The sequence below is a fragment of the Astatotilapia calliptera genome, chromosome 6 (assembly GCF_900246225.1).
Source record: "Astatotilapia calliptera chromosome 6, fAstCal1.2, whole genome shotgun sequence".
Lineage (NCBI taxonomy): Eukaryota > Metazoa > Chordata > Actinopteri > Cichliformes > Cichlidae > Astatotilapia > Astatotilapia calliptera.
The window spans coordinates 23,994,095-24,066,183 of NC_039307.1; the positions used below are offsets into that span (position 1 = coordinate 23,994,095).

Below are 72,089 nucleotides of genomic sequence, written 5' to 3' on the forward strand. Positions count from 1 at the left end.
AAGTCTTGTGTCTCATTTCTTTATATTTAGCTTCCAAGAATCTTCTAGCTTGTTTGTTTGTTTTTTTTAAGTGCTCTTGAACAATAGTTCAGGCTTTCTGAAGGTCTTTCAAAGTTTTTCTTTGAACATTGGTTGCGTTTTCAGCCATTTTTGATCCAATCTTTGTACTTGGTCCAATCTTTGTTTGTTAATTGACTTAACACTGACTATTGAGTCATTCAACCATAAATGGCATCTTAAGTCAAGAGAGGTCCCTGTTATAGTTGGCAAATTACCAATTTAAAATACTATTTTTAGGGACTTAAAGCATCTTTTTGTGCTGTTATCAGCAGCTTGCTGGAAAAACACATAATTTGTTACCATTATTTTTAGTCAGATCTACACACAAAAAAAAAAAAAAAGGACAAAGTTTGACAAACAAGAAATTGAATTTTTGCACTAACAAGGTGATTTCTTAGCCAGAGAGCTGTTAGCCAAAAACCTGGCATATCACAGCATGGTGTGCAGTGTGTCCTTCAAGGATTTGAGGAAGAACAGAAGAAGTGGCAGGCAGGCAGGCAGGCAGGCAGGCAGGCAGGCATGCAGGCATGCGTGCGTGCATGCATGCAGGCAGGCATGCAGGAATGCATACATACATAAATAAAAAACTAGAGCAGATGAACGTCTACTTCCTTAAGAAACAGTTACTGTTACTGTTCACTGAACCCTCTTTAGAAATGGTCTCAGTGGAAGAGCAGCTATTAGGGGAAATGGGAATAAAAGGCTGAGGTGTGCCACATTATAAGGTCAGGAAAAAGGAACAGTTCAGCCAGTACTGAAGTATAAAGATGGCCATGCCACATATGGACTTTCAAGCTTGTTAGAACTGTACAAACTCTGTTTAATTTATATACTACATTTCCATGTTTCTTTGCACAACTTTCAGTAAGTCTCTAGACCTCTTTCCCCATTTTCATATCACAATGCAAAGAAATTAAGGAGTTGTTCAAGACTTTTACACAGCACTGCAATTCTGCATAAATTTAGTCCCAATATTGTTGCTTGTCAGCTTCTTTAAGCCTTTTAATAAGTTTCCTCCAACGCAAAAGCAAAGCGATGTCATGTTTTATCCGTGTCACACCACCGAGTGTCACTGCTGCCTGCGAGTGCTAAAACTGCACGCTCCAATGACGACACACAGAATGTTACATCTGGCACATCTAGCTCTGGTCTTTCCACCACACAAGTGATCAAATGAGCCAATGGTGCCTTTTTATTGTTTTTCTTTAAAAAAACAAAACAAAAAAAAAACAAAACATGTTGAAACGGTTCAAATATGACCACTTGGGAAGCAAAGAAAAAAAATGCTATACCAAGATGACAGTGACCTAAAACATGAGACTTTAGAAAAAAAAGGAATTAATCAAGTAATACTAAAAATAGAGCATTAAAATCAAGATGTTACAGAGATGTTTGCATGGAATAAACAACATGGCTAAAGACCACACTATTAGCTACCAGAGAGAAAAGACAAAAAGGTCCATTGCAATAAAAGACAGACTGTCAAGTGCTGGGGTAAATATATATTTCTGCTTCATATGTCATGTTTTAGAACAATAAAATATAGGCCTCTGAGCTGTCACTCTCGCCTTTGTCCTAATGTTGCCTGCAAAAATACCAAGAAAATTGACATAATCCTGACAGTTTAAAAAGTACACATACTGAGCATTATTTTACATCTGAGCAAGACTCGAGGTCACTATTTGTTACAAATAGTTATCAAAAGAAGCCTTAAGTTTCAATTTTCTGCAAGACGCTTCAACAAGAAAAATGGCTTTCCTGTGTCCAAAGCTTATTTTCATATATACCACTATATATATAAAAAACAAAAAACAAAAACCATATTAAACAAAGGGGAAAAATAATCACAGAAATATACACCAAGAAACTGAACAAGGGTTCAGGATACAAATAAAAGGCATTCAAAAATTATATTCAGTCTAAAATGAAAAGCAAATCCAAAATGTTGATCCTTTTTTTGCACCAACTGGTCGTCAGCAACGAACTAGAAATCTTGAGGGCGTTTCTTGGACAAGATGAGATCCCTCCATCTTCCTTAGTGCAGTCTAGAAAGAGGTGTTTGGTCAGTCAGGGATGGAGGGGTGGGGGGTGGTGGCAAACCCCCAAAATGGTCTCTCAAAAAAAAAAAAAAAAAACCAACAACAACAACAACAACAAAAAAAACCCAGTGAGAGAAACACAAGGGGCGGGGAAGTAAATTACAGCCTAATGAACTACACAAAGGGGAAAAAGAGGTGGCAAAATAACTTAGAATAACTTAGTAGCAGGTGTTTTGACTGTTACGGGCAGTGCAGAGTGGGGGAGGGGGGCATTTGTGCACACATCACAATTGCTGCTATTTTTCAGTGCAGTGCCACAGATTTGCAGTAAAGCCAACATTGGAAAGGAAAACTGACGAAACAAAAATAAAAAATATATATATTAAAATGAAAATAACCACACAGATGTTAACTCGATGCTTTCAGAGTGAGACGGCACGGTTACGTGAGGGTGCTCCTACTATAATCATGATTGTCTCGGTCAGTTCGGTTCAGTGTCTCTACAGCAGGCGCCTTTAGGGAGGAAGTAGAGTCAAACAGTGATTCTGGTGACGGCGGTGGCATGTGATGGTGGCAAAGGAAAGCGGGTAGGGTTAGGCAGGGTATCGACGGGGGGGTTGTGGGGTGCTGTGGGGGTTTCTCTGAGAACTGGAGGCTTCGGTTTTGGAGATTTAAGGGTCTTCATGGGATCTAACAGGCCTCCATCTCTAGCAGAGGGCCTGAAGCTGCTGCCTTTGCTTTGCATGTGGAGAAACTGTTGCGTTTTCCTCCTAGAAGAAAAGGGAATAAAAGAAATGACTGCATCTGTACACGAAAAAAAAAACCCCAAAACTGCTGCATTGTGAACACCACATGCCAAAACATGAGTTATATTCACACTGTTCATCAAAAAGCAGACAAGACAAATAGAGATGACTCAGGGTGACTCCCATGTGTCTCACCATGCAAGCATGCTCCCCTTAGTTCAAGGGGGTGGGAACAAATTATCTGTCATCAGCACCTACATAATCAATCATTTGCTTTCAGTTCGTGGTGTCAAAGCTGGTTGAATGAAACTCTTTGCAGCAGTGTGGAGCCTCTGAGCTACAGAGGCCTTATAGGTCAGTGGCAGGATGTGGGCTGGTCTAGCTTTGATCTCATGTAACGTGGGGGTTGCCTTGACCCAGCTGGCAGTGCTGCGCTCTTCTTTGCTCATTCCTCCTCTCATGCTCCCTCTCTTTCTCTCTCTCTCTCTCTCTCACGCTGGGGTTGAGCGCCCAATTGTGTTTCTTCTGGTTGACATTTATGCTGCCATTGCAGGTGGGCGACGGGAAAACAAGAAAAAGGAAATTCTGGGTCTGTCTGAACACCCACGCTTCTGGTCTTGGGACAACATAAGAGCGCATTCATGGTTCTATAGGTGGTAGACAAGCGTATCCCACATTAGAAAAATGCCAGCAGGTACTATTATTTGATCCCACGCTTGCAGCATATTTGTAATAGCTTCAAAGTGGCATTTATAAGCAAGTGTAGCCTATGACTGACCCCGGTCTACTGTGCCACATCAATCTGTTTTTGACAATAGATGAGGAATCACAGGTTTATGCAGAATACAGTACTTAATACATTACAAGATATCTGTGACTGCAGAAGGATTAGTGTATTATATGGATCACTATTAACTTTTAATGTGTTGCTTCATCTAATTAGCTTCCACCACTGCAAGTCCTTTTGCTACAGTGTGTTTCTTCTACTTTACAGACAGTTAACAGACTCAGAAAGTAGTACCTCCAGTCGCTCAGCTTAAAGAGTGTACTGTGAAGCAAGATTACCAAGTTAGCCAGATACACTGAGCCTAAAGACAGAAGCGGCTCTCTTTAAACCTGGATAAATCACCAAGCTAACTTATGCTAAACACATTACCTGGTCATGAGCAGATCTGAAAATCAGTTGCATCATGTTATTACTGGTTCTTTTATTAACAGCATGTTTTAAGAGTGATGTAGATTCTCTGCTGAGAGAATGTGTTTCATTGTGCGTGCAATTTGTTTAGCCATAACTTACGTAGAAAACACCAAATGATGTCCCAGCTGTAAAGTTACTGGAATTTGCCCGCATAAATGTTAGTTAGTTTCAGATTTGGTTTTTAATTTGGTGCCAGCGCATAAAGTTGCAGAGCTCCAAAAACGAACAGCTGTGATAAAATACATTAACTCGAGTAAATTTGGTTATTTTGGTTGCTCTGTGTGCTATCATCATAATCATCTGATAACATCTCCAATCTGAGTAGGGGACACTCATAGGGATCATTTTGTGGGGGGGAAAAAAAAGCATTGCATGGCATGTGGAACGCCCCCTTTTTTATGTGAGCGAGTATAGAGCCCGAAGCAAAGAACTGGGCTTAACAAAGAAAGCTGATAACCACTGCCCTAAAGCCCATCACCTCTTACTGTGGATTTAGGCTTTGTCAAGCCAGCTAATGCAAAGAAAGCCTGACTGTGTTGAATTTTCTTTCAGTATACCCCTCTGTTAGGACAACCTATTAAGAGCACTTGTGTACTTTTAAAGACTATACATATTTAGTGCCCGTGTATTGCTAAAGCTGATATTAATCGACCGACCAGATGACAGTGAAGCTGATGACAGCTTGAATATTTATATTTGTGTCCAATCAAAGTTATAGCAGAACTTTATCACATAATAACAGTAGTCTTATCTTCTCAGTGTGAATAATCTTGAACATGGAACACATTTTCCCCAAAGTCACATCTTTAACTGGAGTGTTAGAGAAAAAGCTTTGCCAAAACATAATATCCCCCTCACATCTCCAGTGTGGTGTGTTATTTACTAGTACTAGTAAAAACCAGTCATGTACAATATTTATAATTTCAAAAGCGACAGGATGTACTTATCACCCCAGCTGTGTCCCTATGAGCTCGGGTAAACCTCCACAGGGTCTGCAGTCTTAAGAGGCACGTGAGAACTGTGTCTATCATGTAAACTATGTCGCACAACAGGCACCTGACTCACAGACGCACTATCCTGCACAGGAGACTGCCATAGTTCATGTAGCTATGTTGTTAATTACCCAAACCTGCGTGGTTCAGGCAGAGGTCGACACGAGGGTGTAAAAATGTTGCGCGACTCCACTTCACAAGACCTTCATGAAATCGGCCCCGGTTCCCTGACGAGGGAAAATTGTTTGTCAAGCTGCAAAAGTGTTCTTTTCCCCTCTCGTGATCCAAGCTTGGGCTAACATAACAAAGTTAGCTTCAGTTATTGACAAGCCAAGGAAAGTTATTTTAGACCCAAGCAGCATCAAATAGAATCAGTGATCAAAGTGGAGAGGCATAGACAGAGGTGGATGGATGTCTCCTGTGACTAAAAAGATGGATGTTTTGTGAAGACGGTAGAGAAACGAAAGAGAAACAGTATTAGTTTGCTTCTCCCTCGTGGCAAAGCCGAGAGTGAAGTCAGGCGAGTGCTACTGCTGTTCGCTACATCTTAACACTTAAAACTGTCTTAAGCACACACAAACACACAAACACGCGTCACCACGCTGACTGCTTCACCACATGTTGATAAAAGAGAACGGGACAGAGGCCACCTTTCCCAAAGAGAGCTGACCCGCGAGCGGCACAGGACAGAAACTGAAAGGAACACATGGCTCAGAGAAAAAGAGAGAGCTCCTGTTGCTTTTATTTACCTCCGCCGCCCTCCCTCTTTTCATCCTAGGATCTCAAAGCGGACCCGCACGCCCGGCCCTGCACCCAGTTTCCTGGGGAGCATTTTTCCTTCCCCCCACCGCAGACATGAAAAGCGCTGGCCTTCCTGCCTGGGGAAGAGTCCTGAGGGGTGGCGGGTGAGAAGTGTGTGTCTGCGTGTGTGTGAGTTTTTCAAAAAGAGCTAGTGCTAACAGCAGGGGTGTGTGCTTGCGTGGTGGTGGTTGGTTATAGGGGGCACCAGGCCAGTGTTTCACAAGGTCCAGCCGACACAAACACTTGGATTCAGGAGCAACTTGACCCCTCCTCTCTTCTCGCTTCCCTCCGTCTCCTCCTCCGCCTCCGTCCACATTAGTGCTCAGGAATGTTGGCCGGTCTTTTTTGCAGGAAATGAAACGCTCCTCTGTTCAGAGGGTGAGTGAAGGTTTAGTCTCCCCCCTTTCTCTCTCTCTCACTCTCCCCCAATTCCTTTGCCTCTATGTGAGGGAGGGAGGGAGGGAGGAAGGAGTGGGACGAGCCCTTGCCCGGCTTTTGAAGTGTGGGAGGTTAAGATAACTGGCACGGCCTCGCGCCTCAATCGCCGCTTTCACCTCTCAGGCCGAATCAAAGCACCCGCAGCTGGGACCCACACGCCTTATAGCCCCCTGACCTCCATCCCGTCACCCCACCCACCCCTATTCCCTTCAGCTCCCCTCAATCCCAGCACAAAAGCGCTGGGGTTTCTTTTCAGTACTATTAAGGAGGAAAACATTGCTGAATTGCTAAATTACTCTAAAAATAAGTCAAGTGGAGAGTGCAGACTCTACCATGAGAGGAAAGACCCTGTGGTTGGGAGATGTGTCCACTGATGCTACTGAGCAGGAATCACCTTTTTAGACTTTCCTTGTATTGCTCTCTGACAGGGCAAGAAACAAGTACAGTTGGATGATTTTAGGCTGTAAACAAGCCAGCAGTGCAGGCAGATTACCTAAGCTGCTTTGTTTCTCAGGCCCAGACTTGAGCCTGGTGTGCTGGAGTGTCTCGGCTATGACCTTGGCCTTGTATCGCACAACCAGCTTTGGTGGCAGCTTTTCAAAGAAGCCACAGCTCTATAAAAAGTGTTACAGTGATGCTCTTAACAGCAAAAAAAAATGTTGGAAGAAAGGGGAAAAACAGTAATAGACGGCCCATTAGAAGAAACACCTGGAAGAGATGGCAATGAAAGGAAATATTCATTAAAAAAAAGGGGGGGGGGGGGGGGTGAAAACATTGGTTTGTATTGGTTCCACAAGCATTATCAGAAACGAACAGTTTAAAAAGAAATATGAGAAGCGAAAAACGTGCCTGTATAAAATATTGGAGCGTGAGGAAGGGTGGGGTCTGGCTGTGGTCAAATGGGGGAATAGGAAGAGGGGGAGTCACCCAAAAGCCCAAACCTCAGGCATGTGTGGGTGAGACTAGGGGGGAGCACAGGAGGGTGTGGGGAGGAGTGGTGAGGTGTTGCCCACATCTGAGGAGGCATTGCTGGGGGTGAAGTCTGGCCGTGTGCCCCCGCACAGCTCAGTCTGAGCCACTGCAAACCGGGGGATGTCAGGGAGGAGGGTGGTGGTGCGGCACATTCAAAGGGCCTGCACAATGACTGTTCCCTCTGCTGTGGTCTCGCTTCAAAGGGCCTCCACCGCCACTTATATTCAGCATCAGGACAGAGGAGTGGAGCAGGAAGAGGTGGAGTAGGGCGCAACGAGGCAGCGAAAACGAGTGGAAGAAGAGCTGGGATAGTCGTTTAGCCTCCTTTAATAATAAACACGACTTCCTTTTGACGCTCCGTCCTTTGCCTGCCTGCGCCGTGTTACCTGGGGCGCTTTCATTCTGATAACTCACAGATAAGCATCTCACAAGGGGAGGGTTTTATGGAGGTCACATACTTTTTGCCTCTTCCGAGAGGCTGCAATGCCTCGAGGAGCCCCCGGAGGGGGGATGATGGAGGGGGGGTGGAGGAGAGGAAGAGAGGAAGTAGAGAAGTCATCACAAAAAAGCCATGAGACTGGACCCTCATGCTGTTACCGCAGCTGGCCAAACCACGACACAATAGGCCCGTGACTCAATCAAAACAAATTCCAGGCCCCAGTCTAAACAACAGGAGAACTACAGCTTCATTTATTCCCATGTGGAGCCTTCTACTCCGTCCCCTATCCCACCCCACCCGACCCCCCCAAGAGAAAAGAAAAAGGTGTGAAATAAGGCTGCCAAGCCAGGATAAGACAACTATGTCAGTGTGAAAGATTTTTTACTTCTGAGCGAAAACCACACACTCAACTGAGGCTTCACATGCTAAGTGCTGAGAGAGTAGTTTTACTTCACAGTGTATGCTTTGTGGAGGGGGGGGGGGGGACATTTCCGATTCCATTTCCTACCTAAAGTAACATTAGCTGGGGCGTCACTCTGATTTAAAATCTCTCCTCCACCTCCTACCCATAACTATCCCCCCACCATTTTTTTTTTTTTTTGGTACAGTTTTAAAAACATCCTCTGATCTCCCGCGTGCTGCTCAGAGCGAGACCCACAGTCAGTTTCGCAATCCGGATTCCTTCCCCAATTATCCCAGGTCACTAATAAGGCTGGGTGTGGAGGCACTGGGCTGTGCCGCAGTAGCCTAGAGGCTCGCTGCCAAATTGAAATGACTCTGGAAATGGAGGCAGACGCTGAATCTTGCCTAATTGCAGCCTGAGTGTGTGGCTGGCTGCTCAGATTTTGTGCAATGTGTTGAGAGTGATGAGGGTCTGAGAGAGGGAGAAGATGAGAGGCAACAAATAAAGACAGAGGGGAGGGGGGGCAGAAAATGAGGAACGGAGACTGAAGGATGAGTGGCGGTTGACTGAGATTGGGTAAACTCCGAACTCTGGAGAATGGGGTCTGCTGGGGGATTTTCTTCTGGGCCTTTTCTAGCCCTCGCTCTCCCCTAACGCGCTCGCTCCCTCCTCGCTCATCAAAGTCTTTTGACAGCTGACTTCTGGCTGCAGACATCAGAGGGAGCAGAGCTGGGGCACGACCGAGACAGACAAGAGGAGATGAGCGAGAGTGGCCACCAAAGCTTCTGCTTGAACAACACTTTCTTTTATGCTTCTGGAGCAGGGCGTGTGGTTCCAAATGACCTTTGATACACTCTGCAGATGTTCATAATGCATATCCAGGACCACCTGATTTACAAAATAAAAATATACCTGTGGCGTGGGTGTGGTCCTTGGCCAGCTGCAGAGGAGGCGTGACGCAGTGAGCTCCCGGGGCGGCGCAGGGGCGGGGTGAACAGGTGTGCTGGGATCTGACAGTGATTGTGTCTCTTTATGTGTTGGCAGTGACAGACGGAGACGGAACGTGACAGCAGAGAAAGAGAGCGCGGAGTATATGTGTCCACTACAACCCGAGCTTAATAAAAAGTTCTGCACTGTCAAAAGTCGCTCCGGCTGGTATTTCTTGGGTCCACCGTTACAATACCACCTCGTGCCTAGTTTGTGGCAACTCCCAAACAAACAAAATCTGTGAACTTGTATGCAGCTTCACGGCAACTCTGGGGGCCCTTGTTAGCCTTGTTAGATTAAAAAGCCACCTTTGTTAGGAGTGTCTCCCCCATGTGAAAAAAATGTGCAGTGGCTGAAACGGGAGAAAGCCTTGGGGGCATGTAGGGGTCTCAGCCAGATAACTATCTCAAAGGCTGTGAATCAGAGGGCTTAGTCAGACAAAAGGCTAACAGCACGAGAGGAAGCAAGATGGACAGAACCAAAATAAAGAGGTGCAGAAACAGCGAAGGGGAGTTTAAAAAAAGTGCAAAAAGAGTAATTTCCACTTAGTGTAAAGAAAGGGGTGTGAGGGAAGGAGCGGCGAGAGAGACAGGCAGAAACTCTAATTTCACAATGTCAGACTAATGACTTCTCTAAGAGCCGCTGTACTGTGGTGAGAGCCAGCTGTGTGGTGGACCCACTGTTTGACATGCTAAAGATAACAAAGGGAACCGACATCACGCCATAAAATGCTGCTCTGAGGCTCAACTCCTGGCTTGCCAGGCCTTTAAAAAAGGGCATTTAATATGAAAATGCATAAAGTCAGTGCAGCACGTCACCAGAATATTCTTCATCACAACCGTCCAAATGTTGAACCTCCGTACAATAGAGGTGTTCACAACAGAGTCCCCAAAATTAACTCGTTATCAGATTTCTTTGCAGATTCTGCATAACGGGGGAGAGACAGATGGGTTAGAGGCGCGGACAGATGAAAAGGAATAGACAAACGAGTTCATTTAAAGATGCTTTTTGGCGTCTACAGCAAGCTAACCTCAATCCAGCTCTTTGGGATCTGCATAAATTGAGGGCTTGGGGAGTTGTGGCAGTATCCTTGGTATTATGCATATTAGTTTAAGGCTGTCACTGAGAATCAGCAAGGGTGTCCATCCCGCTGCGGCTAGGCACTGCTAATTATTGGATCAGAGATAAAGTGCTTTTTAGCGCTTGCGCTCTCTGTTCCTTGAAAACTGGCTGTGGTCACCAAAAAAGGAAAGAGACAGAGAAAGAAAAGAAAAGCCCAATTTTGGGTTCGCAGAGCCACTGGGTCAGGAATCGATCAAGTGGAAAACCTTTGTGTGGTTAGGGGTGATTTTGACGTAAGACCAGATTTGTCACATCTGCCCGGCTTTTTCTGCTGCCAAAAGGAAGCGGAATAACAGGATGCTACCAGACTCTCAGGGAGGGAGAGAAGCGACTCAAGGAGAGTCAGGAAGATCGAGAGGGGGGAATAGAGTTGCCTTTACCACATACTGGGACTAGTAATCCTCCTCTTAAGAAAAAGAAAAAAAGAAGAAAAAAGGACAGGTGACAATTCAGTGAGGCCTTTCTTGACATTTGGTGTGGATCGATATCTCTCTACGTATTGATAACGTGTTGAAAAGGCAAGGGAGCGAGAGACTACATTGTGCCTTTGTTATGAGAGCATTATAGACACCCTGAAAGCCCAGATACCATGAAATCTTATTAAAGGTATAGCATCTCATTAAGTTCCTGCCAGACAAGCTGCTGGATCCTGCCCTGCTTCACAAAGACGCAGAGAAAGACAACACATGTAGCCCATATGGGGCTGAGCTGATATCCTAGCCTCCACCAGAGCAAAAAAAAAAAAGTTTCAGATGTATTATTTATGCCATGTTTAGAAAACACTGAGTTCATGAGCTGCATGATTTATTAAGCAATATTTTTAGTTTATTTGGACACTTTTACCCCCGAATAGCATACGAGTTCTCATCCAACCAGCTCACAAAGACACTGAACTGACCAGTACATGCATACGCTTGCATGCAGAAAATTTAATGTATATTGTGTTGAGGCCATTGAGCAAACCACACACACGCACACACAAACCACAATCCCTCTTCAGGCCTTAACACAGCTGACACAATGACTATGGCAAGGTTAGGGTGGACCTTTTTAGGATTAGTCTGTGAGCACATACTCTCTCAAAGTCAGTGTTTAGCAGTTTTTTTTAAAGAACAAAATGAAGGATAAAGAAAAAGCTTGACATATATCAAACTGGACCAGACAGGGAGGGCATAGAGGTGGGGGGGTTGTCTTACCATATTCTCAGATGTACGCCGTTTTCATTCTCTGGCCTGTACCTGCAGAAAATTGCATCTTTAAAAAAAAAAAAAAAAAAGGGTATCCGGACGGCAAAAGATCATAACCGTCCATCTGGCCTATACAGTTGTACAGACCAAAAGGAAGTACTGACATTTTACTTAAGAAGTAATTCTCAGTGGATTACAGTTGCAGTGCTAAGGAAGAGGCTCAGAAGCGCAGCTAAACAAGGTCAGCAGAAAGACACACTGTAGAGCAGCAGGCAAACAAATAATGCAAAGCCCAGAAATCCGTAAGCAGTCGTATAGAATGGACAGACTAATCCCAAAGTAGGTGTAATATGAGAAGACAGGGATAGAGACATATAAATGAAGGGGTGTACACAAGTCAAGTTTGAGGCTAGACTGAGCATAGTGAGTGGGTTAGTTTGGTTAGTCTGATTCTACTAGCTGTCAGTCAATGAGAGGTTAGTGGTTTGTTTCACAGGGCGAACATTACTGCAAATGCGACAATTTGCTGTAAAACACGACCCCACAGAAAGATGGTGGAAGTGATTCCCAACTGCACAATGAAACCAACAAACAACGGCGTTTCCCAAATGAGCGAGGAGGCAGGAGTTGGAAGCGTCTCTTACCTGTGGCCGATTCCTGCATCTTTTCCCTCTTCCGCTTCTTCTTCTTTCCCTAAAAAATATACAGAGGAACGCATAAAGTGTGGCTCCAGCACTCACGCTCACTAGACCACTCTTGATATCCTGCTGCTGACTGCCATGTTCACTCATCCCCTGCTGGGCATCCAACCAGCATCAACCCAGACTCTGGACTCCACCACAAACTGCGACACTGAGGGACGGGCCGATGGAGAGCCGGATCTCGTATCAAGTGTGCTCTACCTCCTCTCGACCGCTTTTCCATAGTCTTCAGGCCTGTTGAAGTGTGGCCATTCCCAGCCGAGTGAAAGTTCTGCTGTTTTGACAGCTCTGTGTCTAGCTTTGAAGTCCCCCCCCCCCCCCTTGTATTTTTTAAATGACAAACATTAACATGAAGTGCAATTAAAAACGCTCACTGCAATTAGGCTGTGAAGAGTAGCACTCGTTTTTCCAGTGAGGTGGTGGGAGTGCGTAAGGATTTTTTAGCTTATGCTAAATCCCCAGGGGGGAGACTATAGGTATAGATAGCAGTGTAGAGTCGTTTTAGTCAAATATGAGCAGCACTTTGGTTTCCTGCTGCAAAGTCTGCTAATCCACTTATTCATGAGCTAATCTGCCTTCTACTGCCGCGGCAGACAGGGAAGAAGAGAAGCTGAGTGAGTGTGGGTGAGAGAAAGGGTGGGGAGAGATAGGAGGGGGTGCACGGCAAAACTATGAATGATACGCGATTTTTCCACGCCAGTGTGTTGCCTATTTTGGGTGTTTCCAGGCACGATGCTCTGTCTGTAATACTGTGATTGTGGGAGCGGTCACAGAATAACTAATTCCAGAAGGATACACCATCTACTTTGCACTACCCATTATCGTTACCTTCGTCGTGTGCCACATAGAAAGCCATTCCTCTAACCCCCTTCTAAACATCGAAACTACTGAGAAAACAGGAAATTCAACAGGATCCGGCCCAAATGTCACCAATGCAGTGATGATGCGCATCTTTAACTCTGCTGTGCTTCACTGGGAGCAGAGCTATGAACAATCCCCCGCCCCACACACACACACCCCACCTCAGCGAGGCATTTTGGCAGTGGAGCCATGGAGGCAGAAGGAGGAGGGATGCTGTCGGTGTCCGAGGGGAGGCAGATAAACACCACAAAGCACTTTGGTGGTGGAGTGAATGTGAGTGCTGGAGCCACACTTTTAAATAAAGGCTGGTGCTCTCTCTCTCTCCCAAACACACACACTCACAAAGATTCATACACATCACACGTCACTCAATAACACATTTAGACTCTCATCCAGCAGCACGTAAGTACACATAAATGCTGTAACAATAAACACAGGCTTCATCCTAAAAATCCAGCTGAACCGCCCAGATTCACAAACAAAAAAACAAAACAAACAAAAAAACGGGCAGCTGGGGGAGCAGAGGTTGCTACTGCTGAACGCCGCATGTATAATCCAGCCTCCTCGACTCAGTCTAACAGTTGCTTTCTACATCCGAAGCCGATATGGAACATCAAAGAGCGCCGTAACCATTACCAGGCAATTTTCACTCACAATGGCAATAATAGTGTCCGTGGTACTGCAATCCATTTTAGTGTGGATGGCACTATAACAGTGAATCACAGTGTTATGAATTACACATTAGGCTGAAACAAAGGGTCTACAAATGGACCCCATTAGCATGGAGGAGGACTGGTGCAAATTAGTGTGTTGGTGTGTGTGTGTGTCATTCCTGTGTGGCATTTTAAGAGCAAGTCATGCAACGCTGACATAAAGAAACATGAATCAACACAAACACATTCGCACATGCACGCACACGCACCTCTGTCAGTCTGTTCTGTTGATACTCACATAGTTGTCTCGAGCGGACCAGCCTGGGTAGAGCTGCATGTGGAGCTGCCGTTCCTTGCGGGCTAACTCGTAATACTTAGCTTGCTCTTCTCGAGATAAAGCATGCCACTGTTTCAGTACAAAGGAGATTAAGGGGGAGGAAAAAAAATAGCATACAGTCAATTACTGGCATGCACTTGCATGTTCTCTGCGTAGAGGCGTGCACTGGTGTTTTGGTATAGAAGGGGGAAAAAACTTTTCAACTTCCACATGTGTATAAAAGGAAAAAAAAGCGGGGGGGATGAAAGACACAAAGAAGAAGGGGGGGGGGGGGGGGGGGGACATGATGAAGAGATTAACATGCGCAAGAGTGAGAGAAAGAGAGAAAAAAGTAGGGGAGAGGGGGGTGGAGACAAGAAGGGGGGGGGGGGGGGGACTTTGATTTCTTATGAAAACACTGCTTCCAATTTAGCAGTGCTTTTTATTCAAACTATGTCAGCAAGCAATTACCCTACGCAGGCCACAAACTAGGCTTTGCTGTGGCTGGCTGCCTCAACCGCCAGGCCTATTCGTTAAGGCTTTTAACATGGCTCTGTGGTTCCATTCTTTTCCCAATCCTCAAAAGGAACAAATTTTGTCATTTCCAACCGTGCCATTATACAGGCATATTTTATTAAAGCCAATCTGATTAAATGTCAGTTAGACAGGCAGCCCATGTCTGTGCTGTTGAAAGACAGAGAGAGGTGGGTGTGGGGCTTTAGGGGGAAAGTGGAAGTAATTGGCTTGAGTATCATCAGGGCAATAATCACAACCAGTTTATAAAGACTGCTAATAAAGGGGAGAAATCATTGCACTTTTTCAGCTAATCGAGCAGCCTCCTCAGAGAACATGACATAAACTATGATCTCACCGCGATTCAGCAAAGATAAACTCGGGGGAAAAAAAGAAAGAAAGCTAGAGATCGGCGTATAGGTATACTGCGCGACCCACCCTTCGTCCCAGGATCTGATTGATGGCGGCGCTCTCCTTCAGCGTGCACTCGGCAACCACGTTCGCACGCATCTCTTTCATGTAGAGCATGAAGGCGTTTAGCGGCTTTTTGATGTGCGGTCTTTTGGGCTCCTGCTCCTTTCTCTGTTCGTGCTGCGGCTTCCTGTAGAGAAACGGAATACGACAACAAAGTGGAGGAGGTGAGAAAGAGAAAACACTAAAAAAGTTAGAAAATAAGCAAAATAAATTCAAGTCCAAAGCAACGGGAGAAGGAAATTATGTTGCCGCCGTGGCGACAAAAGCAGCCAGGGTCTGGCTGCACTCAACCAATGGCGAGGCAGCGTGAGAGGGGCTGCCACGCCATGGGCCCCGGCCTCTTTAATCATGTGCAGTTGTATAGTTGCAGCCCTTCATGCAGAGAGATTACTTCACCAGTAATGGCAACCAAACTTTCTTGTCCGCAGCACACTGGTGAATACTTAAAACCAAATGCTCTCGCGCTAAAAGAAAACACTGCTCGACTTACTTTCTAACAACCTTTTTGATACCAGTACAGTCTTGGTAGGAGGATGTCCATGAATAATGGAAATATCAGTGATAACCACTTCAGGGCTCTTACAGCACTTCCCACTGCACACGCTGGGGATGTGAATTCTTAGCACTAATCTAGGACCTGTATCTGTTGTCAGCTAAGAGTGTTGTGATCCCAGAGGCCAAATGAAGCATAGGCCTGTTATCAGCAGAGCGTGGGCCCTCGCCATTTATCTGCTCACATCAAGAGAAAGAGAACAAGGCATTGGGAGAGGGTTTGCTGAGCATCGCCCTCCTGTAGCGAGTGGAGGAGAACACAAATACCTGGAAGTTTGTTGTGTCAAAAAATGCTGATAGAGGAGTGACAGCACAAGCTTTAAGGTAATATTTTTTGTGTTTGCAGGACTCACATGTGCATGATGTCACCGTCATGAGGCGGCTCCTGTTTGACCTGTGGGTTGACAATGGCCGGGTGAGGGATTCCTGTGGCGTGAGGACCTGGGGGACCTGGCACCATGTGGTGCGGGAACCTGCAATAACAGGACATTTTGATTATTAAAGACTAAGAAGAGGATCAGAGGAGTGGAAAATATCTTCCAAATGGCATTAAAGTGAGAAAAAAAGACTGGGAACTGTTTTATATGACTTTAGAAATTGTCACACACGCCATACGCATGACTGCATATGGCGTGTGTGACAATTGCATGACTATAGCCAATGATTGGTTACGCCTCAAGAACAAGCGTCTCTTTCACCGTGTTTTTACGCTTGTCACATTTCAGAATTTGTGGTTAGATCTCACTTTTTAACTTTTCTATCAATAGTTTATAATATTGTTAGATTTTAACAACATGGTTATAGCTTCTCTTTAATGAATGAATAAAAAAATTAAAGTGAAGTGTCAAACAACATGGTTCTAAAGTGCAAATGCACCACTCCCTCAGTCTAACAGCCTTGTTGCTAGGTATAGACTCTGCCTAGGAAACCAAAAATCAGTGGGTGTAGAAAAACAGGGATTTGTTTTTAAATAAAACAGCCGCCTGTCCTTAGCCTAACTCCTTAAATCAAAAGTGAGTTAGTCAGATTTACAAGGGCATGAGGAGGAAAGGTGGTGGAGACTTCTGGTCATGTGTGATCAAGTGTCCTGCTCGTGGACGTTACATCTGTCTTCACTCAGTGTTTGCCCTAAAGCCAGCAGAGTAAGAGATAGTGAGGAAAGTGAGAGAGATATGTTTGGGGGATAGGGAAAAAAAGCACAGGAAGTAACAAGGATGCAGTGGAACAGGACTAAAGAAAAGCACTTGAAGTAAGTCTCAGAAAGAAAGAAAGAGAGAGAAGCGCTTCCAGAAAGCTTTGATAATGGTTAAGCAGCCATATGGCTATGCAGGGGCACGAATGCGGTGATGTATTTGACATGTGCTGGGCACACAGTCGAGTGGTGTGGCTGTGGCCACAGCAGCGCAGCACAAACCACCGGAGGCGGACCTCCCAGAGGAAGCTGCTGTTCCAGGCCAGTACTTCTCTATTCAGTACACAAAGCCGGTACAGTGTCACTGTCCATAAGATGTAAAAACGCTGCATAGTTTCTGGTCCCTTTTTGCATGAATCAGTCGTGCAGGCTTTTGCTTTAATCTGCCTGTGACTCACCATCCCAGCTGTGATGTGAGCTGCCCCACTCCTCCAGGAGACAAGGAGTAGAAGTTGGGCATGTCTGGTCCGGGGTGATGCCTGGGCATTCCTGGTCAAAGAAAAGAAGAAAAAAAAAGCAACACACAACTATTAGATAGGCAGAATGCAGATAAGGAGGAAACAGCGCAAGCAGCAGGTTAGCAAAAAAAAAAAAAAGAAAGAAAAAAAAATCCCTTACAGACATATTTTAGCGATTATTCAAGAAGTGTGTGTGTGTGTGTGTGTGTGTGTGTGTGTGTGTGTGTGTGTGTGTGTGTGTGTGTGTGTGTATAAAGTTGGGATTATCATCGGGTTTGCATATTCCTCAGTCATACATTCTGGTTAAAGTCATGAACTGCCAGTTTCGGAACAGGGCACACACCGGGGCATCAGCATGGCTTCTTGACCTCACATTATCAACCCGTGAAAGGGGCGGATAATATTTTCCCCGCTTAAGCTCGACTCCTTCCAGTGTGTTTCAGCATCTTTAAGCTGGATAATTGAGGCTTCATCTTTATGACAGAGGCTGTGGCTCTCCCTGTAGACACAGGATTGACACAGACTAGCTGTCTGTGGATCTCCAGGACTAAGCTCCTCTATCTCCAGCTCGCCTGCTCTTGTTGGGCTTCAAGGTCAAGGGGTATCTTTCTGTGAGAAGACTTAGTGAGAAATGGGCTGCGGGGCGACGAACGTTTAACATCTGTAAGGTCTCATGGTTTTTTGTCTTAACACACATTTTTCCCCCCTTCTTATTTCACAGTTGTGCAAGTAACAATAAAAGTCGGAAGATATCAGCAAATACTGTTTATACACAGGCAACTGGAATGTGCCTACATGTGTGCTCACGCAGACACACACACAAAGAAAAGAGGGCAAATGCCTCCAGATTAACACCATTTTCTAATCCCTGCTGGAGCCAGCCTTTTCTCCCTGCCTCTATCTTTTCTCTTCCTCCTTCTCTCTCTCTCCAGGCTGGGGTCTGAAGGGGGCCTCCCTCCTCAGAGAGGCTGGCCGAGTGGGAGGCTTATATCTCCAAAGCCAGTGTAGCAACGCTGGATTCATAGCACGGATAGCGCTACTCCCCTGCCTACTAATCCACCACCTAACACTCCTTTAGGGCTCTCCTGAGGGCAGAAGAGAAGCAGGCGATGGCTGAAGCAGCAGGGGAAGAAGAGAGCGCCCCGGCGTGTTAACCTTGTCACTCACACCCCTAAGGTGCCTAATTACTCACTCCCCCCTTTTCAGTTCCCGTTGACATCCCGACAAAGCTTCACGCTCCTGTTTCCACTCTGAACATGTGACACCGATGTGACTGTCACCATAAAAAAACAAACAAACAAACAAACAAACAAAAAAGAGGATTAAAAAAAGTATTCACTAATCAAATTCATGCTATATGTCTTTACCCCCCCACCCCACCCCAGACAAACCTCCCACTACCCTCCCCTCCGCTCGACCTTCCATCCCTCATTGCAGGCCTTGTGCATATTAGGGCTCATAATGAGAAAATCCATGATTGTTTTTCATAATTAACGAGCAGATCAAAGTCTGAGCCCACTAAGGAGTGCAGAGCGGCAAATGGTCGATATGTGTGAGAGAGAGAGGAAGAGACAGAGAGAGAGAGGAAGAAAAAAAGAGAATAAGAGAGATTTCGTTTTAAGCATTTTGGCTTAGCTCTTCTGATATCCACACACATGAATATGCCTAGGGAAATCATTTGCTGCTAATTCTGCAACCAGATCGCTTGGACATGGATTTCTGTTGGGCTGCGGGTGCAAAAAGATCAAATAGCACGAAAAAAAAAAAAGAAGGAGAAGAAGGACCTCCAGGGCTCCTTTCAGCTCTTGATTGTCAGAGACCCAACGTGAACAGTGAAACGGGTGTGAAGAGTTTTTCCTCAGACTGTACAACGTGACAACACAACTGTTAAATCTTCCGTGCCTTCGTTATTTCCTTCTGCTACCTGTTTATCCTCTCCTGCCTCGACAAAACATGTCAGACGTGTGATTTTTCTGACATATGTGGAGCACTGTTTCGTTAAATGTCCCCGCTCCCTTCATCTCTGCTACTCTGTGTACTCCTGTGCTCATTTCCACATTGTTATTTATAGCTGGTCCCTCAGAACCTCCGAGCCTCAACATCATCATCGTCATCATCATCATCGCCCACATCTTGTCTGATCCCTCCTCCTCTTTTTTTTTCCAACTGCCAGCCGCAGGAGAAGAAAGCAGAGAAAAGAGACAAGGTGTGGGACAAAACTGCGGATGGGCCACGTCTTTTTTTGTTTCCTTTCTTCCTTGCGTTAGCGAGAAGCTGCCAAAGTCTCCAGCTGTGCAGGGCTGAGGAGCTCGCTCCCAAACGGCTCAGGAGCTCCTCCGCAGCTGTCAGAGCTGCAGCTTGATGTTATAACTGAGAGGCAAAGAGTGCAGAGGGAGAGGGCAGCAGAGCTCAGCGTGCCATCCCACAGGCTGCTTCAAATGAGCTCACACTTTGAGAAGATAGGAAGGATGACTGTACTGCGACACTTTTTCCCCCCTCTCTCTCCTGATTCCCGTCTATCCAGACATTTATGCAAAAAAAACCTAAATGCAGTCAGGGTTCATCGATGCCTCCATATCAAGCTGCCATGTAAGCGAATACGGTGCAAAAATCCATTTCAATGTCACATTTTATTGCATTAAGAAGTACTGGTGACCTATAATGTGTCTGTGACGACTTTCTTTATTGTATCCTTCTACAGTTTTCACTCTTTCAGTCAGTAAAAACTTGCTGACAACAAAGTGTTCAGTGCCACAGCAAACCCCGTTTTTTGTGTTCCCTTTTACATAGATATATATAAAGAAACGACCCCTTTTAGTTCCACACAGTGTGATAAAAGGATTTCAAATGTGGGATAAGAACAGCAAATACTGCTGTGGCATTTCTTTAGTGTCTTACCTTGTTTGTTGTTGGCATCCTGGGGGTGATGGCCAGAATGGGACACTGGAGCGAAGTGTTCGTCACTGTACGTGATCAGGGGGGTGAGCGGGTGGACTGCATGAGACGGCTGCACCACGGGGACTTTGTTGGACTGTGGAGAAAAATGCAAGAAGATTTACTTTTTTATTTTTTAAATGCTGTGAAAAGCTGATGCCTTTTGTGTTATTCCATCTGAAAAAGGGGCCCTGATCCCTCACACATGATTCATAGAGTACAGGTGGTCTTGCTCTGCAGCAGCACAATGCCTTCTTGACTTTCATTGTATGGTCAAGAAGTTACTATACATATATATTTTTAAAAAACATTTCTTGAATTTCTTCTCTCTTTACTAGGCTGGGCACAGCAGTTCAAAACTTTGTTTAGCCTAGGTCAGCAGGTTTGAAAATCCCCACATCCCCCGAAGGAGGGAAAAAAAAGAAGAAGAAACAAGTCAAAAGAGGTGCGCGAGCATGTCTGAGACAGAAAAGGGGAGAAAGATGCAAACAGAGGTGGAGCGAATAGAAGCGGGCAAGCGATAGAGCAAAGGGAAGGGAGAGAAAAGAGAGACTTGCAGGGTAGAGTCAGAGCAGAGGTCTTAGGCGGGAGATCAAAGGCAGTCATTAGCTGGTGAATAAGGGGAGTTCATTACAGACCAAGAGCCGGGGGAAGAAGAGATGAGGGATGGAGGAGGAGGAGAAAGGTGGGTGGGGTGGGGGTTCTGGCTATGGGGAGAGAGCGTGAGTGAGACAGATGTCTGCAGCGGTACTTAATGCAGGGGTAATCACGTCAACAGTGGCCTGGCCACAGACCCCTCATCCCAGGCTGACTCAGAGAGACGTAGAGCGAGAGAAAGAGAGAGAGCTTCCTCTGGAAAACTAAAATAGATCGAACCAGGCCCGAAAAACCCCCAACCCCCAGCCAACAGTGCTTACATGCTTCAGCTGCACTGAACACATGGTAATGCTTAGCCATGCTAAATCTACTATTTACAGTCTGAGCCCAGAGCTGAGCTGAAGTCAAAATATCACCTCCACAGGATATATGGCTAATCGGGAGAGACGGCGGTGCACCGATGGGTGAGACGCCACTTACATCGGGCGGCTGCCAATGAGCTCTCCCGAGTTTTTAGGAAACTCTAATCGATTTTATTCCCAGAAACAGTCACATGATTAGCAGCGTTGTTAAAGATACCCATCTAAATTTAGGATAAGAATCAAATTATGACAGGATGATAATAATAAATGGACTGTTCTTTATTAGCCCTCGCTTTGTTGTCTATGACATGTGTGCCAAGGTGACATTCCTGCAGTGCTAAGTGGTGACTGGTGCCCCGCCTCACCCACTTACGCACACACAGAAAAACTCCTCGGACACAGGGGTGGCTGGAATGTCTGAGTTTTTCTGAACCTCTCGCAGACTGGCACCAGCTTCAACTTAAGAACCCCCTCCGTCCTCCCCCCATCTCACCACCTTCTGGGAATGTCCTCAAAGAGCAGTACGTGTGGTATGTGTGTGCACGTGTCCAGCTGCATGAACCATCATTCTCATCAGGGTCCCAAATCATGCCGGGAATCTCATCTCCTCAGGCCAATTCAGTTCCCGGTTTGGAGACGGGGTGTTACGGCACCATAAAGCACAGGTTGCACTGCACATGTGGTAAAGTTTGTTCTCACACAAGAGAAGCCCTGCCTGAAAACTAAGCCAAGGATGTAGAGGTGTAATTTTCTCACACCAGCCCAGGTGTGTTGCATTCCCTGGTCAACAAAGAGCCAAAGGTTAGTGTCCAGCCTCATCTTTAAGAAGGTTAGGCTTATTAGCAAGGCTGCTAAGCCTAAAAAGAGGGGACTAACTAGGCCTACAGTGGCTGAGACATGCCTCCACCAGGGGCTAAATGACAGCATTCTCACACATATTATTTTACGCCTCTCCACTCCCATTTGTTACGGTGTGGAATGAGATAAGAACCTGGAATGCTATCGTTAAAACCTGCTATGCTCCCCAATATTGAAAGAAAAGCCAGCTGGAAACAAAAAAAAAGTTCTCATGTTTGTGTGTACACATAGAACTACAATAAAAACAAACAAACATTTAAAACAATATTTTAAAGCAGGGCGACTAACTTCTTAGCACCTAAGAAAGCTTGAGTTTTACTGCCACAGTGGAGAAGCCCTCTTTTGTGCTCTTCCCAGTTACAGCTGTCAAATCCCATTTTTCTCAACTTCTTAATAAACTGCTTCCATTGTGGGGAAGAAAAAAAGATCCACCAGGGAAAAACCTGCAGGCCTTTGTGACCAATAGCAAATTTATGCCCGTTTAGGGTGGACACTTACGCAAATTGCATGGCCTAACTGTAGTTTACTTTAGAAAAGGAAAGGAAATAAATTGTCCGTCAGGCTTCCAACAGCTTCATTATACTCTAGATATACATAAAATTTGATTGTGCAAACCGTATCAGGGTCAAGCCAAATCCTGGTTTAGATGGTTTTTTATTTGATTACATGCAAAGAGGTATTGCTGGGGCAACATTTTACCACCATAAATTAAAAAAGAAAAAAGAAAAAACAACATTAAAAACTGACACCAGTAACAATTTACTGAAAAAAGGAGCTGGAGACACCCAACTCCTGACAACAGCCATGAGGGTCATGCCATGTCCTAATCTGATTCCTTCTCATACCCTACATACCCAGCCCTACTGGCTGCAGCAGTAGCGACACTGTTGCAATGGGGGCATCCATATTGGAGGTCCCTTTTATTGTACAGGAGAAATAATAGGCTTAAGATCTTTCTATTCATATTTTTCAGGCAGAGTGAAAGAAGAGAGGCGGCGAGGATTGAAAAGAAAAACGTTCCATTTGGAATTTCATATCCAGGCTTGGCCGGCCCTTTAAAAAAAAAAAAAAAAAACCCTTCAGATGTGGTTTTAAGAGAAATTCATTGTGCGGAACTGGAGCTGGCAGGAAGCCCTCCATGGAGGAGACACTCCAGTGTGTTTCAGCAAGGGGAGCCATCTGAAATTGGGGGTGGGGAAGAAAAAATGGGACGTTTCACTTTTGTTTTGTTTTTGTTGGGGTTGTTTTTTTTGTCCCCAACCCTCCTGCCTTGATTTTTCTGACGACACGCCGACGTCTGTGATCTTGTATTCTGTCATATTCCACCAACATCGTGTCACGGTCGGTAAAACAAGAATTTGCACATTTATACATGTGTCTACGTGGTGTACGGAACAGCCATCCCTGCAATATTGCCTTTTTAAAGCATCTCTCTCCCCTCACAGCACAGCTTTTGTACTCCACTCAATTATACCACTTCTGCAGAGTGGAGTGGAAAAAAGGGAAAGCGGGAATTTTATAATAATCACTTCCCACTTCTGTAATTTATATGCAATGAGGACTCTCTGCGCCTGCAGCTACAATCAAGTGTGTAGAAACCGTGTGAGGTGTTTCACAAACAGCTGGGGAGATGTCAGCTCAAACGGCGGCTATGGATTCTCATGCTGCTAAGTCTATTCGCTGAGAAGCCCTCCTCACCACAAAACCCAACCTCACCTCGCAGGATTTTCTGCACTCTGGAGGGAAAGGGTTTACAGGTGAGGGCCGAGGATGTGAATGAAACAAAGAGAGAAAAATGCAACATGGACTGGCCTGTAATTATAAGACCCATCAACAAAGATTTGCAGGAAAATCTTCACTTAAAAAGTTTTTAAAAGAAGAACATATGATTCTCAGCATAAGTGAATCACAGGTCCTCCACACCCTCCTTTGACTGTTTAAGTACATCTTTAGCTACTGTTTCCATTGATAATGGGCTCAAAGAAGAAGACGAGATTACAGACACAAAGGCTCTGTAAATGTCAGTAGTTGGGAGTATGAAGCGAGGGTGTGTCCACTACTGAAATCCTACAGAGTCGCCCTCATAACCAGGTGTTCACTCTCAGGTGTGTTTGTGCGCAAGCTGTGCAACCTTTACCCAACAAAAGTGAGCAAACATTCTCCTGTAGTAGCTTTACAGCATGGGAATGAAAAGGCACTGTACCTCCCCCTTGTACCAAAAAAAGGAAAGAAAAAAAAAAATCAGCAGAGACCAACCTGAGGAAGCTTAAGTAAATAACCAATTACCATTCGCAGAGCAGGTTGAACCCCACCAGCTTTGAGAGGAGCGCTAAAAATGGGATGTTTTATTGGCAGGATGGCCCCTTGGCCAAGGGGCTTAATGTAACGAAACCCAATTAATGGAGAAGAAAGCCGGGCCGGCGGCAAGTGAAGGAGCGCCACGTGCCGAGGGTAATGAGACGAACAAGCGAAGCTAACCACAGGGACAGCAGCAGAGGAGGCTACGAATAATAAGAAAAGCATACCCCAGAGAGAAGTATACATCTGCGATGCCCTCCCAAATGTCTCCTTGCCCTCTCCTCATTATTCCAATCAAAAAATTCAGGTATTCTCTCTTAGCGCTATTGAGGGTTCCTGTAGTTGAAGACATGCAGTGAGACTGAAGGCAGTAGCCAGTTACTAAAAATAAAGAGGAGGTATATAAAGAGCAACCCAAACTTGCAGCTGAGTGGAGTTTAGTGCAAAAATAGCCACGCTCCATATGTTCAATTTCATGGCTTTAGTGGCCAAGCTTCAGCGTAAATTATCAGGCAAGGAAACTTGTCATGCTGCCCTCTAAATACCGACACTGCACCCACAGACATGACAGCTATAGCTGATGTCAAACACTTTAAGTAACCCCACCTACACACACACACACACACACACACACACACACACACGCGCACACACACGCGCGCCCGTGCGCACACATGCACCAACGACGTGCGTTAAAATATTTCAAGCTACATGAAGGTTGTGTTAACCACACATTTAATAACTTAAATACACAAACGCTGCACGTGAACACAAAAGAGCTGTTAACAGCCAAGTGTCTCTTTCCTCACCGCGTCAGAATAGGACGAGATGGATTACCCATCATCCCTCAGCTGGCATGAAGAGCGTGCGCTCCGAGCAAACCAATCGCGGCTGGCTCTCGCGCTGACATTCTCAACGAGCAAAGATGATAATTTGTGTGAAATGTGCCTGCCTTACATGAAAAGACTTTATCCGCTTTTTAAAGTGTTCAACTCTTAATTTCTATATGTCGCGGTGCCATTTAAAAAACAAAAACAAAAAAAACCAAAACAGAGTGGAAAAGGAACAGAACATTAGAAACGATCCAGGTGCCATTTTCCTCCTTACACGTTAAGCCACAAAAGGTAGAAGGAGGGAAGTGATGTGACAACAGGGAATCTGTTTTTAAAGAGCTCTGGCTCTAAAAAGGTGCACACAGGAGGTGAAGAGGGTTTGAATAGGGCCATGTAATCTATTCCATGTTGTGAAACTATGTTTTACTAAATAAGTGTTACGGTACCTGTAGTCCAAATTCCTTCCTGTAACTGAAGCAAAATCAGGGTTTTGTTTTATAGGGTTTTAACAGATAAATAAAGAATGAGACTCTTTGTATTGCATTTTTTCTCTGAACAACAACAAGCAATGTGCTAAAACCTTTTCAGACATGACATATGTAACATCAATCATGTTCTTCACAGGTTCATTCAGACGTGACTGCGATGCAAGATATTCCAGAATAGGTATCAAGCCTTGGGTAAGTACATCACGCAGCTTGTAGTCGATGAGGTCAGAGCTGTATTGCTACAACAATGGCAGGCAAATGACGAAAGCGTTCTCTTATTTATGCTGTGTAGAGCAATCTTTTATTTAAAGAAGCTCACAAAGGCACAAAGCCACTACCCACTACTGTGACTTCTGTCATATTTAAAGCGATACATCAGGTGTGTGTAGATCTGATCTGGTCAGATTGCTGTGGTGAAAGAAGAATAAAAAAAGCACACTGAGACATGTCATGCTTGAGATGAGAGGTAAAGATGGCAACTCTGTTTAAGACTATCAGCCCGAATTCCCACAGGGAACAAATTTGAACTATGAAGGCCTCAGTTACACCTCTACCTCTTGGAACCCATTTAATGCAACAAGATAGCATTGGGTGTACTCGATAAAGTATAACGTCCATATTCGCTTGATTACCAACTGGTATGTGTTTTTAACAAATATTGGACAACAATGGAAAAATGAAGCGCAGAGGAACAGCTTATATAGACCATTGTTAGTAGCAGGCATCGACTGTCCAGGGACCACAATCAGCCAATGTGATATATGTCTGATTACGAACTGGCTCTCACCATGTATGCAGAACACACACACAGTGGTATCGGCACAGCTCACTCACAGGCACGTGCCATGCGCAGTCACATGTCGTAAGCGAGTGGATATGGTCATTTGAGAGTTTTTCAGTGTGAGTGAAAAGGACCGTGAAAACGTATGTAACAGCAAACTTAAACATTTAACTCACCCTCACTCATTTAAGATTGACATTTTCAAGAAGCTAACAGAGGGAAAGCGGCTAAAGCTAAAGCTATCCAGAGCTCAGAGCCTCGGTATGAGCAACAGATCAAAGCAAATAAAGGAGAAAAAAAACTGCAGACAGTAAAAAGTAAAAAAAAGAAAAGAAAAAAAGAAACGAAAACAAATGTAACAACAAACCTAAACACTAAACTCACACAGAATATCAACTCAAAGGGTTGATATCCTGTTCAGACTTATTTGGTGATCCTGGAAAACAATTTCAGTAACATTTCTTTTGTTATACAAATCTCTTGCACCTGCTTTTATTTAAGGTAAAATATGATAGGTAAAGGTGAGCATACAGCAACACATTTTCTTTATCTGTAACTCCTTCCTGCAACATAGCACCTTATTTTTAGTTGTTTAAATGAGAAAAGATCCTGCAATTTACTGCAGCTTTGAGTAAAGTTTAATCATTTATTTGACTATAAAGAAGAAAAGTAGATTTTTGTTTGGCTATGCTGTTAATTATAGTTCTTAGAGAGAAAGCTGGTACGCAAGGCGTCACTTAAAAAATAAAAAATAAATATGTATTTGCTGAGAAATTGGAATCAATGCATCTCTAGATAGTAGTAGCAGGCTGTAGATTTTTGAACACATTTACTGATGCAGAGGAAAAACTATATATAAGTCACCACACTCATCCTATAGATAATTTAAGTAGTCATTTGAATTTTTACATAAGATGCTCCTGTGTCAAGCCAAAGCTCTCAGTGTGTTCATATGATGCACTGTGTGGAAGCTGAGCAGAGATCGGCTTCTCCATTCTTCTGTGCCTCTGTGTGTGTGGTGGTGGTGCGGTGTGGTGGTGGTGGGGGGTTGGGCTGCTGCTCTGGCAGAGCCCTGGGCGAACTGCAGGATGTTCACCTTGCGGCGGGGCACAGGGCTCATTATCACAGCGGGACCTGGTCACATCAAAGGACTAAGGAAAGGGCAAACATTCTGCTGAAGTGCCACTGTCAGCAGGCCTGCAAGCGCACTTGCAAACACATACACAAAAAGACAGCCCGCACACACACTCGAGCACACACTAGGCATCTATCCCCTCACAAAGAACATGGCAGCTTTTCTAAAACCATCACTTGCTTCGAAACTCTAGAGATGCGCTACCTTAAAATCCAATCAGCTAGTATAGCAATGGATTTGTGTAATGAATGTGGAGAAAAAAAAGTGTTGATGATGCATCTACCTGATCAGCTGTGCACTTAAAAACCACACATGGTGAACGAAGATCTTGGAGCCCTGTGTTTGAATACAACAAAAATGTTTGGAGTCCTCCCCCCACACCCCTCTGAATCAATCAGCATCCCTCCCTCTGCAACTATTTATAGAAACCCCACTGCTGCATTAACACACTGCATGATTTATCATTAGAAACAGGCTCTGGTCTGCTGAGTAGCTACATTCATGCCAGGCAATGCGTTGGTGCCAACATCCACATTCAACAACAACACTCGAAGGCCCCAAGACATGTACACAAATAAAATCGCAGCACAAGCTAACTCTGTGCGGCTAGTGGGCTAAAACCTTAGCCTCCGTACAATACGACAGTAGGCGAGAAAGGGAGGAGAGAAAACGAGGTGCAGAATGGGAGGAAAAGTGCTGATGAGTTGCCTTATGCAGGAGGCTTCATAGATCCGTTGAACAAGAGCGGATTTGCCTGCTACACCTAGATAGTGTTTCCCCCCCTCAGCTTTCGCCCAGGTATTCTGGGCATGAATGGCTGTCAGTTTGGATTTGGGAGCTCAGCGTTGAGGGGGGAAAATAGAGTCTGGTGGGGGTCTTTGTGTGTATCTACTTGTGGAGACGGGCGCGAGAGACAGTGCTCTTCTCGCTAAGCCCCAGCTAGCAGAGAAGAGCACAGGAAGGAGCGGCGATGCAGGATTTCACATTGCAGACAGGAGGAGGTTAACATTAGCCTTGCGAACTAGCCAAAGAGAGATGGGCGAAGTCAGGCGGTGGCCGGGCGTAGAGGCGCTGCTGTGTTTTTGCTGGGAAGGTTTTCAGTGGCACACACACCAGGAAAAATGTGGATGGGGAGGCGATTTGAATGTGAGCTGCTTCTGCCTGAGCTGAACAGAGTACTGACCTAGTTTTCCTTCTGTATTTCACTCAGACTGATGCACACCCACCCACATGGTGCGTAAGAAAAGAAAGAATAAAAATATTGATGGCTTAGTGAGTAACACTGATGACTTAATGGAACAAAGAAGAAAATTAACAGGAAAAAAGAGGTATGGATTCAGTTTCTAGTAAGAGGGTTCAGTGAGGTTATGTAATCTTTAAAGAGCAGACCACAAGAAACCCTTTTTGCCTCGGGTGCCACGACACCTGTGATCAGGCATCGATTTGAACTTCTGACCCCGCCACCACATCATCATCACTACCTTTTTCACCTTAGTGCACCTTTGCTCTTGAAGACGTGCGCGATCCAACTATTTCCCATCCTGTTTTTCATTATGTCACAACCTGTGCGATCTTGTGGAACAGGGTATAAGGGGTTCGTGCCGCAGAGCTAGGGGGAGCATTCACGGCTGTGGATCCCATTGCAAACCTTTCCTCTCATTCGCATTATGGGCCGTGCAACAATACCAGCAGCCCACTGTTTGGGTGTGATTCCACGTTTTAAGGGATTAACTGGTAAAGACTACCAAAAACTGCCTTTCAGGGTGGAATTAGTCATTAATCAAAACCACACATTTTAGGGTTTTTTTTCCTCCAAGCTGGGTGCACACGCCCCTGCTAAGATCTGAATGGCAAGCACAAAGCTATTCAAATCTGATCCCCTCCGAACAAATGGCTTTTCTCCATCCCCACAGAAGCCGGGAACACTTAAAGAACCTCTCCAAGGATCTGAACGGTCACAAGAAAACTCCACCCCATCAATTAGCTTTGTGGCAGGGTTTAGTGGCTTTAATACAAACAAAACAATGACCATGTACAACATGGCAATGGACAACGTCTGCTTATCCCTTGATATGCCTAAAGAAATGGTAATAGGGAATTTCTGAGGCACAAAAGGGACTTCTTAGGCTCAGGGCATATGGTTACAGCGACATAGAGCATGCTCGTGCACCTGATGCCTCAAATCTGGATGATTAGTCATATAATGAGCACAACAAGGTTGTAATTCAGCTCTTAGCTGGATTTATTAATACTGGGCTTCTCACATGCTTAATATAATCTCATTTGTCTCATTAGAATGAGCTGCAACTTTGTTTTTATTTGATCAACAAACTATAAAAGATGAATAACTAGCAAGAGTGACTTCATGTTTTCATTTACTTAACAGACAACTTTTGCACTGTAATGGGTTTAAAGAAGAGTCTTTTTATTTGTTTTAGACTGACAAATAAATAAATGAAACTAACCAAAGTGTAGCAAGTGCTAAAAGGTTTCAAACACAGGTAAAAGTGAATTGATGCAATTTAAATAAGCTGTTCTCACTCATCGTTAACAAACAAAGCAATGCAAGGACAAATTTGGATAACTGCTGTTAAACTAACTCAAATAAAAGTCAAATGCCACTTTTCCACTGCACTGTTGCCTCTGCGTGGAAGTGCCACGGCTTACGAAAGGAGTGGAAATGCAGAATTGACGTGCGGGGGTGGGGTGTGCTCTTGTACCCCCACCGAACCCCCCATCCCCATCTTTCATCTTGAGACAGGGGTACAGTGGGGGTGGATTGATTTGATGTTTTGATGCATTGTTTGATGACGGGCAGCTCAAAGTGGAGGATGCCTCTGTGATGTCTGTCCATTGGAGGACATGAAAAGCGTCACCTGGCCCCTGAGCTGAGGGTTATGGCTGATAGTGGATTTAAGGGCTCCCGCCGAGCTGGACGGTGGCTCCGTTCTTGCCACATAATCCACTCAGCGTGACCTTTTATATTTTTAGAGTCAGTACCACTTCCCCGTCAGCCGGCCTGGTTGAAACGATCGCAGCCATTAGGGTCCTGAACAACTACATTGTGTAACTGTACGTGTAATTTATTTAATGCGCGCATCCCATGAGGAAAATAAGAGCTTTCCATCACTGCCGAGCTGCCGATGATCAAAAGAAATACGGAGCACAAGGCGAGCTCATCAGATGAACAAACACATTCTTGCTAGATATCTTTGTGGGTTTCATCATCCTGCATCAAGTGACTGCTGGGGAAAAAAACAAAGCCTTGTTCTCATCCCTGTGACATCAGCGCTTACAGACAGAGTGCAAAGGAGGATTCAAAGCAAGGGCGATCATATATTTCCAATTAACCGCCCCCACCTCCAAAAAAAGTGAATCTGCAATTTTTCCTTCTGCCCTCCACCCAGCATCTAATTAATGGTTTCTAAAACCTCACAGGTTATTAAGGGAAATAGGAACATCTTAATGCAGGTTAGGCAGTACTAGTCGCAAGGTTGGAACTCGGAGCCCGCCCTAGATTTGACTAAACTAGGAGCAAGCATAATTGGTAGAAATCTCCTCGCTGAGCCAAATGAAAAAGCAGAAAGGCGTAAATTGTTACACCGCTGTGTGTTAAGACACTGAAACTGTTGCAGAGATCAGACGAATTGCAGCAGCAGGAAAAGAACAGCATTCATTGCTTCGCTGTTTTCCTCTGTGACTTGGGGCCACTGAGTTTTTCTCCAGCCATAGTAAATTGGGCGCCTGGGGCAGGAGCCTTGGCCGAGCTTGCATTTCGGCGGAGCTCACTGTGGAGGGCATGAGGGATAGAGATATGGCACTGAAGCGGGGGGTGGTGTAGGGCGGGGGAGGACTCCAAAGCATAGCAGAGGTGACATCACGCACATGTTTTAACACAAAAAGGGACCTGGCTCGTTAGCGCACTAACTAGCGAGCTCCATGGCAATCAGCGCTCCTCATTCTCTCCGTTCCCCTGTGTCCACGTCGTCATAAATACGGCTACATCTGCAAGTGTAATCACTCCATTGTGCTCTGATTTTCTGCTCTGCTGGGCAGCAGCATGGCAGCCTGATTTTCAGCACCCACCCCCCCTACTCGGTCCCCTCCTCTCTCCCCTCAAGTGCCCTCGCCTGTTCCTGGCTACTCCTTTGCCGGTGAGGCCGGTGTGTCTCACAGATTACAGAGCTCTGGTCGCTCAGGTAACAAGAGTCACTAATCTGGCTGGGGTTGAATTACACATAATTGCCTCGGCACCGTGATTGATTTCAGCCCTGGAAAGGAAAAGACGACCCCCCCCCCCTACCCCCCCGCATCCCCCATCCCCAGCCAAACACCCCCCACCTCCACCACCTCCCTGCCTGCCTGCCTGCCTCTCTCCAGTGCTCACGAGCGGCAGCCAAGACTCTCCATCTAGTAGGAGGCAGGAGGCTTTGAAGAGATCAAAGCCAAGGCCGGGAGCAGTTGCGCGCCCTGGGAATACGGGAGAGAGGCTTTCTGCTCCTCAGCCCTATTTTCTAGCGTCATGTTGGATTGCAGCTGTATTGCATTTCGCCAGTTTTCTTAATGCTCTTGGTTTTGACTTTGACATCAGTGATCCCCCCTCGGTTTCTTCAAAAACAAGGGGGGAGGAGAGAGGGAAAGAAAAAAATAAGAACCTGAACAAGAGACGGGGGGGGGGGGGGGGGGGGGGGGGGGGGGGGGGCAAAGAGGAAAGAAAGGGGGGTAAAGAGATCTACAGACTGATTTTTATTTTCACAACTCCATAATTGGCTAGTTCAAAGGAGATGGGGGGAGACTGTAGCATTTGTTTTCAATTCCACTGCCGATATGAAAGGAGCGACAAACTTTTATGGGTTTCCCAAAAATTAAAGACAGGCTCTTTTTTTCCCCCCTCCTCTGTTTCACAGTCAAAGAGCAGGGTGTTTTTTATGACCAAGACCACACAAAATGAACTGATAGCAAAGCCCTCCTCTTTGTCCTCCCACAGAAAACTCAATAGTTCACGTGTGTGTGTGTGTGTGTGTGTGTGTGTGTGTGTGTGTGTGTGTGTGTGTGTCGTCTGACAGCACTTTAGTGTGCGTCAGAAACAGTTAAGACGAAATGAAAGTGGTTTGATGTCTAGCTCGGAAAACACAAAAGGAGGCACGAAGAAAAAGAGCGCAAGCTATATCCATCTATTCATTTAATAGCTCGGCTAATAAAGCCTGGTGGCAAGAAGGCACCCTTTGTACTGTAACTATGTCGGCCCTATACCAACCTCCTACACTGGGGACCATTAATATTTCAGCGCTGTCAGATACACATTGCATGTGTGAGCCTCTTTAGCACTCACACCCACAGCAGAAAGAAATAATGAGCTTCTGAAAAATATGAAACAGCAAAAAAAAAAAAAAAGGGAGGGGAGAGGAGGGCGAGAGCACGCCCGGGACTGACCAACTTCATACAACAGAGCAGCTATTGATCATAGCTCTGTTTCTTAGCTGGACAAAGTGAGGGCTGTTTGAGCTTCTCTGAAGTCTGGACGCAGCCGGCAGGATTTGTAGCCATGTTTCACTCCTGTGATCCTATTGTTCCCCTTCCTGCAGTTTACTAGTTGGAACACTGTTCGCCTACACCAACTAGACCCTACAAGCTGTCGGGATGAAGTCAATAAAGCTATTCATGTGTGTGTTTTTTAACTCATTTTTTATGGCTATATCAGGCAACAGTGAGGTACTGTGATCAGTTTTTTTAAAGGAACTTCTGCCAAGCTTCAATCAGTGCTTTAAAGACTCAACTTGTGCCGTAGGGTTTTATAAATCGCACTTTTTATGTAACAAACAAGCAGCTCTAAAGTTGGTTTTGGTGACTGATTCGAAAATGTTATTTCATTTCGAGCTCATTCAGGCCGACACTGAGTTCCAAAAACCGTTCCCAGAGAATTCTCCCACTAACCCCTTTTAACTATGCAGTCATAACCAAAAGTGACAACAGTTGCAAAACAACTTGACGAGAAAAAGAAGAAAGAAAGAAAGAAAAAACCTCTTGCACACATGCACACACACTGCCCTCTAGTCTACATTTCTGATCCACCCTTACAGGAAATCCACACCCAGACCATTCAAACAGAACTGGGCATGAGGGACAACCTTGGCGAGGCCCTCCATTGACCCCAGGAGATCAGAGGCAGACTGCTAGTGAAGAGTGAAGCCCTCTGAGCAGGTGCTGAGGGCTTGAGCTGCAGTCTGGCTAAGGAAGCCTGGCTGGTTGGCTCCAGGCGGGACTGCCTGATTGGTTAAGCTTCATCCGATTCAGCGGGACGAACGGGAGCAAAGAAAGTGTCATCTTCTATGAGTGCTTTGCTTTGAGCAAGAACACGTGCCCAAAATAAACATAAACAGGGTGTGTCAAGAGCGTGCCTGCATGTGACGCTCACGACCTTGACGCTCCCAGATTGCCTCTCTTGACACAGACGCCTTTTCAGGGTTCTGAAGAGTTAACAATTTCACCTTTGTCATTGGTGGGCTTTTTCCAAATAGAAACAGAACGAAGTCACATGTTTGCTATTATATCTACTGATCGCTCAGCCCACTCTTTTTTTTCCTTCAAATTAAACAGATGCAGTGCTGATCTTTTCTAGACATTAACAAACGGGGGTTAATGTGAGAAGGCAAATGCCCAGCACAGCCACATGGGTCATTGTACGCTTTCGTAACCCGTCAGCTCCCCAGCACTAAAGCTGTGTGATGTGTGTGATTGTGCGATTGATTGTGCCAGTGTGAGAGTAGTGCAGGTAAACACTGTGTAGTGGTGATCCTGTACCCTGCCTCCTGCGTGCTAGTCAGGCAGCATAAAACATGTTTATTTTGATTGTCAAGGCCTTAAAAAAAAGCAACCCACAGCTTTATTTGAGAATTTAAACAAACAGAAACAGGAGACTTAACAAATCAACCAGCAGGCTGCTGCGTTACCAAGAAATATAAATCATCCAGAAACTTCAACCTTGATTGTCTTCTTTTTGGTTTTCATCTTGAAAAAAAGAAGGCCATATCTCTTGGTACAACAGACGATTGCGCTGCTGCGCTTCATTTAACATGATGAAAACATAGATAAGGTGATTGCAACCACATGGCATCATTAGCGCCGTGCATATGGAACGAATGTGTCAACCACCATCGCCATATGAGCTGAGAACAGGAAGAAACCTTGGCAATTAAATGGCACAGTTTATAAAAACACTATGACACTACGGAGAAAAAAAAAAAGCGCTTTTTCTGTGTGAGGTCCCTGCTGTGGTTCTTGATGTGTTCACACATATTTCACTGCGTGATGGATCTGCACAGCAGATGACATCAATGTCAGCGTGGGTCTGATGCATGCGCTGCCAGATTGGTGCTAAAAAGAAATCTGTCTTCTGACAGTTGTTGTGTTTTCTATACTTTCACACTAAATATGCAACCATGCACAGCATCACACTAAAGCCAGTGTACTGAAAATTAGATGAGCTGACAGTGAGATAATCATATGGAGGTCAGCTGCTTAAAAGGCAAAAATGCAACATTGAGCTCTAGTAAATTTCACAAAGCATGACCAGTCTGTTGTGAGACTTAAAGAAAACTACTCAAGGTGCCATAAGCTGCCAACTAGAACATTATTTGTGGACATGGAAGGCTGCTGGTAAATGTAGTGTTCTCTTTAACAGGGATCTTCCACGGTAGTGCTGAGGGCATGAGCTTAGGACACACATGGCACTGAGGGATACCAGAGCGGTCCTACCAAATCCCGTTAGGTAAGCCTGGGTTAGTGATTCCACGCTGCGAGACACTGGCTAGCAGATCCGTCACGTTCCCACTACATCAAAGGAAAGTGCAGCGCTGCACTCCCTTCGCCCCCTCTTTCTCGCCACGAGGATCTTGCAGTTGAGGGTCCAAAGGGAAAAAGGAGTGAACGGCAATAGAGAGGGAGATCTCTAAACCCCCCCCCTTAACCGCAGCAACAAAACCCAGTGATTCTATCCAGTTCTCTCTTCAAACTGATGCCCAAGACTCACGAGACTGCTCTCACAGTTGGAGATCGCAAACACATCTTGAAACTAAAAGGTGGAAAAACCTGGTACTCTACGTCTGCACTATCAACATGTTAAAACTAAGAGCATGCAGCAGCATTTTTATCTTGTCAAGCACGCATTAATACGTTTATTAAAAAGGGAATATGGCAGAATGCCGTGGGCTCACTGGTTCTAGGGATTTGTTTAAACTTAAAAAAGAAAAAAAGAAAAAGAAAAGAGCGTGTAGAACAGGATTTTTTGCAAATGGGAGGGTGTTTATGTGACAACAGCAGCATGCTTTGAGAAATTTTGGGTCATTTAAAAATATGCGCTGCCCATCACATGCACTGCGATCTTTTTTTAGAAGCTGTCGTTTCTAAATCTCAGCTTTGGTTTGTGAGACTAAAGAAGAACAGATTCAATGATAAGCAAGCGCCGAGTGCGTCGTCTTTCACACATCAAACCTGGCGCGATGACATCCGTGCTGCTTTGAAGATCAGACTTTATATTATGATCATTCTGACCAAAACTGCAAAAAAAAAAAATCTTATTTGTCAAGGTACAGATGCAGACACTGAGCAAATGAAGGTCCTTACTGCTCTTGACAGTCCTTCTAGTTTCTACACAGCAAAGGTTTAAAATAGCACAAATACAAATTATTCCAGGCAGAAAAACACTTTTCGCCTTATCAGATGATTCTGTAAGTGCTCAGGAAGACTGTTCACGGGAGGAAAAAAAAAGAATCCTGATGTGGGCAACAGCAAATAAAAATGTGTGTGAGCTTCTGTCTCCTTAAGTCAAGGCTTCTCAGAGTGGAGACATTGGGTAACTAGTGAGTTGGTTATCCCTAGGCAAAAGGATACAAAAAAATATTGTGCTACAAGTTAAACAGTTGTACTGTAAATTAAAAAAATAAATACATTCAGATCAGGGGTATAAAACAAGCATACTGTGTGATTTACTCCCATCCACATCATCCTTGGGTCAGCAGAAACTGATAAGATTGTATCCTCTAGACTTGCGACATGTCACAAGTCAAGCGTTAGAATGATGAGCGTCTTTAAAAAAGACCTCACATGCAGTATATTCCTTTAAAACATGTCCACTTGTTCATATCAAAGAGTGCACTGAGCTTAAAAAGTCAATAAAAAGCTGTAAATCAGCCAAATTTGTCGACAAAAAAGCTTGCCACCACCCCACTAACCTGGTTTTCTGTATGCCTATAATCACAGCCAAGGTAATGAGCAACAGTCCAATATGGACAAATGTGATAATCGCTTTAAAATACACACTTCAAATTAGACAGCAGTTCCCACTAGCATTTACCAGAAACTCCAGTTTCTGTTGCTTTATGATCACCAAGGTGTAGATTACAGTCCTTACACTTTTACGCATTGAACTGTAAACTGTAAATCTTCAAAAGCTGCAAGTTCACTTAACAAATAAATGACTCCTTAAGTTGGCTAGCTTTGTTTTAAACCCACACGTATGAGGAACTGGCATCATCACACATCAAATTCTAAGCTCTTGTGCAGGAGTCAGCTTATCAAGCTGGAAGTCCTAAAATCTGCTGACAATCAGCAACTCCCAACAGCTCCGTCGTGACTGGACGGCATGTGCAGGAATGTCATGGTCAATGGAAATCAATCTAAACTACTGGGATTGGGGGCGGTGATGGGGCTGGGGATGGAAGAGAATGAAAGAGAGAATGTGCCTTTGATCTCAGTGAAAACCGATCCCAGGCCTGCAGATACTGTGGCTGCGGTGGCCAGCAGCAGAGGCAGCAAGCTGACATCAGTGAGAAAGCCAGAGGACTCATGTTCCGTGAGCCCTCCACCAAGCCTTGGCTCTTTTTATTGGATAAGTGAGAGAAACGTATATAAAATGACTACCGTTTTATTGAAGACAGGGAAGGAGGAAAATTGAAAAAAAAAAAGCAGCCATGGTAAATGAAATGAAAGCGTGGCTTTAGAAGTTTTGGCAGCAAGTATACTGCCTAACTGCCTGGCCTAATTCATCTGCAGTGAAGGGTAATTTCCTCTCACACAGTCAGCTGGTCTCCATACAGACTTCTATGAGTTTTTCTTTTAACTTTGTGCTATACAATAAAATAATAGCTAAAATCTACCAGAAAACAAGCCAAAAAATAGAATTTGGAAGGTAACATACCCCGCTTGTGCACTATGCTGCTTGTAAACTGAAAAAAATCCCCCCAATCCACAATGTCATATACTTTCACCTTCTGCAACTTTGGCAGGGAGGAAGCATTGCAATTTTAACATCATTCTATGATAGAGTTGCGTGTGAATGAAGATCCTTTACACACAGCATGTGGCATCTGCCCCCGACAATCACATCTGCTTCCAAAAACTGATTCTTACAACAACACAGAGCTCACATTTCACAACTTTACCCTGATGAAACCGACTCGCACGCACTGCAAAAGCACAACAACCGAGCGATTCCCGTATAGAGACGCCACACCGTAGACAAGACTGAAGCTGGCTGCAGAGACGTGAGCAGAGCAGGGCCAGACCGGACAGCTGCTCGTGCGCCCTGTGTTTTATGTCTGTCTTGAGGAGAAATTTGCAAACGGGACAGACACAGGAAGCCGCCAGTCAGAGACCTGCAGCTGGCCTGAAATTAATACCGTCACAGGGGCGATATCTGCAACACACGCCACCCCTAACATGGTACTATAGCCCCAGAGACATGATGTTGGCTCCCTCAGTTCTGCTGGGCTAATTAAAGGGTTTACTTGAGTCATGTAGGCATGCATCACTTCAGATTTTAACAAGATGAGAAATAGTGTACATCTCACAGAGACCGTTCACAAAGTATGGCTGGCGTTTGGTTTTCAGTGGTCACGTATAGCTGTCAAGAGGGCGGATATCAGCACAACACAACGGCGAGACAAATATCAAACATCACAAACACTGAAAGAGAATATTTTCGTGGTGTTATCCTGATGATGAAATAAGGTTTATGCCTCTAACGAGAAAGCCGAGAAATCTGATTTTTTTTCCTTAAATCCTCTTAATCGACTCTTGGAAGTATTCTGTGCTGAGCTGAATTTTTTAGCAGGAATTATTTTCTCGCAACTAAATGGTTTGAATTTTATTTTAAAGCCACCAATTAGATCACTCTGTAAAATGATTTACCTGCTGATATCCAACTCTGAGTCAATTTTACCCAAAAGCTTAAAGATGGAAATCTCTGTAATAAATCTTTCAATGCTCCATGAGAGACACCACAAAAAACGTCCCACATTGGCAAAGGACCTTTTATTTAGAGCAGCAAATATCTTTTTAGTTGTCTTGATACATCTCCTAAATTTAACACACACGCACACACACACACAAGCGCACACACACACACACAAACACCAAATGCAAGCTATTGGTGTTGAAAGCGAAAACTCAAAAACCACAGATTTCACTTAATCGACAATATGAAGTTCTCAATTTGCAGTGGTTAAAAACAGAAACCAGCAGTCACAGCTACAAAAACATCAATGAGGTTATTTTTAGCTGATACATCATAAAAGGTAAATACTAAAAAAAAAAAAAGGTCCTGAAAACTCTAATCTTGTTGTAAGGTGACACTTTTGGTTAAGTCTTGCACTCCTCTACAAGCGTCTGATACATACATTTGATTTATTTCTGGGATCACTGTGAAAATGTCATGAGTAAAAAAAATAAAAAAACAGCTACAACAACAACAAAATACCATCCTGTCCTGCTGCCTGTTGGCAACCCTTTGACAGTCTGCGGGTAGGTAAAGCAATAGCTCCTTCAGTCTGACCACACTCTTTGTTACATTAGCAGGATACGTGACATTACTGTAACTTAATTTAGGATCAGTTTTGCTTTTTAGTTTCTCTTGTCAGGAGAAATTTTGTCCTGAGCCTGGACTAAATCTGAGCAGGTGTAAAGTTGGCAGTTAAATCTCTGCTGGTGTTTTAAAGTTACCCATCATGTTTGTTTTTACCTTCCTTCCCACTAGCACTAATTAATTAAACAGAAGTTCCAAACTATTACTAACATCTACTATCATTTAACAGTATTAAAAAAACTAAATTAAAAAAAAAGCTTTAACCCATCCAAAAAAACGAATTTCTCTCTAAAAATGCACTGCTTTTGTATTCATTTCATCACTCAGGACTGTCAATTATTTACTTTTCTCATAACTAAATAATTTTTTATATTCTTACGATGTAAAATTTGAAAATTCCTCTTTGTCTCACAGGCAAATGATATGCTGACTAACACACGTCAAGCTTAAGTTTGCATTTCACATCATGAAATAACACAAGTTAAACTGCAATAAAAACTGGAAGAAAAAAAAAGAGCTGGTACTGACCGTTCTGGGCATGGGCGGCGAGAGGGAGCCATTGTTCATGTAGGAATCAGTGTTCATGTTGCTCATCATGATGTAACCTGGGTAGCCCGGGTACGGATGGCCTTTACTGTACATGTCTTGATGCTTTCCTAATAAAAACATTTTTTAAAAAACAAAAAACAAACAAAGTAAACGCGTGTTGGTCGCTGTGTTTTTGCACAGAGAGCACAAACACCAGTAAAAGATTAATTAGCCAGAGATTCAATAGCTTTAATTACAGTCATATCTTCGAAATGGCTGATTTTAATCAACAAACTCGATAAGCAGCAACAACAAAGCCGAGCACAAAGTTGGCTTGGCTGTTTTGATGTAGTAATGATATCGCTGTCGATTGATTTAACCCCTGCCCTATTTTGCCACGGCCTTTTGTTTGTGCCTTTTCTTTCCGCCTCACAGAGGCGGGTCATATTATGCAGCGGAACAATGGAGCCCCTCTGTGCCAATTAGCACCAATTAGAAGAACATACAGACTGTGTCAAAACAGGAGACGCCCCAACTGTTCCTCTATGCCTTTGACCTGAGAGGGGGGGGGAGCTTTGCACAAGAGGCTTCAATACAGCATCACTCGCCACTCGAATGTGCGCGGCGTAATAAGGCCTGGAGGGGCTGGTATACAATGTGACGGCAACATAGATCTTGTTGTGAAGAAAGCCAGTGTTTGATTTGAAGGGGATCCCATTCAGGAGTGAAAGGGGAACAAAGAGGAGGCATACTCCTCTTCAAAGCCCTAATAATGACCTGCAGCAGCGGGGTCAGACTACAATAGCCAGAGAGCAACAAGCCCCAAGAGGACGCAACATGTTGCATGCGACAATGCAACCGGAGAGCTGAGGGATACGACAGGAATATTTGAGGAAACACGACACGAAACAGCCAGACAAAAGTTTTGCTTTTGGGTTGTGCTCAACTGCTGCCATAAGTGCATATTTTTGCTCCTTCTTCTTTTATGTCCATTTGTGCAGGTACCCTCATCTACCAGGGAGGTAACAGGTAGCTGTGTTTATGAAAGTACAGCATGCCCTGACTAGACTTAGGATGAGCAGGAACAGGGGCTCTGATAAGAGAAGTACCAATAGTTTCATCACTTCTGCGTGGTGAAAACGAGGGGCCACTACTTCCACCTTATCTTCTAAAGCAAAAGCAAACCACATTTAAAAAGGAAAAAGGAAAAAAAAAGGACTTTTATTGCAAATAAATGTAGTGCTGATTGTCCTATAACACATGCTGATTTAACAAGCTCCAGATTGTGTCTCTTACCATCTTCCGGATGGTCTCTGTGTTTTTCATGATATGAATCTTGCGGTATTTGGGACTGTCTAGCTGCCTGTAAAAAAAGAAAGAAATAAAATTAAAAGACAGAGAGAGGGAGGGAGAGGGAGGGGGGGGGGGGGGGGGGAAGAGAGGAAGAATCAATTAGAAAGGCATTCAAACACAGTTACACACATGCTGATGTGGTCAGACAGCCACAAACATTGCTGGGACAAACATCGTCCCTTTGCCTGTCACCAAAGGAGAGAAAGCTTATAGACACACACACACACTATCTATAGAAGAGTGATGGAGCAGCCTGCATCAAAGCTTCAGAAGAACCACTTAATTAAGCTTCATGTCTTTAAGGAGCTTACAAATTAGCTTGTTTTCAGTACCATAGGTCCACTCTCATTTTCATCTTCCAGTCTGAGCCTCCTTCTCAATTCAAATAGTGTGTTTGTGTCATAAATGAAATAGCTGTGTGCAAAGGGAAATAAAATCGCTCCATAAAAAAAGAAAAGAAAAGGGAAACAGTACCGACTATTTTCTGCTTATGAAAAAAAAAGAAAAAAATCCTCTGCACTTTGAACACCCATTTCCTTTCTCTTTTCGAATCCGAATTGGGAAGGGGACCTCTTTTTTAGAGTTCAGACCCCTCAGGATGGCTTCAAGCTGAGCGAGGGAACTTCACTGGATTCCTAATTAACATTCAGCCTCTGTCTCGTGTGTCCCTAGGACATTCGGCAGGGAATGCGTACAGTTTCGTTCAGGATGTAGCCATGTAGAATTTTTTTTTTTTAAATCAGAAAAGAAAGAAAGAAAATGGATTAACACCACGGTTAATAGCAAAACAGCCAACTTAAATGATGGGGATGCTGCAGCCTGCATCCTAAGGCTTGATGGATGCAGGGGAAAAGAAGAAATCACTGATGGTTCACGCTCTGTCACTTCTCCCCTGCTTAGAAAAAAAAATGCCATCTTGCAAGTGCGATATATAAAGCACGACTGCAATAATTTTTCATCATTAAAAATTAATCTAGAAGAATTTTTCCACTGAGATTTTCAATCCATTTAACATTCACCACAAATTCAGCACATCCACACATGCAACGATTTCTTCTCATGCACCCATCTGGCCTCTCAGCATCCTTTCAGTTTAATCAAATGGAACAAAGCAAATGCAGAAAAATGTTTATTATACAACCCCCCTCCAATTCCAACCTTAAAAACTGAAAAGAATAATTTATAGGCACAGTTTTAAAAGGGGCAATAAAATTAATAAGCAGAATGAGCCGGAGTGTGTGAAGATCACATCTTGAAAACGAAATAAAAGACTGCATCCTTTCATCCAGGCAGAATTTTAAAAATTGTGAATATTAAGGAAATTCACAATATTGCTGGCAAACAGGTTTTAAGCCATGTGTGCTAAATGGATTCATGTGCTGGTGTTTAAGCTGCTGTGGGTGTACCACTGCCAGCACAGCCACCGAGCCCTGCTTGTCACAGGCAGCTTCGCAAGGCCCTAGTTCTCACATCTCATACAATATCTTTTGCATTTAGCTCAATCTGCAATTTCATTCATTTAAAGAAAAACATAACAGTAACAGAACATTACAATTTAGGCCTGCATTTGTTACAGTTAATAGACTGCTGAGTGTTTGCCTGTGACATCTTTGTTTTTTTCTAGTTTAAGGAATCAGAGCCATATCAGTGGCACAGCTCAAGTTACATTTTCAATTAAAAGGAAAATAAAATGGAAATTGTGAATTAATAATGATAATAAACAATAAAGCTCTAATAATGATTTGTCTATAAAACTAAGCAAAGGGAGAGGAGGCGTTTTTGCTCACAAGACATTCAGGTAAACTAAAGCTGAGTAAAAAACTAGATTATTAATTAGAGGGGATCAACTTTTGTTTTAAAGGCTCCTGCGGGCTTTTTAGTTGTATTTTTATTAACCTTCCCTCTATGCTGGGGAGCTCTCAGAGGATGCCCACCACCACATCAGTGAACCCACAGCAGTTACTCACGTCGTGGCTGTTGGGGCTGCTTTCCGACTCGTTGACCAGAGATGACTTGATGTCTGCCAGGTCCCCTTCCTCTTCCGAGTGGCTCAGCTCGGCGAAGATCTGCTCCTTCTGCGGGTCCCCCTCGTCTTTGAACGGGATCATTTCATCTGTGGCGCAAAGCTCCGGGTCTCCGCCGCCTGATAACTGGGGCATTTTTTCACAAAGTGTTTCGCTTCCCCGAGAAAACCGAAGACAACAACGCGTGCCACCACTGCCCCGAAACTACACAGAAATAGAGAGGGGGAAAGATGAAAAAGGAAAAATAAAAAAAACTCCCACCGAAACGGAGTGGGGACCGTTGCCTTCCCCCCCTCCACCTCCTCCCCTGTGTCACACCGGAGAGTCACCCGGAGAGGAAGCGGCGTGCGAGCACACTGCCGGTGTGTTTTTACTGAAGCAACAGGAGGCGCGAGGCTGCTGCCGGCGTCCTTTTGTTGTTGTTTTTTCACTTCTTTTCTGTTCTTTTTCCGTCGCGAGAGTTTAACTAAGCTTGAAACTCACACACTAAAAAAAAGTGAGATGCAAAGCGGTCGGAATGAGAAGTCCTGTGCACGCCTCAATGTCATGAGGAAAACATAAAAAGGGGGAACAAACCACGAGTTAAAATCTCATCACCATCTTTTTTTCTCCCCTCTCGCTTTCTTTCTTTTTTTCTGTTTGAAGTCAGCACGCGACGACCGCCGCGTTCCCGTAAAAACGACTCAACGTGAAAAAGTACATTTAGAAAAGTGAGAGAAGATATTTCCTCGGTGGTCCCGGAGACGAAGCTGCGAGCGTCCTTCAGTGTGCGTGCGGAGAGGTTGGAGGGAGGGGGGAAGTAAGACGAGGAAAAGGGAAAAGAAATTAAGTGATGGATGTGTAAATGGAAGAAAACGCAGTTGTTGTTGGGGTTTTTTAAAACAAGCAAATACTTGGGCGACAAGCAACGCAGCGAGACGCCGTGATGCTTAAAAATACATCCTCGAAGCTGCTCGTCGGAGGAGGGATAAAAGCAAAAAGAAGAAGAAAATCACAGAAAACAATCAAAAAAAGAAGGCAAGAGTGGAAAAACGCGTGGACCCGACTTCCCACTGCTCCCGCACCGCTTCCACAGCGTAATGTAACCAGTGTGTGTATGTGTGTGTTGGTAATGTAGCCGTGCTCCCTCCTCCTCCTCCTTTTTCTCTCTCTTCAGTCACTGGGAGGAAAGAGAGATGAAAGGGAAGCCGAGGCTCTGATTGACACCGCACCGATTGACACTCCTCCTGAGAGAGAGATTTATACACAGCTCACAACAAATGGGCAGACAGGAGGGGAGGAAAAGGAGAATGAGCGGAGAGGCTGGAACTTGCTGTGGATGTGATGGGTTAAAATAATGAGGAGACATAAAAAATGATAATTGAAATACAGAGGGAAAAATATTGGACAAGCTTAAGCCCGTTTTGTTGGTGCTGCGTGTGATTTAATCAATCTGCAAGAAGTGGCAATGGCCTGTTTTGGAAACAGAAACAAAAAAAATGATAAGCTGAAGGAAGTTTAGAAGAAGAAAAACACACAACGTATTCTCCAAGTGTTGGAAAAAATATTACACACACATACACACACGTATGTATGTATCAGGTGTATGTCTATACGGGGACATAGGCCTGTTATTTATTCAGCTTCCTTTAAACTACCTTGCGGTATATCGTGGGCATATTTGTGGCTACATGGTGCTTTCCATGTTTTCTACTTACATCAAACAAATAAGAACGTATTCAGGTGTCTTCGCTCCCCAAAATGGACAGATTAAAAGAAAATGTGATATTGTACTCACAGGTTACCTGCCTATATTTAAAGTCCCTTTTTCATATTAATTCATTATTAGCACATGAGCAATGAAATTAACAAAAATATAGAAAACAGTTTAAAGGCCAGCCATTGGTCTGTTTGCTACTTTTACCACTGAAAAAACCCGTGAATATCAAGCCGCAGACGAGCGGATAAATATTTATAAGAAAAAAAAGAGTACTTTAATGCCGATGTATTTAATGAGAAAATACAGTTGTTGCTTTGTTGTTTTAAGAAAAAAGAAAGTAAACAAAACAGGCAGTGGAAGTGGCTGAGTTTCTGCATCTGTCTGAGCACTAAGAGATTGCGTGAGAATCAAAGTTGGGATGGGGAGGCAGATCTTTATAAAGCGCGGAGGTGGGGTTAGCGGGGCGGAGCCGCGGCTGCCTTTGATCTTGCGGCGGCTGGCTCTTTCATCCCCGACTCCCCCCCACACCGCGCTTCCACCGCCACCTCCCTCCCTCTCTCCCTTCCTCCCTCTTCCACCCCTCCCCTCCTCCCCCTCCTGCACTCCCTCGCCTTTGTATGACTAAATTTGGTCTGAGTGTGGAGTCGGGCCAACATTTCCACGTGTGCGTTCATCCCAGCTGAGAGAGAGAGAGAGCGAGGGGGTTCTCTTCCGGGTAAGGAGACAGCGAGGAAAAAAAAAAAGATCAAAGGCTTTTGGGTTTTGGAAGCCGAGTGTGGATTCAAAAGAGCCGAGACTGGCTGCATTCCAGAGTATAGCGGAAAGCGCGCTGCTGCTGCTGTCGCCGCACGCGCGCCGCGCGTACGCACACACATTCACGCACAAGTCGGCTACGCACGACCGCAGCAGACGCACACTAACACGCGCACAAAAACACAGCAGTGAAAAAGAGAGTTAATTAGAAAGATTTCACACAGGCAGACAAGAACAAGCAAAGCTTTCATTTAAAAGACCCTTTAACAGTATTTTTTCTTGTTTCCAGCCAAAAACTGTGATAGCCTACAAGGTAGGGAAAAAAAAGAAATCTTCTCCTCTCGGTAGGAACTGTCGGTTCTACTTCATTACATTGTTAATTTAATTATCCGGCACTATTTTTTTTCCTGGCGCGATCTCAAATGATGCTACAGCACCACCACCACCCTAAAGCCATGCTAACAGAAGCAACCTAACCGTTTTTACACTTGTATAAATATATTTTTCTTTTTTTCTCTCCTGCATGTGTTCTGCATTTACCTTGGATATGGTTTTAAATGATAAAATTGGTAGAAAGGGAACAATCTGGGAAGAGGAGGGGGCGACTTTTGGTTGCATTAAGGCCTATTAAGATACTAAAAAAGAGAGTACAGGCCTGCAGGGCCTCTGAAGTGGAAAGATCCCACAGTGCTAAAAAAAAAAAAAAAAAGGAAACAGATTAAATATAACTCACAAGCATAAATGACTCATGTTTATTCTTTGGTTTTTGGTTTATTGGCATTCAAATACGTGGTAAAATGCAACATATAAACCTTAATCCTAATGCTCTGTTTTCAGCATCAGTGAGACACAGTAGGCCCCAGTTTAACGGTCTAAAAACACACTCAACAGATTCATACTTTATGTTTCCCATTTGATTACAATTATATACAAACATGATTTAAACTGATTGCAGTGTGGATTTAATGCACACTTTGGTGCCAGTGCCAGATGAAAGACTGGCAGGGAGACAGTTCTTCACAGCAAAACTCTTCCCAAAGAATAAATGAATTTTTGTATATTAATATGTGATTATACCCTATGCAATGTATAAAATGCATAAAACAAACAATTATATAAAACCATAACAATGCTTTATTTTTTTTTAAATCAAAAGGTGGCTTGCAAAGGGTAATTTTGACCTTCTTAAACTAAATATGCAAATAAACAGAGACAATCAGCAATAGATCAAAGATTTTTACAGAGATAATTTCTTAACTTTTATTTCTAAAATGATTTTTGCATATACAGCACAGCATCTGTGGAACCCTTATCAGCAAGCAGATAAATCAGCAACAAAGCAGTCCAGACCAAGAAGATATTTACTATGATTGAAGATAAATTAACACTAATAAGAAAAACTAATAATATCTGCACAATTGAATCACAAAAATAAAACAGATTTTTCCATCATGACAGATTGAAAATTTTTTTCAATAAAATTATGAAACATAGTGGATCAGTGACAGAAGTAGTTATGGAAACATAAAAACATTTATCAGTAAAACAATTGAATGCCAACTATCAAATACCTGTGTATACTTTTATGTTATATTGTTATTGCAAATGTTTCATATTTCATAATGCTACATATTAGCTTGGTTTGGCCTCAGCTGAATTGTGTTTCCAGCTGGGTTTGGGTTTTTATTGTTTATTGTAATTTAATATTCTGGTCTTGGAAAGAAAGCTAGTTTGTGAGAACCATGAGTGAGGGAGAGATCCATTATTAAATACCCACTGTTACATGATGAGAGACCACTACAGGAAGTCCATCTTCCTGATTAGCAACCCTGAGAGGTGAGGTTATTTGTTCACTAGGTGACACACACACACACACACACACACACACACACACACACACACACACACACACACACACACACACACACACACACACATAACATACAGCTTTTGTTTGCTGTGTAATAATTCTAGTTTGGGACTTGATGACAAGGCAACCAGCGACAGCCTCTCTAATGAACTGCTGTCAGAACCACCTAACACACCTTCCCTTGACATGAAACTGCATTATATATTCCAGCTTGGCTCTATGCATCACGGCCCTCGTTGTTAAAACAAGCAGGACAGTTGAAGTGGGAAGAAAAGAGAGAGAGAGAAGGAAGAAGGGGAGGAAAAAACAGAGCTACATTAGCATTTCTCTCCTAATGAGTTCATAAGAGTGACCCCTCTGGATCTCACATGAAAAGGAAGATTTCCTGCTGCGTTGTGACCTGAATTCAGTTGTCTCTCACTTTAGATACTCCATTTTGCATGTTATATAAAAGGAGAAATATATCTATATACACGGCATAATTCATCACCAGCGGATTCTGATTTCTTTTCTCCCTCCTTTAAGACTGGTAGTCTATCTCAAGGAAGAAATAAATATTTTAATGGTCTGCACATTGTGGTAAGACCCAAAGTGTTGATGAATTTAATAATGCATATTTAGCTTATTTTGTTTTATATGATGTTTTTCCTCCTCTTGTAAAGTTGGGACAGGATCTCGGTTTCGCATACAGTATGAATTGTGTCAAACAAAATGCTCTTTGTTGGAACAACATTCAGTCAAGGTCCTCTTTAGATCTATTATTGTCTCATCTTTTATCTGTTCTATTTTCATTGCGATGCATAACACTTCAAACAAAAATTACCCTAATTATCTCTTGTTCCCACACTGTGCTGTGTATGTGTGCTGCGTCTGTGTGTGTGAAATCAGCCTAGTCGGTGTTATCATTTGTCCTTATCAGTTACTTAAATGACTTGCCGGGTGATTTCAATGCTGAAATCATTACTCTGCCTTCTATTCCACCTGCTAGTCATACATAACAACTTCCTTCATGTAAAAAAAAATTACAGCCCTTACACTCGCAGCCACCTTCAAGAAAACGACAGGAAACAAACATTAAATTATGATGAAAAGGCTTGCAATTAAAGCCGAGAAAAGACACCATTTATCAAACGTGCAAATCAAACCTGGGGGAGGTCCGGGTTGAGTGATTATTGGTTCAGCCCTTTGATTGGTGGAAGATGAGTCAACTTCTTGAAGGGAAGGAAAGTGTCTTGGGGGTAAGGTGAAGGAAGCGAGAGGCAGGCCTGTGATCTGTTGATTTATGGCAATGTTGTCAGAAGTTTGTCTCAGACAAACTGTCATTAAAATGAAATTATCTCCTTGATGGAAAGGAAGGGGAATTTGTCAGGTTATGTAGATGTATTTAGTTTTGAAGCTTCAATTTTAGAACTGTGGCTGTTGCCGTCTTAGTTGTTTGTTTTGAGGTTTTTTGTTTGTTTTGTTTGATCGGGGGGCCAGCAGGGTGTTAGGTTTATTTCTATTGCCACAAAAAGATTTACGGTTGTGTTTTTTTTTCCTTTTTTCTGTGAGAAAAAGCATATTTGAGCATATTTGGATATGTGTTATTAGCTATATACTGTGTGGATTCATTGCAAAGACACAAGTACTGGCTACATTTTACTTTAAAAAAATAAAAGTGAAATTGTAGACTTGCTAAAACACAAAATTCTTAGGTAGGGTTTCAATGAATGAAATAACTGAGGTGAAGCCGAGCAGAGAGCTTGTCATGAGTAGGGAAGCTCACACACTTCCGGGGAAGTCTCAAGTGGCAATTTGAGGAACTGCCGGCTTCTTATTTTTAGCCCTGAAAGATGCGGCTTAAAGTGTCCAAAATGTTCGCATGCTAACATTTGTTACTCTAAGTGCTATAGCCGAAACATAACACTGACGTGATAAAGGCTAAAAATGATACAATGCATTATTTCTGCCTTTACTGCCTCTTACTAATTACCAATGCACAGACTTTCCTATTGTCTTACTGGCAGAGATAAAAACTGATTCACACCAACTGGCATGTGACTCCACCCTCCCATACTTACCAGTCAGTGATGCTGACAGAAGCACTGAGCACAACTTCTCAGAGAAAGGAACAGTTTAGGGATCACCTTTCCTCTGGGACTTGACTCACATTCTCCGAGCTTCAAAAAAGCAGAGAGCTTGCGTGCCGCCATGAATCACTGGACAACACTGAACAAACACGCACATGCACAGACAGAATCTCTATTTTGTCTCTGGCAGTCCTCACTGACGCAGCACACGGCATGTGCACATAATGCAGCGAGACTCAAAGGTGCTACCTCACTGCAGCCAAGAGAGTAATCCTCTGGGGCATATAACATAACAGGCAGTCTTTCTTCTCTCTGTGTGCACATGCAGCCCTGTTGCGCTATCGCACCCGAGGGCTAATTTACAGGTTAACATTTGGCTGACCCATGTGTCTTGAAGAAAACCGTTGGGTGAGGGTTTTTACCTGCACACTTCACCCAGCTGGGAATGCCACCTTCTCTCCAATGAACTCTGTTTTCAGGAATCTTTAGAAATCTGCTTAGCTTGCCTGTTGGCACCCGCAGCTTTTGTTTAACTTGGTATGTGCAGAATGAATCAGATATGCCACTATACGATTTTGGATCTTTTTATAAGAAAATCAGCTTTTTTTCTAAGTGAAGGTTTCCTTCAGTTACACTCTGTGAAAGGGAAAGGTCTAGACTGCTGTAATTGATCAGGTTGTAGAGGCATGAGAAAATCCCCCCTTTTTTTCTGCATGTCCAGAGGTTGGTCGAGCATCACCACCAGCTGTCCTGCACTATGTGCTGCTGTGTTGTGCTGCATTCTTTGTGTCCAAAGGGGAAGTGGTCCACTCCTCAGCACACACAGATACTCCCTTCACCCCGCCGTGTGTTATTGGAGAAAGCAATGAGCATTGCTTCAAGGCCTGCTGTGTCTGGGTCAAGGGTCAGAGCTGACCTGCTAAGAGGTCACAGGGCCCCTATCCAGTCTGTAATCAAGCACGCAGCACACCTCGCTGACCCCACGCCTCGGTGTGTGTCCATCGCCCAGCCTCAGAGCATCTCGGCTGCCTGAGATCAAACAGAGCAGCAGTACCTCTGGCCCTGTGTTATCAGCCTGGGTGTCTCATCACATCAACACGCAGGGCTAAACAGTAAACACTGTCTCTCTGGTTTGCCTCACTGTGTGTGTGTGTGTTTGTGTGTGTGTCCAAGCTGGTGTACATGTTAGTATAGAAGCTCGACCACATGTGATGGTTATCTAAAGCAGCAGGTTTGGTTAAGCTTAAGATTTTTTTTTTTAACTAATTCTGGCTTACATTTTAAACTTAAAAAAAAAAGATTTGGATCTTTCTCATTTCATTCAAATACTCAGAGAAACCTAAACGTGTTAAAACAAAAACAGCAGTAAAAGCATGCAATGATTGATTTTTGCCACTTGGGGCACTAGAACAAACTTTACAAGCTAGAGGCAAAAGGGTTTCCCTTATCAAGTAAATACAGGGCCAGTATTGCAGATACAAATACAGATATCAATACTTATGTGGGGGGGGGGGGGGGGGGGGGGGGGAGCAGTGTGTCATGCCTTATTAGATGACTCATCATTAATTTGCCAAAACTATCAATATTTGGATTGGTTCAACCACCTCTACTATACATTTCTCTTCTAGCCATTGACATGTTTTGTGAGTATTCCTACTTGTCAGCTCAGCTTAGTAGCAAAAAAAGCTTAAAAACAGCCTAAAAGTTGCATTAGAGTGAAATGCTCTACCAACAGGGTAAAGGTCATACATCTAAGTGTATAAATCTTTAAACCAAAATAAAGCTTTTCGAGGGTTAAAGGTGGATGTCATGGAACGGCTGTGTGCAGGCAGGAATGGTGACCCAAAATGCAGACTCACGGAAACAAAACGTGAAGTCAAAAGTGTAACAAAACTAGGACTACAAAATAAGCTTACACAGACAGCCCACACAGCAAGACGAGGGTAGATCACAACACAGACACAGAGAAACACAGGACTTAAATACACAGAGGGAACAATCAGGGAATGGGTTACAGGAGGGAAACACAGCTGGGGCAAATCAGGCCTAACGAGACAAAGGAAGCAAAACCAGACGCATTTACATGAGACACGGACTTTCAAAGTAAAACAGGAAACATAACACAGACTGAACTTACAGACACAGACTCACAGACAGACACTACAACAGAGGGAACAGAGACGTGGGACCAGGGCAGACACTGACCGGACACGGGGATATAGCAGACAGGGGAGACAGCAACAAAGGATTACAGACAGAAAACAGAAAGCACAAATCTGACAAAGAAACCAAAAGACTAGAAATGATAAATAAAGGCAAAAATCAAAAAATCAAATCAGGCACCCCAACAGTGGACCGGCAAGAGTGTGGGGTCCCAGCAAACACTTTGGTGTTGTATAATTATCAGCTAACTGTTTTGTTTTTTTCTCACTATTTTCAGTGTCTAGTTGTGGTTGACAAATAGATAAAATGGAAGTTGAAATGAGAGATTGCTGACTGCTCTTGAGTGTTAGTTGATGATCTTTTTAGATTTTGTAGAAAGAGCAGATTTTTTTCATTTTATCGATTAAAATAAAGTGAAATAAACAAAACATTCCTAATTGAGAGAAGAACATAAAAAAACAAACTCCACAACTCAAGCTCCTAATATGCAACCCACTGTATGTATTCTGTTGATGGCTTTAGCTATATAGTTTAAATTTTATTTAGTTGTCTTGTAAATTAAATGTGCTATATAAACAAACCTGTCTTGCCCGAATGTCTCATCTTCTGCTCTGGGTCCCATTTCTCATAATAAGAAAACTGGCTACAGTTATTCCGTGTGTATACATCAGAGTTTGCATTTTTTTTTTTTTGCCATCGCTTGCTTTGAGATAACAAAACTGTTTCAACCATATTTTCTTGGTTTTGACCTTATTACTTTTTCCCACTGATGAGTCAAATCCAAATGTCAGTTCAACCTACTAATTCTGCAAGCTAAAGCATTTTGACTGTACAGAATTATACTGCCGGCGAACATATGATTAACATTAAGAGCTTACAAGACATAAAGTTCAAAAACACTCCTCAGTTGTCACAAAACCTGTGTTTTTGTTAGCATTTCAGACTTTAGCTGAATATTGTGAGGCCAACCATTATCATTACCAGCTTTCATGAATTTTAGAGTCCATGTCTGTCCTAGACCTGAAAAGATAAATCACATGTAATCGGCTCAAAAAAGCCTAAAATAATTAATTTGATTACGTGTACATTTTGGCTACATCAGTACGATGTAAAACATAACATTTTATAGAATCTGGTCAAATGAAATTAACTTGACTGCCATTCAGATTATATGAAGTATATTTTCATTAATCATTATCTTTTTCAATATTTCAGTTGCATTTTATTCAAAATCATTGATTCATGTTTATGAAGGCCAAGAATCTTGTTCTTTTGAGTACATGAGCAAATCCCTTCACCGTATCCTCAGCTAGTTAATAATATTTCTGGCCGCCCTTGGTAACATTCACCAGCGTTTCAGTCCTTTTTTTCCCTTTGGTGCTCACTGATCTGACCATAAACTGAAGCAGTGAGCTCAGAAGAAACTACAAAGCATGTATGAGTTGTGCAGTAACAGTCATCGGGTTGTGTACACATAGTTTAAGCCATTCGGTCTTGTAGTTTTTCTTGTTTGAAGGGTAAATAAAGGAAGCGTGTCACATATAGGCTATGTTTAACCTGTGTGTTATGTGTAACTTGCAGTGTACAGTGCAAGAGTTAAACAAGCATGTGGATTCACGAGCATTAGTTTACCTGTGAGGGGGGGTTTTGTCCATCATTATGGCTTTGACAGGAGACATCTCATAGCGTTATGAGATGATGTCAATCTCCTTATATTAAATCATTTTTAACACATCTTTTTTAAAGGTTCTTTATCATATAAATTCAAAACACTTTAAACTTTGGATTGTTTATGGATGCTCCAAGTAGCACATTTATGACTTATCTGGGTTGACTTCAGTTTCAGTTTACATCATCTGTGGGCAAAGGTTAGGCATTTCAGCAATCAGATGAAAGATCACAATGAGTGTAAGGGCCCACAGCTGAAGGGGGCCTGTGGAAACAAGCTATGCAAGCAATAGTTAACCAGATTGGTAGCTGATTTCCTGTGTGCAGTAGACTACACCATCAGGATATTAACTGTTAAAACCACCGGGGTGTGATACCTAGTCGTGCTGATTGATTTCTCCTTGTCTCACAAAGGAACAGTCCATAATTCCCAGGAGTTGTTACTAGAGAGGAAAACATTTCCAGACGCAGGCACATGCTGCCAATTTGACAGGTTTAGCTGGGCACCTTGGCTCTGCTCCTTTGTTGTGTTTAGAAAGCATTAGGTGAGTGAGTATGGGTTTTTTTTTCTTTCTTTTTATAAATAGGCTGTTAGACTCTTTCAGAGTGGGGAAATAACTCGTTTTCTTTTCTTTGTTTAAGGACTTCCCCCCCACACATTTCCCAACACGAAGAAATTATTGCAAATGAGTCATTTCTTCTTGGCAGGCCTCAGGCTAGGAGGGGAAAAAAAGAATAGCTGTAATCTTGAGAAGACAAATGTGATTTACTTAGCCTGTCACCACTTTTAATTACCTTTGATAAAAAGCGGTGATTATAGATTTTGGAATCTAAAAAGTACATTTTTGGAAATTGTATTGTCTTCTACGAGGCACAGAAGCTATTTTCTTCACTTGCATGTAGAAAAGTTCTGTGTGGAAATTGCACACGCGTCGGAAAAGATTTTGGAAAATGTGCATTGAGGTTTATGTTTATGTCCATGCATGACTTCATGTGTTGGTAAATGAGTGTGTTATTGTTCTTGCCAGTCTGTGAGGGAAGATCAAAGGCAGGCCTTGTCTCTCAGTAACTGGCCTTCGTTTGTGCACTGACTCTAAACTGAAAATGTCATATTTTCCCCTCCCTGGTTCTCTGAGCCACAACATGTGGTTGCAGGTAATATTTCTGAAGTTCAATACATCCATATGCGCTTATCCTCAGATGAAGCATCTACTATTAATCTGCAGCTTGTTTTGTCTTGTTGCTAATTTTATTGCGGCTTAAATATGAGGCCAAGAGAGCGTTTGAACTCTTGGCCTCAGTCTCACCCAAATTGTGGCCCAATTTGAGCCAAGTTTGAAACAGTAAAAATCCCAAAGGATGTATAGTAAAGTGGCTGTGCCAGACTCCTTCTTGCCCTGCCATCTGCTTCATAAAGTCTAGTCACGAAAAGGCCTTTGAGAGTAAGATTTAGTGCCACCACACCTTAAAGACATTTCACAAAGTAAAGCTTAGCCAAAATGTTCTGTAAACATTTGAAAGATGTTTCCAGATTTCCTTGCATGTAATTAAAATGTATCAGGAAGGTATTTATTTCAGCAGCTCTGGCTGATTTTTTTTTTCCAGTGTTTCCACCACTGCTAATGCCATTTGCCTTCTTCTGATTCCCGGCTTTGACTTGAAATGATTCTCATAAACAAGATTGTCTCTTGTGCATTTCTGTTTTCGTCTTCATCCAGTTCCACCCCCTGCCTAAATGTTTGAAAACACCGGCCCCGCTAGGGTCACCGTTTCAGATACGAAGACAAAGAGGATGAAGCATGTGAGCGAGAAAGCCCACATAATGATTTAGGAGAGATAATCCTCTGACGACGACACTCCCAATGTGTGAAAGAAATCCCTCCCATTTCACATAAAACATGTGAATGTATTTCCTCTCTCTAGACTGCCACTAGTCCAGGTTCAGACTTAAAAGGCATTCCCAACCCCTGAATTGAGCCCTTGGGCCCAATTTTTATATTGTTCCTTGCTTTATTCCAACACATTGAAAGGCAATTCTCATGTTATGAGAATTCCCCAGTTTAAAGATAAAATAATTGATATGGAAAAATCCAATTCCTCCCACTCCTACCTACAAGGAATTTTAGCCAACATAAGATGATATGATTAATTATGAAATGCTCTCATTTTTATCAGTAATGGCAAAAAAAAGTCACTTCGTGTACAGTGCCGTGAAAAAATGTTTTCCCTCTTCTTGATTTCTTTTTTCTTCTCTACTCTTTTAGACTTTGACTAGGCCACTCGAAAAGCTTCTTTTTTTGTTTGGGGGTTTTTTCTGAGCCATTCGGACTTGCTGGTGTGTTTCAGATCATGGTCCTGCTGCACAACTCAAGTTCTGTTGAGCTTCAGGGCATGATTTTGTGGTAGTGAACAGAATTCATGGTTCTATCAATTACAGTAAGTCGTCACTGTCCCGAAGCAGCAAAGCAGCCCAAGACCCTCACACTGCCACCACCATGTTAGATGCTGGTATGATGTTCCTTTTCTGAAACCCAGATGTACGGGACACAAACCTTACAAAACGCTTAAAGTTTGTCTCATCAGTCCACAGAGGATTTCCCCCAAAAATTAGTCTTTGTAACCTTTTACAGACTGACAGATATCAATGAGTTTGTTTCTCAGCTGTTTCTTTGGATTGCAGCCTGATGTGTTGCTCTTTGAGATCTTTTAACCTGCTTCACTTTTGCAGACAGGTTCCATTTAAATAATTACTTCAGCAGATCTGGCAGTAATCAGGCCTGAGTGTGGCTAATGAAAATGTACTCTGCTTTCTGAAAAATGCGGTTATTCACAGTTAACTAATTTCACTTATTTCGGTTGAATTAACAAGAGCCAGGTAGGTTCATTTAAAACTTTGTCTAAGAGTAAAATTTGTTTGATGATCTGAAACATGCAAGCGTGACAAATATGCAAAAAGCTAAGAAATCAGGAAGCAGGCAAATACTTTTCCTGTGTGTGCTGTCCAGGTTTGTGTAGAAACATATGTATTTTTATCCTGCCTCAGTCACATCTCCTTGAAACCAAAATGGTGCTTGTCCTGGTATTTAATGGGATACAACAGTTGATTATTTACTTTCTAGTCAAGAGTTAGATGGAAAAAATCAATAGAACTCTGAAGACTTTCCATTAGATGCAAAGCAGAGCCTCTCCAAAAGTAGCACAGCACGTAGCCCGAATAAAAAGGCATTTTGTGGGTGTGTTTGGTTGGGGTTTTTTTACACTGCTTTTTATATGCGTTAAACAAAGGAGATATAATGTAGTAAATATTTAGGTTTAGATACTACATGCAACATCCTGATATTTAGACATAGCCAGCCGACCTTAAGCGAAGGCAGACATCTCAAACATGGACCAATTGAGGGTTCAAGCCAGTCGGTTCAAAAACTGCAAAGAAGAATGGTGTCTTTTTTAAAAAACTTTTTTACTGTCCAGGAATCACTTTATAAAAGTGATTGTCTGAACCTCTAATCCCATACTGACAGATACATTACTCATGGCCTACCTTACCAACTTGAAGCAGGATCTTTAAAATAAGCAGCTGCGCCATCGTGTTTCCAAGATTTCAAACCTATCTTGAGATCGCTGACCTGAGTGTTGTTGTTGACCCTTTGAGCCTCATCTCAATCAGAATCAGAATCAGAATCAGAATACTTTATTGATCCCTGGGGGAAATTATTTTTTGTTACAGTGCTCCATTTTAAACCAACATTAAGACAAGACAGACAATACGCTAACTAAGAATAGTACAATATATACATATATATACATACATACATACATACAAAAGCTCAGTGTGGACCTACATGACCAAACACCTAAGAGAAGTGAAACATTTTAATGAGTCCCTGAAAGAGAGAAAGCGAAAGGCTTTCATGCAACCAGCCAAACTGCATGAATGGAGACATTATTAGTTTTAGTCTGCAGCCAACACTATGTATAACTGGACAGTGCTGGCAACCCAGCATGAGTGTTGGAGCAGTGAATATGTGTTTTAGGCACCCTGAGTACTGCTTGGCTTCGGTGAATTAGCAAATCTGGCCAGATGCTCAGCGTGATCTGTCATAGGGGATCGGGCTGGATCACAGTGGGTGAAAACGAAATGAATCTCGCTCCAGTACAACATCGCACAAGTGTTTCTTCTCAATGATTCAAGAAATGCTTAAATAAGAAGAACAAACCAAAGGAAACTATGTGTATTGCGGTTGTTTTATGATGTGAGAATGATGGGTGGGGAATCCTTTGTTCTTTCAAAATGTAATGATTTTTCTGAAAAAAAAAAATTCTGCCGTCATCAAGACCAGTAGTGAAATTCTCCTGGAAAGTCCAATTAAAATATACAGTTTTGATGTATAATTAAAATTGCTTAATATATAATATAACCTTAAAATTAAGCATTATAATTTTATGAGGCCCAAGTTTAATCCTCTAGCATTCAAAATCAAGATTTCTTTTTTAAAAGGAATGAAACACAAAGCCTTTGAATGTTTTTGATTTTGCGTGTTCATACTACGTGATCTGCTGTGATGATTTACATCATGCCGTAAACATTAAGACTGAAAAGAGATCAGATGTTTATAGGTACATCTGGTAAGAATAAACCATTTAGAAACAAAAGGGATTTATTCAGAATATAAGCAATTATGAAAAGACAAGGGAAAAAAACAAAGGCCCTCTACCTACACTTACTATTTAGAGGAGATGACACTGCTTTAGCATACATTACACATGCTTATTATCTTCCCTAATCACGCTTTTTGTGCGCCTTATTGCGGTGTTGCTTAAGACGGAGAGAGCAGGGGGCTCTTTTGTGTCAGAGCTAATGATGTCCCTTTGTGATAAGGCTGGGTGTGAGGGTTGAGGACACTGGTATAGACTCCGAAGAGTTGTTGTATGAGTCTTAGTGTGACTGGCAGCTGCAGTAATCCGCCCTTTGTGTCTTCAGCAGGGCCCCACTGAGCTCCCCTGACAGGGACCGATGTAGCCAGCTCCACCAGACAGCCCAGATGGGCTGAGTGACACAGGAGGAAAAGGAGAAGGAGGGTGGGGTGCTGAAAGCATCGAGATAGCGAGGCAGAGAGAATAAGAAAGTCCAAAAAAAGGAGAGGGAAGGAAAGGAGAGAAAGGACAAAATTAGGGTCAAAGAAAATCTAAAGCAGAGGGAGTCAGTTCCTGAGAGCTTTGTGACAGCTCTCTTCCTGCTAGGACAGGATAGGCTCAGTGGCTTTGGATCAGGGCTTGGTTTGTTTGCCCAAAATGTGTTTTTTGTTCCTTTATGGTCACCCTGAAGCATGCCAATGTAATCCTTCTGATTGGTGGAGGCATTCTGGGTAAGCACAATTAAAATCCACTGTCGCACACTATTAGAGCAATGTGCACACTCTCGGCCTCTCTTACTGTCACAGACAAGTGTTTATTTACACTCAGTGGCCTGTCATAACGTCTGACAGGGCCAAAAGTTTTTCTGTAGCTACTTGTGGTTTGTATTTGTCTCATCTCATTAGTATCAGTGATGTGCCGCGTGGGTTTCCTCGATGACTGCATGACTAAATGAAGAACTGCATAGTAAGCTCCGGTAATACTTTTCACGTCTGCCGTGACCACATCCTGTCTCACAGCGTCATAAGAGATCACTGATTGAGTTTTGCTTCGCTCTTGGCATAATGGAGTGGGGTTTAAAGTTCTGAGAGTACCATCAAAATCTGCCATGATTTCACGCAAACCTGGAAATATTCACAAAGTCTGAGTATTTAAAAACAGAAACATGTAAAATGAAGAAGCAACATTTAAGTATCTCCTTAGGGAAAAATGTTACATTCAAACAAAAGGTCAGATCTTCTTGTTCAAGTCAAACAACTTGCAGCCATTGTTCTTCTGTTGTAACTCTGGCTATGCCTCAAGTTTCCAGCAGACCATTGCAGATCTATATCAGTGTGAAACATGGTGGTGGGAATATTACTTATATTATTATATTATAACTATAACTCTACCAAACTGACTGTTTCCTCACCAACATGATGTACTTCATAGATATGGCATGCCTCTGATTTGCATCTTGGTGGAGAAGAATTCATACTGCGACTTTACACAAATCTACCTGAAGACTGAGGCTACGTCCACACTAGCCCAGATAAATTTGAAAACGTTCACACTAGCGTTTTCAGTCGTTTTCACAGAGTTGTGCATCCACACTGAAACAGCCAAAAACGCTTACGTTCCAGTACCGCACATGCGTGAAACGCAAGAAGATTCGACCTGCCTCATTTCTGCCTGCCGTTTATTTACCTTCCGGCTCTCTGAAAACAAAATGTCGAGGAAAAGCACCGAGTTTTTTAAATGGACTAACAATGAGGTGCAGTTGTTGCAAAGTACAAAGTTGCAAAAGTGAGTGAGAATTAAAGAATTTGAAGAAAAGCTATCTGGAGCGTGTACAAACTGATATTAATCTTTAATAGGGCTGTCAAAATTGAGCGCAACCAAACCAATTTCTCTATAATGCCCTCCGCTATCTTGGTTTGATTGGTCACATGACTGCATCACATGACTAAAGTGTGTCATCGTTTTCGAAAAGTCTCCGGGTTCGCTGTCCAAACCGCGAATGTATCCGTTTTGGAGAGTGTTTTCAAAACGTTGCATTTTCCTTGACCGAAAACGCCGTCTCAGGCTACGTCCACACGTACACGGGTATTTTTGAAAACGAAGATTTTCCGTTTTCGTTTATAAAAAAATCCCGTCCACACATAAAAGCCAAAAACGAAGGAAAACGCTGCTAGGAACATGCCAAAGCAACAGGTGGCGCTATATACCTAACCGTGCAGAAATGTTGGCCAATCAGAAGTCTAGAAACCTGGGTGGGAAAGCGTAAACAAAGATGGCACATAGAAGCAGAACTGAGTCGTATGTGTGGAGGGATGGTAACTGTGTGTATATATGTAAGCATTTAAACACTGCAGAGAGTAAAATTAACAGTATTTTGTCTAAGTCCGCCATTGTAGAAATTCATTTCACCGAAACAATAACGTGGCGCACAGTGTGACGTCAAAAAATGCGCACACCTTTGACACTGGCAAAGTGAAATAGGTTAAAACATCTCAAAAAACAGCACATCGTGGCAACACCATTTCTAAGGCTTTGGGACTCCAGCGAATCACGAGGAGACCACTACCCACAAATGGAGGAAACTTTGAACAGTGGTGAACCTTCTCAGAAGCGGCCGGCCTACCAAATTTACTCCAACAGTGAGTACATTGACAATGCATCCAAGAGGTCACAAAAACCCCCAGAACAACATGTAAAGAACTGCAGGCCTCACTTCAGTTAAGGTCAGCCAACGAGAATGAGAATTAACAAAGACGGCCCTGATGGGAGAGTTCCAAGAAGAAGAAAAAATCGTCTGACTAAAAAGAACAAAAAGGCTTACTACAGTTACCAAGGCTTGTGATTAATTTGGTCACTTGCAGATTTTTATCTGAATGGGTGCCAATTTGTCTGCCATCACTTGCCAACTACTTCCACGTGTTGTGAAACTTGGAAAAAGTGCAACGCACATAGGAAAGGGCGACTGTTTACCTTCAAGGTAAAAGTGGTGCCTTTTTGAAATGTGTTGGTTGCAGTCGTAGGGCACCACTTTTTCTTTGAAGGTGAACAGTCTCCATTTCTAATAAAGAAAGTGTGGAAATTGGCCAGTTTGGAAACTGGCAGAAAGTGATTGCACACAAGTCAGCGTCTTCTATGCAAACTATACAAACTATAGGTGCGTGTGGCTACCTGCTAGTGGCCAAAGCAGTCACAGGGAAGTTTTTGGTGCAACACCATCTTTACCTTTGATTTCACCCCAGTGACAGCCAGCAACCACTTTCTAAATGGTTGGTAACATATTTTTCAAGCAACCCATGGTTACCAAGGAGGTTACTGACCAATCTCTAGACAAGTGTGACTGATGGGAAAGAAGCAAAAGCATTTGCAGTATAGGGATGTTCCATAAACCAAGTGAGTAATGCTGTGTTCTCAAAGTGTATTAATTATTTTAAAAGCTCATATATTTAGTTGTTTGTTACCACTGTGACAGCTACCATTGCGGGCGATCGTGGCTCAACAGTTGGCAGTTCGTCTTGTAATCAGAAGGTTGCCGGTTTGAGCCCCGGCTCCGACAGTCTCGGTCCTTGTGTCCTTGGGCAAGACACTTCACCCGTTGCTTACTGGTGGTGGTCAGAGGGCCCGGTGGCGCCAGTGTCCGGCACCTCTGTCAGTGCGCCCCAGGGCAGCTGTGGCTACAATGTAGCTTGCCATTACCAGTGTGTGAATGAATGGGTGAATGACTGAATGTAGTGCAAAGCACTTTGGGGTCCTTAGGGACTGAATAAACCGCTATACAAATACAGGCCATTTACCATATTGGTAACACAGTCTAGTTTCACCGTGTAGTATCAGTCACTTGTACTTTATATGTGCACTTGAATCAAATAGGAGTTGCTTGCAGCATCTGTCTGTTAAAATTTCCCATGAGGCTGTTTTCTAAGTGGTGTAAATATGCTGGTCAGTTAGCAACAAAGTAAAAACCAAGCCCAAATAAAGCTCCCGGTGGAAACACAATTTCCTAAAGGCTTAAGCGTCAACCCAAACCCAAAGTCCTGCACCGTGATATTATCTGCTCTTACTGCAACCAAGATGACAGGTCTTTGATTTTAGCGTGAATGAGCTCTTCACTTGAGACATCAAACAGAACATAAAGCAATGGGGATTTGAGAGTGATAGAAACCCCATTGATCTTCCGCTTTCTTCTTAATTTATATTTAACCATTGGCTTGGCACCAAAAAAGATTGTGTTTATGGCCTCCTAAAATCCATCATTAATTTCTTAGTACTAAACCCAGGCCAAACAATGTCATAAATAATGTTAATCGCACATGAAACTGCATGATTTCACCGTCAACATTTCTTCAAACAGCACTGTATTTACCCCTGCTCCCGCAACAAGCTGTTGAGCCTTAAAGTCTTGCAAGTACACTGCATGTAGGAGAAGTAAGTGTCTGCATTGAATTGCATGAGCTTAAAATGGGAACTTGCTCAGATGCGTTTGGAAACTAATTGGTAGACAGAAAAACAGCAAACAGCTCTGGTGCAGGGAGCCGGGTCAAAGTAAATTCACACAACACAAACTCTGTTAAATAATATAGACTGCATATTCAGACGAGATGGTGTGTGTATGTGTGTGTGTGTGCGCGCGCACAATGGTAGTGGTAAATGAATTCATTAATTAAACAGTCTAGTCAAACAGAATTTTTCCTCAGACAGGAGGAAGAACGTGACTTTGAACTAAGTAAAGCCTCAAAAACTGTTGGCAGTATTTGGCTTTTTTTTCTCTCTGACTAAAAAAGGGTAGAACATGATTTGTTTATTTTAAAAATATATTATAATTTTCTTTAATTGAATATGCAAAGTGGCTAATAACATAGAACACAACAACAAACTTTGTTGCTCACTTTTTTAGGAGCTGGACAACTTTGAAGTACATTTCATTTTTATGAACTTGATAATATGCCCTCTCTCCCCCTGAAGTCTGGAGATCGAGCCCTCGTGGTTTCACCTGGATAAAAGTTTGTGATCACGGGTGATTGAGCCGACACGATGTCACTCTTCTCATGCTAAACTCATTTATTCTCTCACTTCTTTATATCTGTTTTGAAGCATTTCACTTTGTCAAAGCTTTTGAGGGTGTTTTGGATTTATTTATAGATTTTTTTAAAAGAAATCCTATGTATTTGATGTATTTTATGATGCTGTCTTTACCTTCTCTGAAAACCACATCCTTTGGCCTTTCTTTCATGCTGCCTGTATTTTAGTTTGAACCCTATCTCGGGTGCCGACAAATGACAATTCGACATACTAACCTATTGTTTGCAGCATGAAGCAAAGAGAGGCTTATAGCTATGCTTTAGTTCTTTCTGTCTTTTAAAAATGATTTAAATACAATTATTTCTATCCCGTTTTTATGGCCTTTTAACCAAACCATTAAAAACAGCTCCAAACACTTTAAATGTGGTCAGATGGCAAGCTAGTTTATTATGAGGATGCTTCCACTTTTAGACTCTTGCCCTTGCACTCTAATGTATTTTGTGCATGTGTGCGTGTGTGTGTGTGTGTGTGTGTGTGTGTGTGTGTGTGTGTGTGTGTGTGTGTGTGTGTGTGTGTGTGTGTGTGTGTGTGTGCCTCTGTGCCTGTGCGAGATGTCAGATGTGTTAAATGAAGGGCAGCGAGTGAACCAAATCTGATGCGCCTGCTCTATAGATTTCCCAGTTTGGGAGCGGATTAGAAGTTGGAGAGCTGCACATCCACCCTTCTATCTCTGTCTAATTGGCATGTCATAATTGTAAGTCCACAAAGCCCTGTGATGTCTGGACATCGAATGTGTAAAACCAGGTGTCTTTACATCCCACTCTCTCCCAGTGATGAAATGTGCTGTTTGAGGCCTGCAATTTTAGTAGCTCTGGAAACCGAAAAACCTCAGATCAGGGTTACAATTCAACATAATCGATGACTATCATCACCCAGTAGCTCACTTTTTCCTTTTCCTTGAACTACAAGTGCTATGTACATGCAAAAAGATCTGAAGAAAAACCAACTGCAGGACTACAAACAAGCAGCAGAAGTGCAAAAAAAGTGGTATATGACTATAAAGGGTGCAACAAAACTTTCCAGGGAGTTTATGCTAGTTTCACATAAGTCATATTTTAGCTTGGTCTCAAGTGTAGCTTCATGAACATGATGAAATGGCCTTTTAAAGTACTCTCAGAGGACCCAACACTTCAAGGGCTTCTTAGAACCCGCACCACTGCCTTGTATCACCCCGGGAGAGGGAGAGAAAAGAGGGCCAAAGAGAAATAGAAAGAGAGCGCAAGAGACAGCGAGCAAGGAGGGAGAATACTCTAAAACCGAAATGCAAAAGAGTCAGAGGGGCTGAGATGAGCAGAGAAACGCTCACAGAGAAAAAGAAACTCGAAATGAAAGAGCACACAGCCCAAAAAACTTTTACTCTGAGCTGATCCTCAGATCAGATGAGATAAGAGCACAGTAAGTTCACTCTCTGCTTGCAGCTGAGTTCAGGCATTTCTTTTTCCAACTAACTGAATGTAGGACTAAAAGGAGGACCAGAGGAAGAAGAAGGCAAGAGCACTATGAGCGTGCCCACTAGCTTTTAGTCAGGAAGCCTAATGAGTTCCTGTGGGATGTGGCTGCCTGTCAATCATCCTCATTCTTCTCCCAACACTTTGCCGTGTTGTGTCCTGCACATGCAGAACCAAGGGGCATGAAATAATTAAAGATGGCCAGCCAGCCGCAGTGTGACTCGGTTGTCTGGCAGGGGAAGGAAGTCACAGCGAGACTCGCTCGGGCGTGGGGAGGACATTTGAATTAGTTGGATTAAAGGTTCGGAAAACACTGTACCCACTTTCACGACGATGACTCTAAAATGTGACAATGAGGTAATAGTGTTTCAGCATATTGCATAATGTCGCCGTGATCCCTCACTTATTGTGAAGGTGATGAAAGAAAAAAGTGGTGAGCAATGGATTCGGCGAATGATGAAAGGGAGCCCCCGCTGATAGGGCAGCTGTGAGCCTTTTTTTAAAGACAGGATTGAAGAAAATGAGAAGGAAAGGAGGCAGAAATGGATAGTGATTTTTTTTTTCCTAAAATAGGCCGTGAATCAAATTTTATGTCCTTAATGAAATATTTATCACTCTTCATCTATACAGTAAGCAAACATGTGCAGGGAGGGGTTGATTGCAGACCATGTAGTCAATTAACATTTCTGTACCATCTACATCTGGGTTTAACCTCCTTCTTCTTTTGGCTATAAATGGAAATAAAGAAACGCATAAATAGGAGAAGAGGGTACTGTGGGAGTGGGGAGCCAAAACAAAATGAGCCGTCCCTGAAACAAAACAAGAGGAGGATTTAGTATCATCTGCATGTGAATAGATCCTGCCTAACATAGGGAGCAGCAGTAAGGGCTTTATGTAATTGCAGATGAACAATGTCACAGAACCGGCAGATTGGGGGAGGGACAGCAGAGAGGGTTGCGTGATGTGAAACATCTTTATATTGGAAGCAGAGATGCAGCTGTATGACTCTGCAAATCTAAATTCAACTGTAATACCTTTAATATGGTCAAGGTGAAAGAAAACTGTGTGTATGGGCTGTAATAGAAATGTTTGCAAGACTTAATTCATATTTTAATTTTTTTTTTTGTCCATGCCCTCCAAATTAAAAGCCAGCAGTACAGCAAATTTTGTCCACATCTTACCAAAACTGTTAAAAATCAGTTTTCAAAATTAAAGCAAATATATGATCTTAAAAATCTGTCTGCTTTTGGAAAGTTAGAGCCTCTGTGTCCAAGCTTCTACTTTGCTTTCTCTGGCTCTCATCTTTTAACATGCTTCAGTCCCGTGTCATCGGAATTCATCTAAAAAAAAAAAAAACCTGATTCCACAACACCGTTATTTTAACACTTTATAAAAGATGAATCTTTGTCTCGAATACAACAATTTTTATATTTAGATGAATCTTACAATAAAGTTTCAATTCAAATTCAGTCCAGACCCTGTTATAACATATTAACTGTTAACTTCATGTCACGGATGGTGCTTGCATGTGCACTTGCAGGTGTTGACGGACTTCACTGGCTGACTCTCAAAGAGGACTTTCATTGGGTTGTGATTTAGCAGATGCTGATGCTCTCCACAAGAGTTAGTGATAGTTACAAAGAAGATATTAACCCTCAATGATACAGTTCAAGAGACCAGTTAGCAGCCCTCTGGCAACCTCCAGTTGCTAGAGGAAAAAATATGTATTCTTGGAACAGGTGGTGAGTCAGTGCTGGTTGTGTGATGGGTGGATGGGTGAAATTTGTTGCAAAGAGGTTGCTGTACCGAAAAATTCCCTTGTGAGTGCTTGGTCATTACAGATTACCTCTGTCGCTCATTGGTTGGATGGAGGCTGCCAACTTGTCTGCAAACACTGGCCAACTACTCATCCAGTGGTAATGAAATGTGAAAACGTGCAATGCAAACCGAAATGGAGAACGTTTGCCTTCAAAGTAAAAGTCGCGCTTCACTGCTGTAACCAACACATGTCAAAAGGGACAACCTTTACTCTGTAGGGGAAAGTTCTCTGTTTCAAGTTTGTGTCATTCATTTTATAGTTTCATTACAGCTCGGCGAGTGTTTTCAGAAACTCCGTATCAGACATACAAAACATGGGCAGCTGTGTTAAAGGCGCAGCGACCAAGGAAACTGCAGGACAGTTCAACATTTTCTCCTTCTTTGCAGCCAGTTACACCTTGGAATTGCCAGCAGCCTCCAGCAACCATTGAGAAACAGATATTTTTCCAGAGTAACCTGTGGTTGTTAGAGTGCTCATTGATCAGTCTTTTGGCCTCTGTCTTGGAGCTTTAGCTATTGATCTCACAGCAACTGCCATCTACCACTAGCAACCACTGCCAACGATCAAGAAACACAGATTTCTCCCAGGTGTTGCTGGGGGTTGCCAGCTGGTTTCTAGGAATGCAACTGGGACCATAGTCTTCTCAGAGATTACAAGGTAAACATTAGAAGATTAATTTTATAAAGCAATTCACTACATATATGTTATTGTGAATATAGCATCCTATCCTAAAAACTCCCTGAAAAGCCTTCAGTACTGAAAGGGACATATTTTTCTGGACTCTCTTCATTGGCTCCTTGTTAAATCCATAACTGAATTTAAAATCTTTCTCCTCACATACAAGGTATTGAATAATCAGGCCCCATCTTAAGTTATAGACCTCATAGTGCTGTATCACCCCAATAGAGCACTTCATTCTCAGACTTCAGGCTTACTTGTGATTCCCAGGGTAACTAAAAGTAGAATGGGAGCCAGAGTCTTCAGCTTTCAGGGCCCTCTTCTGTGGAACCAGCTCCCAGTTCGGGTTTGTGAGACATTCCCCCTCTCTACTTTTAAGATTAGGCTTAAAACTTTCTTTTTGATAAATAATATAGTTAGGGCTGGATCATGTGACCCTGAATACTCCCGTAGTTATGCTGCAATAGGCCCAGGCTGCTGAGGGCCTCCCATGGTGCACGTTTCCTTTTCACTTAATTCTTTTTACCCGCTGCAGCACCCTGCATTAAATCATTAGTTATTATTAATCTTTGTCTCTCTTCCACAAAGAGAGTCTGTCCTGTCTTCCTCACCCTAACTTGTCGCCGCAGATGGCTCCTCCTCCCTGAGCCTGCTTGTGCCGGAGCTTTCTTTCTGTTAAAGAGAGTTTATCCTTCCCACTGTCACTAAGTGCTTGCTTATAGAGGGTTGTCTGATTGTTGAGGTTTACAGTATTATTTTAGGGTCTGTACCTTACAATATAAAGTGCCTTGAGGCAAATGTTGTTGTGATTTGGCTATATATAAATAAAACTGAATATGTGAGTAAGGCATATGTATGTGCATTATAAAATATATATTTTTAACAGCAGTGTGAGAATATTGGGGCACCCTGAACACGTGGGAGCAATAACGGAGTTTGTAAAGGGAACAGTCAGAAACAAGCAGAGATGCTTTGTTAGTTTAAGTTAGTCTTTTGGTGCGCCACCAATCCACCCCAAACTCCTCCCTCTGTGAACTTAGTATCTCTACAACAGCATCATTCTGTTTCCTCCTTTACTTCAGAAGAATTCCTATACCCACTCGAGGGCCTTCTGAAGCAATGTGAATGTAAGCAAATTCTGAGACATTTCCTGAAAAACACGCTCTCATTTTACTGGTCCAAGGTGACATTTTCTTATTTTGTCCAAACAACAGCACAAAACAGTCACACAGGAGGGAGAATTTGAGCAACCCTTACAATCAAAGAGCAGGAATTAGTAGATGTTTGATATGTTTGCTTTACAAATAACTAAACAAGATATTTGTCCGATTGATTTTCTATCAGCGGCATAATTACTGCAGCCCAAAGTATAAACACACATAACTTTAGTCATGCTGTTTGCCTTGTAGCTTATTGTGATTAATCCACAAGCCTAGGCTTTGTGAACAGCCAGTGAGCCACCAAGGTTAATGGATGGCATTTTTTTTATTATTATTAATTTATTCCCCTTGCTAAAATTCCCAGCTGTTTGCTAACCTGCAGTTCATACCTCTTCAGGAGCCTTCACACAGAGTAAAAACACACACAATCCAAGGTTAATTGTTTGTCCATCTCTTGATAAAAACACTGTATTGTATCCTCTTTGGTTTGTGTAAAAAGCTGGCAGGGAAAGGAAGAGCTGTTTGTGCCAGGGGTGATAGGATGGGCACCGGCTCAGGGGACGGAGTGTGAGGGTGTAGAGTGCAGCCAAGGTTGACCTACGAGGCGGGGCAGGAGAATTGGCCCGGGATCTGAGGCTGTGGTGTGAGGACACTGGGGAGCCACTCTATCTGTGGGCATCGAGCCAGCTGTGATCTACTGCATTTCCCTGCCTGACAGGCCAGTGACTCTGCCGAGAGGAGAGAATATGAAGCTAACAACAACAAGTTAACAACGAGGAAAGAGGCAAAGAACAAGAGTTAGAATTTTTAAAAACCTTTTTCTGCCTTTAAAACTGAAATTTTCTGTTACTTCTATGTATCACACTTTTTCTAAATAATAATGATTCTTTAAAATGAAGAATTAAATCACTGGAATATTTTTAACCTCACTCCTTAAACATTTTAAAATCAAAATGAGCAGATTTTGGTGCTTGCAGGTTGATTGAATTGCCATATTGTACAAATATAATAGTTCACCCTCTTATAAGGTTCAGGGCAATTGATTTCTATAACCTGCTTGAAAGTAACCAGACAAACAGGTTGAAATATTGTGGAGTGAGTAGGTGGTCCGTACTTTGCCTTTGCAGGGTTTAAATCAGACTCTTTGACCATGACCTGAGGCCTAAAGACCGACTACCCAGTTTTTCCACCAACCTCTCCAAATGTTGTATGCCTTGCAAATCAGGATCAAGATAACTGCCACAGCTAGACCTTTTGTGCAGCAAATCTGCAGCAAATGTCTGTGGTTGTCCCTTCGTTCTTAAGCCACAGCTTTTTCCCTTTGTTTTCCAGTTGGTTTGTGGCGTTTTTCCTCTCCTGAATCAAAGGCATGGAGATAGTTGGGTGTTTGCGGCGTGATTTCAGCCTAAATAACTTTTCTTCATATCGCAAAAAAGAAAATGCTTTCAGTTGTTTGTTAACTAGCCTTATGCTTTTTGTGATACTGAAAGATTTGGGCTCTATTACGTGGCATGAGGGCATAACTTGTATAAAAACTGAGAATTTGGTTTTAAAAAAATCTAAAAAAAAAAAAAAGTTTTTCTTTTCTTTTTTCTATTTTGTCCACACAAGATGAAAGAAAACTGTTTCTACGTGTTAATATTTCATCCTTTGGTCGTCATTTTTAGCTGCATGACTATAGTGATCACAGTCATCATTCTTATATCCTTTTTTCCTTTTTTTTCTATTACGAAATCAAACTGCTACTGTAAACTCTCCATCCTTATAGAGAGAGCAGCATGATGAGTTAATGCAGCATGTTGTGTCCAGGCTCCTTGAGGCCGGGACATAACAGTATCGTCTACACTTTGTCTCTGTCACCCAAAGGAGTAGCTCTTAAATGCACTCCCAGTTACTGCAGCTCACATTATCAGTTCTGCTCAACCACCATCTGCCTTCTATTTTTCCCCTCCTTTTCTCCACTTTTCTCTCACTTTCCAATTTCCCCTCTCGGCTCTTTTGCCTTCTCTTCTCCCGTCATTTCCCCCCCCCCGTTTCTCTATTTCTCTTCCCTTTCTCCTCGGCCTCTGCTGTCCCCAGGGGGTATGAGACAGGCTGGGAGATTCGCTGTATGTGCCGCTGTCATGGCCTGAGCTCCCTAGTTGAGGAGCCTTTGATGGTGTTGGGGATTATTCATCCTGCTCGTTGGGCCGTATTCGACTGTCACACAGCAGCAGCAGCAGTAGCACATGCATGTACAGACATACATATAAAAATAACTGCAGCAATACTTCCTACTCAGGAATATTTACTTTTTCCATTGGTGCACTTTGATGTTGGCACTGCTGTTGTTAGTCATATATTTATAAAGTTATGATGTTGACTCTGAGCTCATGAAGTCAGTGCAGGCATCATTTACTTGGCGTTAAAGGTTAAACGATGGAAGCAAATGATTTATTTGTTTAAATTTCCTTTTTTTAAAGTAAAAAAACCAAACATTGTAAAAAATCTGGCAAATGCAAAATTAATTAACTGAAGCGGCACACTCTCATTTTAAAAGCAGTCCTAAACTGCACATGCTGCACAACATCGTACATGTTCGTTATTTGCAAACCAGCATCTTATCACTTTGTAAAATTCAGTCACAGAGAGCGAGCTGCCAACTGCAAATGGGAGTCAAACTGACCCTCAGGTGAGCTGGAAATTATGCAGAAATCTCAGGCTAATGAGTACAATTATGATCGTGGGATGAAAAACAAGGTGACATACTCTTTTAAAAAACAAATAACCTGTATCCATCTGCACTAGGTTGAATATTAAACGATACTTCTACCTTAAATCTAGACATGAGTATTAACAAAGTGTCTACATCCCAGTAGGTCTGCATATACTGTGAATGCGCTATGCTTTTAAGGTGCGGGTGGGAGGTGCTCCTTCAATGTGAGGAAAAAGAGAATAGTGACATTTTGCAGGATTAAAACTATTTATATTTAATGATGCGAAGCAACTGATGCACCACTGTGTGTGGTTAGGACTGTTGCCTCAGAGCAAGAAGGTTGTGGGTTCAAATCTACCCTGTGTGTGGAGTTCGGATGTTTTCCCTGTGCTTAGGTGGGTTCTTTGCGGGTATGGCTATCTGTTAGCTGGAGAACCTAAATTGGCCTTGTGAAGAGTGAATGGTCATCTGTCTCTGTTAGCCCTGCAACAGTATAGTGACCTGTCAAAGGTGTAAGCTTCCTTGCACCCTATGACGCCTCCAGCCCCTCAGATGGATATTCTGACATCTTTTGGACACAAATTAATCGAATAGATCCTATTACTTGCACTACATTGCCAAATGAAGAATCACACATGTCGCATTCATGTTTGCACAAATCTCGTGAAAATAAAAAAAAGTAAAGTTGCATTCAAATCCTGCGGGTTCTTGTCTAAACAGAATCTGCATCAGTACCTGCTGATTAAACCTGTTGCTTTTCTTTAGAATGATCATCTGTCAAGATGCTGCTCGTGTGAGGACTTTACAAAGAAAACAACAGGTGTGGTTGTTTTGACACACTTGGCTACGCTGCTTTGAGAAATGAATAGATCCTGATCACAAACTTTGCCGCACGCTGCCTTCAGTTGTTTGTCGGTGAGGGGAACCAAGCTAAGATTAACTTAATGTGCTGCCGCTCACGAAAAGGAGGGAGTTCAAATGTCAAGCGTGTGTCTGTGATTTGCTTTCTCTAATCCTTCCTTGAAATGTTTCGGGTGGTGCCTGCTCCTGTCTTGATGGTCACGTTACCTCTGAGTGTTGGTCAGAGGTTAATTTGCGCTGTGTGAACAGGTATGTACTGGTTTGAAGATGTGACTGTAACCAGAGCAAAATTCTCACCTCAACCAAACTCATGTGTGCCAATCTGAGTCTTTCTTTCTTT

General features: G+C 43.0%; 1 protein-coding gene across 6 annotated transcripts; it reads right to left on the reverse strand.

Annotated features, from left to right (window-relative positions):
* Positions 1 to 2,182: 2,182 nt before the first annotated feature.
* On the reverse strand, positions 2,183 to 44,379 carry lef1 (lymphoid enhancer-binding factor 1). Of its 6 annotated transcripts, none has more exons than XM_026171235.1 (11): positions 43,099 to 44,379; positions 41,075 to 41,141; positions 39,779 to 39,906; positions 20,003 to 20,135; positions 17,045 to 17,135; positions 15,808 to 15,927; positions 14,867 to 15,029; positions 13,898 to 14,005; positions 12,029 to 12,068; positions 11,394 to 11,435; positions 2,807 to 2,869 (listed from the first exon to the last, which is right to left on the reverse strand). In XM_026171235.1, exons 1-10 carry the CDS (start codon positions 43,288 to 43,290, stop codon positions 11,401 to 11,403), a joined length of 1,077 nt encoding a protein of 358 aa, XP_026027020.1. In that variant the 5' UTR covers positions 43,291 to 44,379; the 3' UTR covers positions 2,807 to 2,869; positions 11,394 to 11,400. The 6 variants fall into 6 exon arrangements, with proteins under 6 accessions (XP_026027017.1, XP_026027016.1, XP_026027015.1 ...); XM_026171234.1 differs by having other exon boundaries at positions 12,029 to 12,071; XM_026171233.1 differs by having other exon boundaries at positions 12,029 to 12,077; positions 43,099 to 44,378.
* Positions 44,380 to 72,089: the final 27,710 nt, after the last annotated feature.

What these genes read in the sequence shown, in the direction of transcription:
- lef1 (XM_026171230.1), bottom strand. Translation starts at nt 43,290, where the DNA reads ATGCCCCAGTTATCAGGCGGCGGAGACCCGGAGCTTTGCGCCACAGAT. An exon ending in GCAGCCCCAACAGCCACGAC is followed by an intron (nt 41,142 to 43,098) that starts GTGAGTAACTGC and finishes CTTTTTTTACAG; the next exon opens with GCAGCTAGACAGTCCCAAAT. An exon ending in CTCACATCACAGCTGGGATG is followed by an intron (nt 15,928 to 17,044) that starts GTGAGTCACAGG and finishes CTGTTATTGCAG; the next exon opens with GTTCCCGCACCACATGGTGC.